We start from the raw sequence: 72,089 nt of genomic DNA on the forward strand, positions 1-72,089 counted from the left end.
TACTTTCTCTTGAGCTGTTTCCTGAAAGCTACAGTGCGCTTCGTTGTTTTTGCTTTTATTTAGTCTTCAAACCCCCTTGTCTTTTCCTTCAAAGAAGTCAATCTATCTTCCATTCTATTCAGTTTCCTCTTACCAAGGACATTCTTCCTTTTGAAGGCTTCAACTGTGCACCTACTCATTTTCATGATTTCACTTAGTTTAGAATCAATATTGTCATTTAGCTGTTGCATATCAATTTCAAGTTGTATCACAGTTTCCAATTCCACTTCTTGTTGAACACTTTTCTCAGGAGCAGCTACTTTTTTTCGGCGCTGGTTGGACATTTGAAATGTCATTTCTATCGTAATGTTTCCTTTGACCACGTTTTTTTCTTTCACTCTTCAGTGTTCGGTATATTTTCCGAGAGAGGGCATCTGTTAGGATAACTTCTTTCTTCAACCCGACTAGTCTACAAATCCAATCAGAAAGAACTGTTCCTTTGTAAATTTGTAACAACTTTGAATTCTACACAATTCCACTGTAAAGTTTGTCAATATTCCCTTCCAAAAACACTCAGGCCGGCGTTTAATTTATAAGACATGACTGATGAAAATTGTGACTTACTAACTACGATTGAGCGTTTTGGATAACAGTTTCAATGCCGATAATGTTCTGCATTGATATGATTAGCTCTCAACTGATCAAGGTTTGCGTGGAGACACCTTTGCATGTAATCACTTCTTGTCCTTCTAGTACTTCTTGTCAGAAAGGGTGTTGTAGTCTTCACTCCAAAGGAAATAACCCTCTGCCCCCATGCCCACAATTGTAGTATGAGAGTCATCTGCCCTTTGTTCTATTTCGTGTACTCCAACATTTTCATTTTCAGGTTCATATGGATTCAAAGGACTTGATGTGTCCAGTTTGATAACAGAATGCTCACTTTCTATAATTTCGGCCAAGATCGGTGGCTTCGCTTCATCAGAATCCACGACTGAGGATTCCTGAAGAAACAACCGTAGTAGCAAAATATAGCAAAAACGTATACAATATTTTCATTCTATTTCAGCAACAGATAAATTCAATTGAAAAGCAAAGAAATAAAAATCAACATTCACACATTATGCATATTAAAATTTGATTGGAAATTACCATTTGTTGACTTGACATACTTCTCCCCTTCAAAATGTCCAGATTTCTGGCACCAGGCAGCTTTACTCGAGTTGAACTATTTGCAAAGAAATAACTGACAGATCTAATATTGAGTTTACAAAACATATTCAAATTTCAGTCATTAATCGTTTGCTTGACAACGGTACAAGAATATGCATCGAAACGTCGTACTCACGAAATAAAAGAAGTTGTTATCCATAATAAGGTGTGTTCTCTATTGTTCGCCCCAGCTTCTAGAATTCCACTCAAAGTAGTTACATCGTGTATGCGATAGGGCTGCCAATGATTAGTATTTTGTCTTTAATAACACTAATGGTTCTTCAACTAATTATAAGGCCTGTTTTTATATTCTATCAATTTATTGACGGATAACCACCATAATTATGCTGAGATGTACTTTCCCTAAACAGCTTGTAGCTTTTAACCATCACCAAACTACAAAATACTTTTGTTGTTGTTCTGCTTTTAAATGACAATGTAATGAATATATGTTTTTGAAATATAACTCATTCCGCGTATGTACTTAAAAAGTTTATTAATGCAAACTTGTTCTCGTCACTATAAGGCTGGAATAATGCCGATGTGACGTAAAACCCAACTCAACTCAACTCAACTCAACTAATCACAAACAACTAACACACGTGATGTACTTAACAACAACAAACAACTAACACACGTGATGTACTTAACAACAACAAACAACTAACACATGTGATGTACTTAACAACAACAAACAACTAACACACGTGATGTACTTAACAACAACAAACAACTAACACATGTGATGTACTTAACAACAACAAACAACTAACACATGTGATGTACTTAACAACAACAAACAACTAACAACATGTGATGTACTTAACAACAACAAACAACTAACACACGTGATGTACTTAACAACAACAAACAACTAACATGTACTTAACAACAACAAACAACTAACACGTGATGTACTAACAACAACAAACAACTAACACATGTGATGTACTTAACAACAACAAACAACTAACACATGTACTTTAACAACAACAAACAACTAACACACGTGATGTACTTAACAACAACAAACAACTAACACACGTGATGTACTTAACAACAACAAACAACTAACACACGTGATGTACTTAACAACAACAAACAACTAACACATGTGATGTACTTAACAACAACAAACAACTAACACATGTGATGTACTTAACAACAACAAACAACTAACACGTGATGTACTTAACAACAACAAACAACTAACACGTGATGTAAACAACAACTAACACACATGTGATAAACAACAACTTAACAACTAACAAACAACGTGATGTACTTAACAACAAACAACTAAACAACTAACACAACAAACAACTGATGTGATTAACAACAACAAACAACTAACACACGTGATGTACTTAACAACAACAAACAACTAACACGTGTGATGTACTTAACAACAACAAACAACTAACACACGTGATGTACTTAACAACAAAACAACTAACAACTAACACACGTGATGTACTTAACAACAACAAACAACTAACACACGTGATGTACTTAACAACAACAAACAACTAACACATGTACGTGATGTACTTAACAACAACAAACAACTAACACATGTGATGTAATTTAACAACAACAAACAACTAACACACGTGATGTACTTAACAACAACAAACAACTAACACATGATGACTGTAACTAACACGTGATGTACTTAACAACAACAAACAACTAACACATGTGATGTACTTAACAACAACAAACAACTAACACATGTGATGTACTTAACAACAACAAACAACTAACACACGTGATGTACTTAACAACAACAAACAACTAACACATGTGATGTACTTAACAACAACAAACAACTAACACATGTGATGTACTTAACAACAACAAACAACTAACACACGTGATGTACTTAACAACAACAAACAACTAACACACGTGATGTACTTAACAACAACAAACAACTAACACACGTGATGTACTTAACAACAACAAACAACTAACACACGTGATGTACTTAACAACAACAAACAACTAACACACGTGATGTACTTAACAACAACAAACAACTAACACACGTGATGTACTTAACAACAACAAACAACTAACAACACGTGATGTACTTAACAACAACAAACAACTAACACGTGATGTACTTAACAACAACAAACAACTAACACGTGATGTACTTAACAACAACAAACAACTAACACACGTGATGTACTTAACAACAACAAACAACTAACACACGTGATGTACTTAACAACAAACAACTAACAACTAACACAACAAACAACTAACACACGTGATGTACTTAACAACAACAAACAACTAACACACGTGATGTACTTAACAACAACAAACAACTAACACACGTGATGTACTTAACAACAACAACTAACACAACTTAACAACAACAAACAACTAACACATGTGATGTACTTAACAACAACAAACAACTAACACGCGTAACACACGTGATGTACTTAACAAACAACAAACAACTAACACACGTGATGTACTTAACAACAACAAACAACTAACACGTGATGTACTTAACAACAACAAACAACTAACACATGTGATGTACTTAACAACAACAAACAATGTACTAACACACGTGATGTACTTAACAACAACAAACAACTAACACATGTGATGTACTTAACAACAACAAACAACTAACACACGTGATGTACTTAACAACAACAAACAACTAACACATGTGATGTACTTAACAACAACAAACAACTAACACACGTGATGTACTTAACAACAACAAACAACTAACACACGTGATGTACTTAACAACAACAAACAACTAACACACGTGATGTACTTAACAACAACAAACAACTAACACACGTGATGTACTTAACAACAACAAACAACTAACACGTGAACAACAAAACAACAACTAACACACGTGATGTACTTAACAACAACAAACAACTAACACACGTGATGTACTTAACAACAACAAACAACTAACACACGTGATGTACTTAACAACAACAAACAACTAACACACGTGATGTACAACTAACAAACAAAACTAACAACACGTGATGTACTTTAACAACAACAAACAACTAACACACGTGATGTACTTTAACAACAACAAACAACTAACACACGTGATGTACTTTAACAACAACAAACAACTAACACACGTGATGTACTTAACAACAACAAACAACTAACACACGTGATGTACTTAACAACAACAAACAACTAACACACGTGATGTGTAACTAACAACAACAAACAACTAACACACGTGATGTACTTAACAACAACAAACAACTAACACACGTGATGTACTTAACAACAACAAACAACTAACACACGTGATGTACTTAAACTTAACAACAACAAACAACTAACACACGTGATGTACTTAACAACAACAAACAACTAACACACGTGATGTACTTAACAACAACAAACAACTAACACACGTGATGTACTTAACAACAACAAACAACTAACACACGTGATGTACTTAACAACAACAAACAACTAACACATGTGATGTACTTAACAACAACAAACAACTAACACACGTGATGTACTTAACAACAACAAACAACTAACACATGTGATGTACTTAACAACAACAAACAACTAACGCATGCGATGTACTTAACAACTGTGGGGTTGAAGTAGCGTAAAAATATTGTCCTCCTGAGAGGGTACGTAAGCCCTATAAAATTCCAAAGTAAAATATAAATTATCATATTTTAAACGTAGTATTTTTGTTATTTTGACTGTTGGCTAATGTTTCTACAATCGCCAGCAGCTGAAGGGATGGTGTAAATCCAACTAGGGTCCATGCAGGTAGTAAAGCAATGTAAGTCCCCATGGTCCCTAGTATGGTGAACTACCTTCAGTAGTTTTACATTGTATTGTCCAAAAATAGTTTTGTACTTTTAAAGATATATGCTAGCTAGTTTTAACTCATTTTGTGATACTCTAGTGGTTTTACTGTCCTTCGTTCACATGGTTTTATATATTATCTGTATGTATTATAAATTTAGAACTAGTTTTAGTCACGATATGCTGAAATATTGCCGATGTGACTTTAAATTTTAACTCACTCACTCACTCACTGAACAACTGTATTCTCAAATTGACTAAGTTCACGAATCAGTATATATCACTGCACAAGTATCACTATGGAAGTACAAAATAGATGCACAACAAGAGCAGCGATGGTAATATTCCCCTCTCAGCCACAATAATCCAACTTGCAAAATGAGCCTGGCGGGGAAAACTGATGGTCTTCTGGAAACATGAGATGTCGAGAGGAGACGAGAGGCCAGAGTTAACTCCCCTTATATACATGAGAAACAAAACTGCCAGATCAGCGTCACTGGAGATGCCTATAGTTTTGAATTACATTCCAGGATCATGTCTAATTACGGCACATGTGTACATAAATCACTGCTGCTCACTGAATATCACGTATAGAATGTATTACACTTGAAACAATCTTACTCAGTGAATACCAATGCCACATAACAAAGCCATGTAAACAAAATAATATATACAAATAATGGTAAGTTTGTGTTTTACGTTCAATAAGGTGTAGCCCTTCTCCGGTCACACCTTACTCATAACACAGCCTCTTTATCGGGTGAAGGTACTTTTTGTATCCTTGTCCTGGTCGTGTAAGCACTCCATGTCTGATTGCACACATGTCTAAAACATAACATGTTCAGGAGCGTAGCTACTATTATAAAAAAAGCCCGGGCTTACACATGACGGATGCTAAAAAGGTTGGACAAGCCCTCAATACTATCTAAATATAAGCTTTGCATCCTATCGGGCTTACACGGAAAAAAATGGGTTGCTACGCGCCTGATGGTTTTATATCTGTTCGTCTGTCTGTGGAGGACATTTCCAAATTAGATGAATAATTGACCAAACTTATATCAGGAGGATTCCCCTAATTGACATGCCTAGTACCCCGTATCTGCATTAACCTTCTGAGCCATATATTAATGCTGATGAGAACCAGGCCCATATCGACACGAACAACCCGACTAACCCACTCCTCAACATATTCAAAAGTTACTACTCGGAAAACCAACTTCTCGACATCTGAACAGCCCAATGATCCAACGGACCTACGACCCGACAACCAAACCACTCAGATTATTGACCGTTCAACTACCTAAATACAAACTATCTGAATACAGACCCAACAGGCATGTAGTCATGTCATCTATACTAATCAACTAAATCGACCCAGTCACCAAGATATGTTACTACTCAACTATCTAAATACTCATTACGTGAAATCGACCCTTTGCCCGAATACAGACCCAATAGGCATGTAGACACATCATCTATACTTATTAAAGAACATCTAGTGAGTGAGTTTAGTTTTACGCCGCACTTAGCAATATTCCAGCCCTATGGTGGCGGTCTGTAAATAATCGACTCTGGACCAGACAATCCAGTGATCAACAGCATGAGCATCGATCTGGGCAATTGGGAACCTAGGACATGTGTCAGCCAAGTCAGCGAGCCTGACCACCCGATCCCGTTAGTCGCCTCTTACGACAAGCATGTGTTACTGAAGATCAATATTATAAACCGGACCTTAACGGGTTAAACAACATCTTGAACTGTTTACATATGTTAAGGCTGACCAATTAAGATAGTCCAGATATCTGACTGCTAAGTGCCGTAAGCTGAACCTAAAGCGTATCAAACAATTGTATAACAGTCGTATATGTCTTAACAGGCATACCAATAGGAACATTAAACTTACATTGAAAGTTCATCGTTTGAAATTACAGTAAATATGAGAATTCCACGTGTACTGGTATATCAAATGATCATTTGTTCTCCTCCATCAGCTGACATTTTTTAAAGTGAAGATGACACGTGACAGATGATGAGATGACATCTGTATTTTCAAATAAGCACGCTTCTATCAATGTCAGCCTATGTACATTTCCGAAACGAAATCTGAAACAATGCTGAAACCGAGGTTGATATTTAGCTTGGTGCTTGGTCACGACAAAAGAAATGTAAACGTTGCAAGGATGCAAGGATCATGCACTATTCATAAGGGTATGATTGCTTGAGCACGACTAAAGTAATAGCTGGCTTTGTTAGTAGTACATGATTGTAGCATCAAGCCTTGTCAAACTGTGCTGCGGGATATCACACGTTTCAGTGGACGACATTCATTGTTACAAGTCCTGAAAAGACATTCTGCGTTGTCGGTTGTCATGCTGTGATACCACCATATCCGAGAGAGAGAGAGAGATAGTGGTGTCGGTATGGCAATTTGTAATCAAACAACCAGGAATTAATGTTTTATTCCTAATATACGACTACACTATTAACCCCTATGATTGTTACAAATTCCTTTCATATTCATACGAACAACGTACAATGGGTCCCCAGTTACGTATCCAGCAAGGTTAAGCCTAAAATCTCAGACAGAACGTAATGATAGTTCATATGATCTGTCACAGGTTTCGCTGCTGGCAAACGATTACCAACGAAACTTTAAGAGAATGATGCAATTGAATTGTTTTGCCTTTAAATTTGTCCAAATGCTATATATTGCTTTGATGTATTGTAGTTTGTTGTTAAACGCCAGTCATATTATAGCATGCAGCTGCATCATGTCCGCCTGTAACTGTTCGTGCCTGTACTAGGGGTTGATATAATGAACACCATGTGGCCCCGTCAGTGAACGATGACCCGACGAAGTCAGTGGGTACCCAATCCATAGACGTCACCTCTTATGACAACTCGACTGTTTTAGGCTTTTCTAACCGGTAGTTTTGGGTCGTCAACAACTGATGACAATATTCCTATATGGGAATTCAGCTGTGAGGACACACTTTCATGATTCGGTGCATGAAGGTGGAAAGGTTGGATCAAGAGTATTGCACACGGATCGCCACGTGCAGCACGTGTGTGGGAGTGGGTGTGTGTTCTTTATTTATTTACGTGTATTTGATTCAAATATTAAACCTCATCAGCACCACCTCTGTGCCAATCAATAACAAACATTAATGAGCAAATATTTGAAAGAGGTCGTTAAGCCCATTACCCATACGGGCTAGGATACACAGGTGATTATTTTTGTGATAATCGCACATGTGCTTTTCAGTGATTCTCAACGTTGATTGATCAGCTAGCCAGAGAAGAAATATGATTTGTTGACGGAACTACTTTCATGATTCAAGTTCATTGACAACTTTTACCGTTTCATTGATAATTAGAACGTGCTGTACTCACATATTCCGTGATTTAAAAAAGAAAACATAAGGGTTAAAGAATATGAATACTCCTTTTATTAGGCATTATTATTTTGCAATAAAATTGCGTTAAAAATAGTAGTCTTTTTAAAATAAATAGCCTTAATAAAAACCAAAACAATCGTTTGCATTGTTTGTAAACGACATGGCCGCCATAGGGCTTACCCCAAACAAGGTTAATGACCTAGTTAAAGTTGACGGTGAACGAAAAGAAAGAGTGATAAGAATTTTACAGTCTTTGAATTCCTACAACCTGTTTGTTGCTAATACTGAATTCAGGGAAATAGAAGCAGCAAGTAACCGACTAAAGGTGTTACATGAAAGTGTATCAAGTGAGTCTGCCACGGTGTCAATGCCATCGAAGCAGAAAACAGCTTCTTTCTTACCGGAATCAGTTCTAAATGATTTTCAAGATGCATTCCTAATCAATCCGAAAGGTTTGTTTCAGTATCCGATGCAGAGATTCATATATTACGACTAGAGTTATCCTTCATGGAACTGCCGTACTCTACTGGGACCAATGACGTGACTGTAACACTCCTTCCACAGAACAAAATGTTGTTTAATCTTCAAACCTTTTGAGTTTCTTGACAGAAAACTTTTTCTAGATGTATTCGTGGGATGGTTGCCCTTCAGATTTCCCAACTTTTAACCGTTGACTTTTCCAAACATTGACAGGTTTTTGCCAAGTGTGTTTCGGCGGTCACTACTACACGTCAGGCGTGAAAGAGAGATGTTCCGGCGCACTGACTTGATCAAATAACGTTTTAGCTGTTATGAAGGTAAATGATATTGCATTTAAAAGATTATTTTTATCATATAAACAAATGTTAATAAATTATTCCCCAAAAAATATTTTTGTTGTATTCTAAAGTAATTTTACGAGGTATTATTTTCCATAGCGTAGCTATGTTATTACGGCTGGAGAGGTTAGGTTTAATCCACGCATGAATACGAATCAGCTGTTTGAGGTCACAAGACCTGTCTCCGGGTGATTTTTATTTCGTGGTTCTTCTTTTAAAATGACATTATGGGTAATAAATAGAATAGCCAACTTGGCACTGTGAACATTAGTTCAACTCGGGCATATTTCCTGTAATCACTCTTACCTCGTTGGTTATTCTCTAAATAACCCTACTTACAACGTATACCCATCGTAATGTATTTAAAGAGTTTATACACACGTTTTCAGCTATCCAATGTCAGTAGCAACAGTGTGATCCATCGCGTGATACAATGTATCGTGGAGACAGAGTGCCCTTATATGTAATGTGAAACTTATTGATTATTGCCGAGACTATGATTAGCATTATTTCCTATCATGATCACGTGACTGACTCAAATGGATTGTCTTCAGTCCTATTTTCTATTCTTGACTTCTGTGATGAAGCTGCATGAGAATTCCGCAGATGTAGAAATGGACATAGGAATATATTGCTTGGCAACCATACGAGCTAAAGGTTAAAACGGAACCGATGGCCGTCAATCCATTATTGGCGTTACGTTGTACTTGGCCAACTGTGTGTACAGAATATGATTTGTTTTTGGAATATTATGGAAGCAATCACTACGATCCTGGAATCAATTCAGCTTATTCCTATAAATTGTTACAGTGCCTTTTATGAGTTTATGAAAGGTCCCACTTACGAGAATCAAATGGGTTAATGAAGTCGGCTCCAGATACAAGTATTGTGTTTGGTGTTCAAAGAAGCCGATTTGTAAACACTATAACCTCATTAAACCTCCATCGGTGGTTTGTGTGAAAAGTGATGGAGTGGGATTGTAGAGCTTTCCTGTGTCAGCTTAATGTAGGCACAAAGATGATAGCAATGCCACTCTGAGACCATGTTCACGATTTTGGGGACACGTCGTAGGTTCGAACCAGCTATCTGCGGATCTGTCCCACGTCAGACATAAAGTACCTCACATCTATTTCTGGTACCCAGCACAACTTGGGAACTCGTGCTGCCAGCTGCTATCACCGTGGATAGATAAATACCTTCTATTACGATCAATCTACTTGAACTTTTGAGGTGTAATCGAACAAGATTTCAAGGGCCATTCGCCTCGACAACAGTATGATACTGGTTACCTCTATACAGAGTTATGAACATTCCGTGTTTGACACATAGACCGGAATGAATGTTTGATGCTGTGCTGACTGTCTTGGTTTCACAGGTCAACATTTGCAAGTGTTTGTGACCGGTGCCACTTTCGGGCACCGTTTGCGAAAGACTGGTATTATCACATTTCACAAACATTTGTTTCACGTATTGTCGGAATGGTACATGTTTGCATTTCGAACAGATTTCGTACGAGTATGGAATGATTTTGTCTGCAATCGTGCCGTATATGTCAACAAACGCAAGCTGCGCTCAAATCGTTGCCATTCAGTAAACCAGCCATACATCTCTCCAATCGATTAGTATGTGTTCAGGGTATTACGTGCTCGTGATAAATGCCAGAGGTTAAAATCTGAATATCTGAAGTTATTACTATGGAATTCTGAGCAATTTGTAATTACACTTATAAGCTGGCAGTAGAAATTGAAAGCTGAGGTATATTCATACTGAGTGGGCTAAGTTGTACTCTGCCTTTAGCAATATTCCAGCAATATTCCAGCAATATTACAGAAGGGGACACCTGAATGGCCTTCACACATTGTACCCATGTGGGGAATCGAACCCGGGTCTTCGGCGTGATGAGCGAACGCTTTAACCACTAGGCTATCCCACCGACCATCTATATTTACATAGTTACCTCCACTGAGCTATCATCCACTGTTACATAAAGGCTATATGCATACATGCACCACCAAATAACATGGAACACCGATGTTACAAGACCACACAACACCATTTTGTAAAAGGACTAGGTGTACACTATAATTAAATTCACTACTTCTCAATGATATGATAGTAATGTCACCGTGTAACAATACACATTAAAATGTATAACATGACTTTTCTTTGCAAAATAATTAGTTTTGTTTCAAAATCCAAGTTTGTTGCTTTTATCGAAATGGAACTGAACGGCAGCATACATACATACAGGCATGCATGCATGCATACATACATACACACATACATCCATACATGCATACATGCATGCATACATACATACATACACACACACGTATGCATACAGACAGACAGACAGACATACAATAAATCTTGTCTCATTTCTTACATCTTAGGGGCGGTGGGGTAGCCTAATGGTTAAAGCGTTGGCTCGTCACGCCGAAGACCCGGGTTCGAATCTTCACATGGGCACAATGTGTGAAGCCCATTTCTGGTGTCCCCCGCCGTGATGTTGCTGGAATATTGCTAAAAGCGGCGTAAAACTAAACTCACTCACTCTAACATCTTATGTAGTGTGGTCTTATGGTCTTTAATTGGATTATAATGACCTCCATCACTAAAGTCAGCGATCACGACATACCGCTTTTTACGACAAGCGTTGATTGTTTGAAATTATATCCAGGAACTGTATGGGTTATCCATACTGAGATCCTCAAGAAGTGACAAATTGCGTGTAAGGTTCAGTATTCAAACCCTGCAGTATGTGAACAAGTACATATACTATTCCCTCAGCTAATCGTTCTTGTGAGGTACCATGTGCCCAGTTGCAGTCGTCAATAAGTCATCAAGCAACTAATTTGTCAAATGAACAACAGTGATATTTGCTTGTGGAATATATTGATTAACCTACAGAAAAGCCAGGACTACTGATTATTTTCTTGTCGGGTTTAATCCCGTTGTGAAATATGTCAAGGCTACAGCAGGCATTACAAACATGATGATATTAAACATATTAATACAGCGTTGAGGGTTCTAAATGATACAGTGTCAGAACTCATTAACTCTGTGTGGGATTACTGCTTTTGAAAGGATTTCCCGACCTCTCGCCATGTTGAGGTCTAATCTGAGGGAAGTACTGCACGCTGTCATTCTATAGGATTTCATTTCACATTAAATATATCTCACGTGATCCAACGGTAAGTACAGAGAAGGAAACGCTAAGATAACGATAAGATCAAAGAAAGTAACGCTTAGTGCAGAGAAGGTAACGCTAAGTGCAGAGGAGGGAACGCACGTGACGCTTACGTAACTCTAAGTTCAGAAGAGGTAACGCTAATGCAACGCTAAGTGCAGAGTGAATGAGAGAGTGAATTTGGTTTTACGCAACATTTAGCAATATTCAGGCAATATTACGACAGGCTAAGTTCAGAGACGATAATGCTAAGGTAACGTTAAGTGCAGAGAAATTAACGCTAAGAGCAGAAAAGGCAATGCTAAGAAATGCTAAGAGCAAAGAAGGTAATGCCAGGTGCAGAGAATATAAGGTTAACCCTATAGTGAGTGAGTTCAGTTTTACGCCGCTTTTAACCATATTCCAGCTATATCACGTCGGGGGACACCAGAAATGGGCTTCACACATTGTACCCATGTGGGGAATCGAACCGGGTCTTTGGCGTGACGAGCGAACGCTTTAACCACTAGGCTACCCCACCGCCCGGTTAAGCTTATAAGGTCTTTTTGTATACTCTTTATAAGTAATCTCTAATAAACTCTCCATTCAAACCTATCTAATGCTAAACACTCTACTATCGATCTCTCTATCAACTCTCTATTAGTAAACTCTAAGTAGAAACTTCGCTTTTAAAAGCTCTCTTTGTAAACTTTGGAAATCGTATATTAGTTTGTATTAAACACTAAGTCCATATTTAAGGATATTTGAAACTTTGTATTCGACCATGCACCTATAACTTAATCAAGGATTGGTCCCCTGATAGTTTTGTTTTCCTTGTCATTAAATGTTTAGCAAGCAAAGCTGTACATTAAATAGATGGACTTTCCTTATCCAAGTTTGACGAAATCATCCATCTGTGAGAGATACCGCTCATATTACCTACTAACGAGGATTTTCACATTCTGGTCAACACAATATATATCACGTTAGAATGCAGAAGCACTATTCTAGGCACTAGCGAGGAAGTGGTTTCAGTTTCTCTAAACATATTTTCTCATATACGGAGATGCGCATACTAATTTTCAGTGTAGAGCCACATTCAATAAAATAATTGTGAAAAAATACAAAAAACATAGACAATAGTAAGTAAAAAGAATGAGATCTGCGGAGGAAATGCGACACAGAACAATACAATGTTTGAAGTTCTGTGACGAGCAACGGTATATCTGGAGTGACACGAGGTAATTCAGAGGTGTGTTCAGAGTGTGTATCAAGTGACCACTCTGATAATTGATTAAGACAGGTCAGAAACACTGGTCTCCTTCAGATTAGCAAATACTGCTGAAATGCCCGGAGAACGTTGGGGGATTTGAAAGCCGTCACAAACGTCGATCCATCTCATCCCAGACCAGGTGACAGAGAAAGAACGACACCATTGACGTATGGTCAGGCGTTAAGGAGTTTCTACATCACTCCAGTGTTGTTCAGTGTATAACAAAAAACAAACAAAGCGGGCTTTTGAAAAGAAAGACGGAAATGTGACTGACTCATCGGTGAAGCGGCCCTTCTCCACTGACCTACTGTCCACCTCATGCGTTGTCTGCACTAATGGATACATCACCGAACTGCCCTCACAGACACACATCTGTTGCCAGATATAGAAGGGGCTTTAAAAGCTGCTGCCTGGCAGAAACGTGGTTGGCGAAAGGATGTACCGGTTGAGCGTGCCCCGTCGTGCTTGTGAGACACCGGATTTTAGCTTTCTTATCGTTGACGATCACTGAAATCTCTTCCAAAGGATCAAAACGGTTTACTCTTCTGAAGACAGCTCGAAGAGCCCGTGCTATAAGTTTGCATATCTTGTCTTTAATAGAGAACCTAAGAAGTAATGCTTTCTCCTGAATATAAGTTAGTTCTTGGAAAAAAATGTTGTCATTACGTAATACACAGCGACAACATCCAAAGATTCGTAAAAAAGGTTTATACGTCTACAAAATCCATTTGTCTCTGAATATGTTATTTGTAAATTCCGAGTTGTTAAAATGAATTGATAGCCGAATATGCGACCCATATTTATGTCTAATGCGAACATGTTCGCGCTCTTGATAGTGTTATCCTAAACAAACATGACAGTGACCTGTTTCAAACAAAACCACAATAGCAATGTCGCTTTAAAAGTACAAATTCACACATTTCCGACAATATTTTGGCCTATGTTATATTTATTGGGGGCATATGCACTCACCATTGATGCAATAAAAGACTTATTATGAACGACTTGCCTGAAATAGATAACTGAAACTTCGAGGCGAACGGTTTCCAAACAGATAACACTTGCCATAATGGAATGTAAGCGATTGCTCCATTGTCGGTGTTTGCCAAAATGGCCTCCATCACAAGTTACGTTATAGGATATTCGTAAAGAGCGTTTCAAGTGACATAACTCTATGTTCGCTTGAAATAATCTTCAGCCGGAAGAGGGCGCGAGAGCCGATTTAATGCAACGTTACATTAATTCATTCGAACTTTTTAATTTAATATTGTAATCTAAATAGGTAAGTTTGTTTGGGGATAAATCATATTGTAGCTTCCCTGAGGCTTTATAGTATTATTGAGAGAAATACATGATGTATTTTTAGAGAAATGTGGTGTGACATTGTGCCTTTAAACATGTGACATATAGTACAGTATAGTCTAATACATTTTTAGACGTCTTCAGGTTAGGTTAATCCTGTGGATGCCACAGAAACGTAAGTGGCCAACGTCATCAAGCCTCCCTTTCAAGGGGAACAACTCTCGAAGCACATCACGCAGATGAAGACCATGCTTCGAGGAATTCTCTGTTCTGTGACAACTGCGAAGATCCGTGTAAGAATAATATTCAGTAACCCATGCAAGAGGCCACTGATGGGATCGGGTGGTCGACTCGCTGCCTTGGTAATTGTTTCCGTAGATCGATGCTCATGCTAATGGTCACTGGATTGTCTGGTACAGATTACCTGTTTTGTGAAATATAATTTGGCGTTTTTTCAAGCCCATTTAGAAATCTAAGTAAGTGATATTTAATTCAATTCGACATTTTCATGTTAGAGATGGCGGGAATTTGTCAATCGATCAATCTTAAGTCCCATTCGCTCGGATAACCCAGTAACTGAAATATTAAAAAAAATATACACAAAAGCCGAAGTCAACTTTCAGCCATAGTTTTTACAAAAATCTCGTTTCGAGTATGCCCGTTATGAAATGAATATTGCATCACATATACCTCACACACATCCCTAATTTCGTCTTACATTTTAGAATCAAATGACATTTTGCATATATTCTAGAACCAAGCAAAATATATTTCTTTTATGCGTGAAAACAATCCTGTATTCTTCTTCTTCTCCTGACCAAATGTGAAGACTACATTGCATGGCATTTTCTCCTACTGAAATTTCAGGGCCATTGGTCATCTGATTGATGGTTTTCGTTATGTGTGCGTGTGTGTGTGTGTTGTTGTACTAATAAATAATAATATATGTGCATTTATAATGCGTACATTCCAGACAGATATGCCTGCTCAATTCGCTACAAGGGGATTGTGTAAAGATAAAAGTCGGGAAGTCACTGGATTTAATGTCACTATGATACTTGAAGGACATATGGGTCCCTAGTCTTCATTTGAATTGCTCAAAGGTTGGACACAATTTCAACGCTGATGGAAGTGGGTTCCAGAGGATAGGGACAGTGCTGGAGAAGGATCTCGAGTCATATGTTTTCAGTCGACATTTAGGAACTTGGAGGAGATTGTCGTCACTTGATCGGAGTTTACGTGCTGGTGTGTATGGAGTCAAGAGTTCAGATAGATAGTCAGGGCTGGTGTTATGGAGGCATCGGCAAGTGATACAGGGAACCTTCAACTCAACTCTACTCAATGCTACTTTTTTCTGGCAACCAGTGGGGGTCTCTGAACACTGGTGTCATGTGCACATGTCTCGGTGTTCTTGTGAGGACCCGTGCTGTAGCTTTGATAGCAGTATTCCACTGATGCCATGAAGCAAACTGTTGCAATAATCTAGTCTTGATGTTATTAGACCATGGGCAAGTACCTTTACAACTTCTGCGGTTATCAAGTGTTGGATGTTGCTGATGGATCGGTGATGATAGTAAAGGTTCGACTGATGTGGGTAACCTGTTTCTCCACGGAGAGGTGTGAGTCCAGATATACTACCAGGTCTTTAAGGTTGTCACTGAGAACTCTTCTCTTGCCAACTGTTGCTTAGTGCCGATCAGCATCACCTCTGTTCCTTCTCCATTCAGTTTGAGCTTATTTGCTGTCATCCATGCCTTAGTTCTTGCTGTACAATCAGATATGCGGTGGAAGGACTTCTGAAGGTTCTTGAGTTTGAATTTGTCCATCATTTGTGTATCGTCAGCATGTCCATGGTGAAGTGTTGGATGATGTTAGCCCGAATTGCCGTGTACAGCGTGAAGAGTATCGGACCTAAAATAGATCCTTGTTCAACACCACAGTGTAATTTGACGAAATCTGATTTTTCATTGCCGATGATAACTGCTTGTCTACGATCTTCCAAGTTGAATGAAAACCACCTGTGGCAGTTACCACGGATGCCAGATTCAACCAAAAGAAGGCTTAGGAGAACTTGATGGTCAATGGTATGAAATGCCGCTGACAGACGGAGCCTGACAAGGAAAGCCATTATTTAGTGCAGACAGTAGGCCATTGAAGACACACATCAGAGCTGTTTCGGTGCTGTAATGTTGGCGGTATGCGGAATGGAACTTGTCAAGGATAGCATCGACAGATAGATGGACCTTTAGCTTGGTGTTTACAGCTAGAGTGAGTTGGATACTACATTTTGACACATTCACAGCATCAACAAGTACCATCTGGTAACGATATCATCATTGCGAAGCCAGGAATTAAACCTACAGTGGAGAGCCTCACAGAGAGTGGAAGTTATACAGTCTTGTGCACGCGTTTGGTAAATCAAACAATACAATATCTGATCTGATTTTCTGTCAACCATAAAATTTCACATTCAACTCGAGTTATTTTCATTTTCTAAACAGAATTTAGGTGCGAAATTGTAATAATCGATACGGCAATGTTGTTTTACTGCTGGAAAAAGTCATTACCTTTGATGACTTGACAAGTACTCCATTACTGACGGTTCAACATGGTTAAGTTACATTTGCACAAAAAAGTGAATGTGGATTTTTGGACATTGCAATCCATTTCATTATTGCTTGCCTATTTATGAAGCATCATTTTGCCTGATTTGTTATGATTCCTAAATTGCCATGGTGTCAGTACCTAATGGGAACCCGAAAATAACGAACTATTTGATAATCATCCAAAGAAATTTCAAGTTAAAGTTCCAACGGCTTTGTTCAGTACAAAACGTTTTTGCCGTCATAGAGGAAAGTCAATGTTTGTCATTTATGGCAAACTATTATTCTGACTGAATAAGTAACGTTATACACAAGTGTTAGAAAATACTGTTTATGTCTTCCAGACCTTTGGGTATATTTTATCAGCCCCTAGTTTAACTGCAGATGTCAAACAGAACGTGTCGTCGTACAGTACTACGTACTTGGTACTTGACTGCTATCAATAAACGTTTTTCGAAATGTGCTTTTATATCACCCATAATAACTCTCAGACATCATTTACATCTATTTCGTTAGCAAATTAGTCTAATATTTGCAATTCGTGTTTCGCACATTCATAATGGAAATTTAACATCCTACATATTTGCTATTTTCTCTATTTTTATCCAGATGCTCGGAATTACTCAAAAGCATTACTTACGAAAACGAGCTACAGAAGAATAGGTAGGAATCAGGAGGGTTAACCGATATATATTTTTGTTCTGTTCCCAGTGGCAACATGTTTCTACCTAACCACTGATGCGTACATCAAAACACCAGAGAAGCATCCTTATACATTGTTTATATGTCACTCAAAAGAGTATTAAGCGAAACCACAGATGTTGTGTTCTGACAGAGATGATTTAAAGTTCATCAGATAAACTCATTGGAAATCAGAAGGATCATGTTACACCAGAAATATCCGTCAGGTCTGGAACAACATATTAAGAGACGGTGCCAGCAATTTCAGTCCTACAGGAGATGCACAGACCTTACGATACACGCGTTCGGGATGAAGGAGTTTTATCGATATCCGTCTTACCCGCTATGTTGACTTGTTTGACGATCGTGATTTGAAGCCAATTGCCATGACCATCACATGCTTGTCTGTGTCGCGAACACCTATTTGTACTGATATCCCAATTTTACAGCGACTCCTGCCTTGACTGTAGCATGGTATTTTGCTATAGTTGCAAATATTCCATTACGCGGGTACTTTAATGAGATCCAACTTGCAGTCAAACGAAACACAACCCTACCACATCACTGAACCACCACACGGGGGCTCAACTGCATGGACTCCGAGGTGTAGTGGTGAGAGCGCCCGCCCGGAGAGCGGAAGGTCGCGGGTTCGATCCCCGGCAGCGTCTTACCAATAGACGTTAAAATATGGTACTTGTTGTTCCCTGCCTGGCGCTCAGCTTTAATGGGTAAAACAAGGACTGGTCAGCTCGGAGTCAGTATAATGTGTCTGAGTGGGGTATTCATGCTTAACTGCGGCATGGTATCTCATTGAGCTAGCATGGGTTAGTACAAGCAGCCACACGTACACACGCATGCACATCGTCATATGAGCGAAATAGTCTCAAGTACCACGTTAAACCCCATTTCACCTCACCTCAACTGCATGGACCTTCTACTAGCTATGTGACTCGTTACCTCGTCTCAATACGCGACAACGCACTTCGTTATTGTGTAGAGTGAGTGAGTGAGTATGGTTTTACGCCGTTTTTAGCAATATTCCAACAATATCACGGCGGGGGACACCACAAATGGGCTTCACACATTGTGCCCATGTGGGTATTCGAACCCGGGTCTTCGGGGTGAGCGAACCAGCGAACGCTTTGACCACTAGGCTGCCCCGTCGCCCCGGTAATGTGTAGAAGTTATACAAATGAGACCTACGCCATGCTCATGTGCACAGAGATGTACATAGAACAGGTACTAGAAAAATGTTTCTGCTGTAATTCACTGTGATAAAAACAATAACATTAAAATTACAAACTACGTATTAAGTACACTGAAAGAAATCCTGAAATGATATTCATGCAAGTTGAACCAATTTACACACAAATATGTCTGGAATATTTATTCATCGTATGATTAAATAATGCTAAGGCATCCTGTACCAAGAATATATTCGAAACACGATTTGAGAGGAAAAGATTGAGCTCAAGGGAATTAATCAAGAAAACATCGACGCCCGTAGAATACTGGAGAGTATCTTGAATGGCGAATTAGTGGAGTTAAATCTAACCCAAGAAGAAAAGAAAATGATAAGCGATGATGATGCCAGTCTTCACATTGTCGTAAATTGCATGTCTTCTTATCCTGACAGAGGTGCTTACAATATCCACCACTGGATTGCCTGGTCCAGATTCTGTTATTCACAGGCACTCGACACAAAACTATAATTGTGCAGGGTTAAACTACACACACACATGCACGCTCGTTGAAACTGTTAGGCTACATAATCAGTTATGGGTAATTAATGAAGGCGATGTACCGTCTGTGTGGCCGTGTACTTCGAACCTGTAGGTAATGCGAATACGTGACAGAAGAGAATCGCCAGTTCAAAGCCCTAAAGAACTGACCCAGGTACAACACCAGGATGTATGCTGATCCCAGTGTTGAGACTCAGACGGCTGATGAACATCATAATGCTGGGGGTGCTGTCATCAGAGGGGGTGGGGGTGCTGCAGGTACTGACTGCAGAGTCGGTGGCTGCTGAAAGAACTGACCCAGGTACAACACCAGGGTGTATGCTGATCCCAGTGTTGAGAATCAGACGGCTGATGAACACCATAATGCTGGGGATGCTGTCATCAGAGGGGTTGGGGGTGCTGCAGATACTGACTGCAGAGGCAGTGGCTGCTTCCAGTATTTCCAAATTTGTACGACGCTTGTAGCAGGGTGGCATATGGAATTGCAGTGCGTAATATTCGTATTTAATGATTCGTGGACTGTTTCCTCGATGTGTCACCTGCCAATAAAGCGCACATCTTTCTCCACGATCGATTGTGAGAAGAAATAAGATGCAGATTTGAAACTCATTATAGCATAAATACCAACATTAACAACACGTTACAGATATCTGAGCGGAAATATCTAGCTTTATTACATCAAACTCCGTTCAGTGTATGTGAGGTGTGAGGAAGAAAAACTATCAATTAGGCATGTCATGTTGGCTATTTATATCATAGGTACGAGTCAGCAGGTACACTCGTCAAAAAAGGAAACAGGAGATGATGAGAATGTTTGTTGATTGATTAAACATGTTCCTTAATTGGGTTAATGCACAAACGATACCGTTTTATACATATTTGACTTTGTATAACAGGTTTTGTAAGATAGCACAGATGTGTTATGAAAGGAATTTCAAACTAAAAGATAACTGTAGTGACAAGTTGTGACACATACAGTGAAAATGGCTACAAAAGGTCCAACTTCGCTCGTTGTTGTGTTTGTTCATTTCAACGGGGCGGTGGGGTAGCGTAGTGGTTAAAGCGTCCGCTCGTCAAGCTGAAGTCCCGGGTTCGATACCCTACATGGGTACAACGTGTGAAGACAATTTCTGGTGTCTCCCTCCGTGATATTGCTGGAATATTGCTAAAAGCGGTGTAAAACCATACTCACTCACTCATTTCAACGTTCTCCAGGGCGCTATGTCTCCATATATTTATTTACAATACTGCCCTAACTTCAGTCACGATCGTCTTGATAGATCAAGAATCACGATATCACAACATCCGGGTCTTTCGTCTATGCCAGCGAGTCTGTCGGACACGTGCCTGGTTTCAGGAGGGTATCGGACCCAAAAATCGGGAACCGTCTGCGACAGGTTGACCCAGAAGACCGTTATTTGTCCTTTTATTGAGACGTTTTAATCTACGAAAACATGAGATGGAGAAACACAGTACACGCATGGCCTCGAAGTGGCGGCGATGAATCACAATTTCCTCCCCAACACAAAGATGGAAGGCAGCGTGTCTTCCGACGCCGAAATGAACGTTTCACATCGAACTGCGTCCGACAGGTGAACAGTGGCAATTTATTGACATGAGGACTTCTCTTAATTATGTCCACTTTAGGAATACTAGCACTGACAAAATGCAGTTTAAAGTCATCGTAGAAGAATGTTTTGTATCTTTGGACGAGATATCTTCATATTCCCATGATACTCTGGCGTTGGACATTTATGATGCCACAGTGTTGACAATTCTGCAGAAGTCTGTCTGTTGCAAACGGATTTGTGTTGGCGTATTTATAAGTGCAAAATACTGACAGAAAATGCAAATAAAACATGATAATTGTACAGCGAAAGTCCATTACGTCATCGTATCTTTGCAGTCTCATGGAACCTAACAGTTTGTATCGATAGTCGAGTGTCCATCGTAAAGTAAGCAAACGATGTGTGCAATTGCAATGTGCTACCTGGTTTATTACAGAATGTGTGATACCACTGTATGTTTCGCTATGTACAAAGGAAACTACCTCTCTGTGAATTTTATCAATTAAAATTATCTTCTGTTGGCGACAAAACAATTGTCCAAAATCTTTCAGCACTCAAATAATACTTCTACCTGGTGAATTATTGAACATAATTGGATTTTATAAAGTTTTAATAATGAAAGAAAACATTTTGATACATAGTACACAACTGCTGAGTATTGTAACCATCTTTGACAAGCAGGAAATGATTGTTTTTTTACGCAGGCACTTTTACATTTCGAACACGGAGTGGTTATGGGCTTGCAAATTCATTTCTTAGCCAGGTCTTCGTTGCAATATTTCATTTTTACAGAAAGATGCCTTGCCAGATTACATTTTTACAGAAAGATACCTAGCCAGATTACATTTTTACAGGCTGCTGGAATGTATAATGGTTGAATAGAGATAATGAAATAAACACCAGTTTCTTCTCTGTTTCAATCACATCAAAATCAAAGCATTACATTTTTGTTCCTCGGGATACAATGTTATGTATCGCAAATGAAAAATATGCATTTCTAATATATTATATAATTCTAATATATATAGTATATTAGAAATGCATATTTTCATTCCCGATTTATCACGTTTATCAAACTTATATTCTCCTTTTATCTTAGCCTCATTTGTATCAATGAGGACAAACCTGAGTTGGTTCGTTCGCAAAAAGGTTTATTTGATGTTGTTTGACGCCACTCCCAACAGCAATAATGGCGGCGGTCTGTAAATCATCTAGTCTGGACCAGACAATCCAGTGATCAACAGCATGAGCATCGTTCTATGCAGTTGGGATACAATGACATGTGTTAAGCAAGTCAGCGAGCCTGATCACCCGATCCCTTTAGTCTCCTCTTACGACAAGCATGGGTTGCTGAAGAGCAACTCTAACATGGATCTACACTGGTCCCACACTGGTACTAGATATGTTTTTTACTGAGAAAATGAGTTCCCCAATAAAACAGTCGTTACATATGACCACTTTCTTCCAGGCATGTGACCGCTGAATCCGTGATAATTTACACTTCATACACATTCCTTAAGATTTAAGTATAGACTATGAGGTGCGTCAGACAAAGTCATCGAATCTGGAGAACAAACAACAAACATTTTGTAGGTCTGAAAATATGAAGCGGAGAAACATTATGTGACAACGGTAAGCTGTGCACATGTTTGGTGATATCTCAATACACATTGCTCCACATGGTCTGTGGACTCGCTTACGGTATGATTGCTACTTGCAAAAGAGTGTTCCCTCTGGGACTGCCAATGTGATGACGTCCTTTACTGTCATTGGTTAAATGCGATTTGTGAGTGTCTCTTAGATGATGGTAGCCTTGACATCTATCTCAAACACGAGGACACTGCCAATGATGACATATCTCTGAACATTGACAGCTGGATAACATTCATGTGTATCGTAGCCAAACATGTCAGCTCATAGACATAAACATATTTATTATATGGCGGGTAGATTTCCGCCCTGCTGATTGGCCCACTTGGTCACATGACAGCTTTGACGCTAAGTGATGTCAACGTCACCACGTCGCGAGAGGTTGATATAACAATCCAAGAACCTCCCGTGGCTAAAAATAGATTTGGGATATGCCAGCTGTGAACTCACGCTAGATAAGGAAGCGATAGGCATCGCTTCGTCCCTGTGACTGTGTTGGTTTAGAGTTACGACCCATCTGTATCGAAACGGCTGCACTTCCGGGTCATGTGCCAGGTACTCAGTACTTTTGTCATATTTATTAAACAATTGTTGACTTCAGTTCGGTTGATCCAATGATTTATCGACCTTGGTTATGTGATATTCAACTCGGCTTCGCTTCGGGGGCGGTGGGGTAGCCTAGTGGTTAAAGCATTCACTCGTCACGCCGAAGACCCGGGTTCGATTCCCCACATTGGCACACTGTGTGAAGCTCATTTCTGGTGTCCCCCGCCGTGATATTGCTCGAATATTGCTAAAAGCGGCGTAAAACCATACTCACTCACTCACTTCGCTCCGGTTAATTATCACATGTCCAAGGTCGATAAATCATTGGATCAGCCTCACTAGAAGTCAATATACACATTCCTTCAGATTTAAGTATAGACTATGAGGTGTGTCAGACAAAGTCATCGAATCTGGAGAACAAAAAACATTGATATAATTGTATAATATCAATCATTTATATACAGTTTTACAGTTTGTTTCCTTTCTGCTCACCCTGTTTGTTTTGTCATATTACATGTCTGTTGTCATTACCAATTATGTGTAATTTAATGAAATTGAATGTAATCATTGGGGCAATAATTTGTTTAGCATTCCATCTTCAAACATTAACATGTAATCTGCCGATGTTAAGTAGGTTATAACAACAACTGAATGAGATGGTCTGTCATGTATGAAATTCATTCTGACAGGTGGGCTGACCAACGCAACTCAAAGATTGAATCACAAACTTTCTTATGACAGGCTCTCACGTTTGTTTGCAACATGTTACCGTTGGCTGAGCGACTGCGATTACATTCGTCCTGTGATAAAAACTAAAACCTTGAGCCATCATGACGTGTTCTGTAATTTGCGTGTAATACGATCACGCCTGTTAGCTCCTTGGGTAATAGTTCAAACAAGCGCTGTCCACAAACACAATTATGACGTGGGCTGTCTCGCCAACATGCGGAGGAACCGGTTGCCTGTGGGAAACTTTACAAAGCTCAAGTGGATGAAACGTGTTAAGGACAAAGTTTTCAAAATGTTTTGGAAAGGGAATGGTCAACTTCTGATTTTAAATTGGAAACATTGTTAACAGTTTTCGATAAACGTAACAACTAATTCCTGTCTTCCAATGAATCTATTGAATCTACTGTCTTCTTATCTTCATAGTCATCAGTTTGGTCTAGTTGTTAAACTGTGATATGCCTGCATATTTATTAGGGAGAGAAATGCAGAGAATTTTCATATTGCGATATATTGCGATATATTACGATGCGAAAGCATACATTGCGATATGTATTGCAAGAATATTTTTCTAACAAAAAGCTATTTATAATCGAGTTAAAGCTTGATTTATAAAGCAAAAACTCAACAAAATCACTATGCTTGATAAAGCTTTAATAATACTTTTAATCATGACAAAATAAATAATATTTGGCACAAGTGAAACAAGGAAAAGAACAATTTAACATCAACACAGTGTTTACTAGTGTGAACTAGTTTCTCCACTCTCATAAAAAAAGCCCTGAGATTTTAGACAGCAACTTGACCTGGTCAGGACATATCAGAGATCACTGGTCATTAATGAGTGAATATTTCAAACTTTCAGATCCAAAACATTGCGAAACACTTGAGCAACAATTAAGAACACAACTTCAAACCGAATTTAACTTGACTTCAGGTGTGAAAAACGGAAATATCCGAAGATTTCCGAGTGTTACGAAGTTTTCCGAATGCATGTCGAAGTACCGGTTTTCGATCAGCGTATCACAATCCGTATCAATTTCATGTCTGAACCGGTACATACCGGTAAACCGGTTATATTGCGCAGCCCTAATATTTATTATACTTTGCCGACAGAAGTTTTAAAATGATCACCTTGATTTCATCGCTATGGCTGTAATATTGCCGACGCGATATAAAATTTAAACTCACTCACTCACTCGCTTCCAGAACAGCCACATTTGGAGCTGTGAAGCCTCCACCAGGAACATAACAATGCGATGTATTCTGGATAGCTGGTGCATATGAGAGTATAAGCTGAAGCTTTTCTATAAGTGGTATTCAGTAGCCCATGCTTGTAAGAGGCGGCAAACTGGAGCAGGTGGTTAGACTCTCTGACTTATGACAGGGACTTGCGTGGATCGATGCTTATAATGTCAATCACTGGACTGTGTTTCGGGTGACCAAGTGACCTTTGCATGTCTTTATGACGGGGGCCACTGTTTGGGCTGGATTGGATATTTCCCGAAACACGTGACCTGCCCTCCGCACTTCAGAATTCCAACTGGAATATTATTACGGTCACACAGTACTGAATGTCCATGTTACCAGAGGTGAGGTGAAATTGGGTTTAACGTCGTGCTTGAGAATATTTCGCTCATATGACGACGTGCATGCGTGTGTATGTGTATGCGCGGCTGCTTGTACTAGCCCAGACTGAAGCTGGTTTTATAGTGCTAGCCCACTGAGATACCATGCCGCAGTGAAGCATGAATACCCCACTCAGACACATTATACTGACTCCAAGCCGACCAGTCCTTGTTGTACCCATTAATGCCGAGCGCCAGGCAGGGACCAACAAGTACCATATTTTAACGTCTTTTGGAATGACGCGGCCGGGGATCGAACCCGCGACCTTCCGGCTCTCCGGGCGGACGCTCTAACCACTACACCACGGAGGCGGTCCATGTTACCAGACACGTTGTGTATACCGGGTGTATGAACTTCACTCATTATAACTAAGAGATGGACACAAAGCCTGGTATATTTGAACCATTAACAAGGCTTGTTTATTCGTGAAGATGTTAAGGTCTTCATGCGTACTAATATAATAAAACGCGGACCATGGTATCAAGTAATATTCGGACCACCATTCCGGCTCTTCAACATACAAAGGTGAACATCCGTAAGAAATACGTTACATCTGTTTTCAGTAAAGGTGGAGACCTCGCGGTCGATATCAGTGCGACCGTCTCTTATGAAGTCCATTTCAGAACCAAAACAGGCGTTTCCATCCCACGTACTTCCATAGTTCTTTCCAAGAGATTGTATTAAATACAGCCATCGTTATTTCCAGGCAAACGAGTTGGACGAATATAACACAACTAAATCAGGATCTGCAGAAGATAATTTAAATCAGATAATGTCGTCAGATTCAGCGTCTAAAATGTCAACGGAAAAATGTTTTATTAACGGTTCGTAAAGCCGCACCAACTCAACCAGCTCTCGGATCTGCATGGCGTTGATAATGTCAGTACTGGACTTATCCGATCCCCGATATACATTATTGGATTATTGGACCCCTCGCAGTTGTCTCCATTTGATAAAAGGGTCACCTAAAACCATGTTTACATATTTCCCGTCTGGATTAGCCAACAACGTCCCCAAAGCTAAGCCGCATATGTTCCATTGTCTTCAGTCGCAGTGTCTTCCAAACGGAAGCTCTAAGCTGTGGCGAATGCTGTTGATAACTGTCCGTATGTAGGCCATTGATATAACGTCGCCTTGCGACATGCGGCCTTAGATGTGAACCCGATGCAGGTTTTAATGTTTTTAGAATTTATCTTATTTATAGAGGATACTAAACGACCTTCCGTGTAATACCATTTGTATTAAACGAGTTAATGATTTGATGTATTTTGATACTAAATCGTTCATGAGTTTAATAAAAAGATAATGGTATTTCACGGAAGCGAGTTATGTATTCTGTTTATTACTCTCCAACATACATTGATAGAAACTGCATACAGTGTGATGACTCTGAGCTTTCTGGTGACTTTCAGCTTTCTAGCAAGGCCTTATAACATTGTGACGTCATAACTGTAAGCCATTTTGACGTCATACGCCTAGCGGTATTACACAAGTGTAATATTGCCGTAAAAATATTACACTGCAGTATCTTCCACGGACGAGTAATAAGTAACTTTTATCACATACCATCCCTGCTTGGTCACCAGATTCGAGTCTAATTATACAGCTCGGTTGTCTCGTTTCCATACGCATGTTTCTTTCGTTAAAAGAAAACGTGGACATGGTGAAACTCTGTTGAAGATTCAGTAAAAACACAGATGGTGATAACGGAACGCAAAATTCATTCGTCATTTAACAAATTATGCCCAGCACGAAGGATGCTCTTTCTGTAAATAAACTTTGTTCCACTCGAGACATTAAGTTGATGTGAAACATAGGAGGCTCGCTTGATATGCTATATATAGGTACAATCTTCCCGCTGTTGAAGTGTGAATTGCAGCGATAACATTTATCTTACAGTGATCTGCACAATGTCTGTTGGCGGAGTGGTACATTTTTGTCCAGTTGACTTCGTCAATGTTGGTGACATAGAAATTCAGCCAAATGTCACCACGCAAATAGCATTCAAACTTGTTATATGTGAAACATTGTGAACTGAGGTAAAACCTTCGTGTTTAAGAAGATTTGGTCTGCTTGAATGCGTGTGCGTGTGCGTTTATGTGTGCGCGCGTGTGTGTGTGTCTGCTTGTACTGGCTCGGAATGTTGATCATATGGTGCTTGTCCAAAGCGACTGAATTCAATTTAGATACCATCTCAGCCACGTTATACTGAATTTCAGTCACTGAATCCTGACTTTATATTCTGCAGAACAGGCAGAAAAAACAACAAGTACCTTTATAGTGCCTGATGCGTGCATCACACCATCGAACCTCGGCTCGTGGGACCTGTTATGTTACGAGACAGCCATGCATACTCGTTCTAATAACGGTCATCTAGATGGTTGGGTTGGTTGGTTTTATAGTTTTAGGGCGACGTGGGCCAATAAGAAGCCTATTTGCGCAAAACACATTGACTTGATTTAATAAACAATCATAGGTAATTTCATCGCCAAAAGAAATCGTTTAGTTAAGATAAAAGAAACGACAACACTATCAATTTGGATAGATGTATACGTATGTCGAATAACCTCTCCTTTGTGTTACGGATTAAAAACCTTAAGTAATCACTTCCATTTCTGAAACATGAAATACTCATTCATTAAAAAAGCAGTAGGTTCAGATGACAGAGTGTTAAAATGATTTAAAACCACAGAACTAAATCTGTCTAAGTCATTCAAGAGCCTGTCTAGAGTACATCATATTTTCCAGATGACGAGACAAAATCTAAAACTGCCCGTTGCACAGACCCTTACATGATATTTGGGCCCAAAACTGTTTCTAATGATAATACATCATCAACCTCAAGTACAGCACTTCTGAGGTTATGTCTTATGTTGTTATGCTTAGGGCATGTAATAGATAATGTTCGATGTTTTCAGACGTCTCCAAATTGCAATGGCCACATTTAGAAGAGACCGTCTTATCTATAATACTCCTGTAAGCATTTAGCCCGATTTGTATGACCAGATTTTAGTGATGGTCTAAGTTTGTACATATGTCGGCCGGTAGTACTTGTTTCCCACAACTGTTGCCAACTCCTTGTAACAGATTTCGATAAAACATTTTCAAAATCTTTAGGGATTGGTTGAAATTTTAACAGAAAACTGTAACCCGGATTTGGCCAACTTATCTGCAATCTCATTCCCATGTATTCCAACATGTGCTGGGACCCACACAATGTCGCATGCAATGTACATCATGTTTAAAAATGTATCCAACTTTAATATCTCATGAACAATGTCATTTTTAGATCCATTTGCACCAGCTTCTATAGCTGTGATTGCTGCCATGGAATCTGTAAAGATAATTGCTTCATGGTCATGTTCATCTACCCATCTCAATGCTTGCAAAATGAACAAAAGTTCAGCTGAAAATACAGAAAGATAATCAGGGAATCTGAACACATTAGCGGTCGATAAATTGGGTATCCAAAAAGCCCCAGCAGTACGATCATTGGATGGTTCTTTCGATGCATCAGTGTATATATTTGTGAAATTAGAATAATTTTCAGACAGAAAGTGTTGAGTTATCACTTTTATTATGTTTTGGTTCATTCTCTTATTCACGATTAAATTGAGTTCAGAATTCAATCCAGGCTTCAGCAGAAGCCACGGAGGTGTGACAGGCGGAGCAGAAGGATCAACTGGGCTACAGTTGTAAATATCATGTTGATCAGCTAATCTCTGAATATTCAAGCCAAAGGGTAATTTGCCATGAGTCCAGTCACACATGACAGATTCCACACAGTCATTAACAATCTCAGTGACTGCATGGTTTTTGTTCTTGGTTTTCATTTTTAAGAAATATTTCAAAGATACTTGTTGTCTTTGAAGGTGATGGGGCATTTCTGAACACTCAACTTGAAGCGCTGAGGTTGTAGTTATACAATATGCCCCAGTGCATATTCTCAAAGCTTTAGACTGAATTCTATCAAGCTTATTACGATGACATTTAGCCGCCGACATATACACCTGACAACCATAGTCAAGTCTGGACAAGATAAGGGCCTTGTACAGCAATAACATAGTTGACTTTTCAGCACCCCACTTTGTTTTTGAAATACACTTTAATAGATTGATGATCCTGTTACATGTGTTATACAAATGTGTGATGTGATGAGACCATGTTAATCTTTGATCAAAATACACACCAAGCAATTTGAACACTGACACCATTTCCAGTTTATGGTGTCCAAGAGTTAAATTGATATCATGAGGGATCTTACGTCTTGTGATCATCATTACCACTGATTTTGATTTTGAAATCTTAAACCCCCATTTTGAACACCATGTACTGACTTTACTTAAGCAGTTTTCTATAGATTCTATGACAAACTGAAAATTACCAAAGCGTCTCCAAAACGATCCGTAATCAGCAAACTGTGCTGCATTTATGTTTAGAGGCAGGTCCTCGAAAATGTCATTGATCATAATATTAAATAAAACTGGACTTATTACACTTCCTTGTGGGGTACCATTTTCAATCATATGCACGCCTGACAGTTCTTGACATATGCGAACTTGAATGGTTCTTTCGGACAAAAATGACCATTTCGACTTGAACATGTTGCCTCTAATTCCAAGTTTCTGCAATTTAAAAAGCAAACCATTTCTCCAAATCATGTCATAAGCCTTTTCGATATCAAGGAATACACACAACATGTATTCCTGGTTGCATAAAGCCTTCTGTGCTTCAGTTTCCAGATGAACATGCTGATCTATACATGAACGCCCCTTTCTGAATCCTGACTGGATGTGGTTAAGAAGCTCATTTCGTTCAAGATAATAGTTCAGGCGATTAGTAACTATTCTCGCCATGATTTTACATAAATTAGAAGTGAGAGCAATCGGTCTATATGATGCAGGAAGCAATGGATCTTTTCCTGGTTTGGGCACTGGAACTATTATTGCATGTCTCCATGTCCTAGGCAAGGATCCAGAACACCAACTTAAGCTCAACAGTTCCCGAATAACAGCTAGAGTAGAATCTGGCATATGCTTAAACATTTCATAGCACAACTCATCCGCACCTGGTGCCGAATTATGTATTCTTGATATGGCTGCCTTCATGAGTTCATCATGAGTGATAGCTGTATTGATTTCCAAGCTACTTTCCAACATGGCAGAAGACATTTCAGGCATAAAGTTTGTTTCAAAGACTTGTTTATATTCTCTGAATTCATGACAATAATTTTCAGAACTGCTAACAGATTGAAATTGTTAAACAAGAGCATTTACTTTCTGACTTTTTTTATACGTGTTCTCCAGCTTCTCCCATTACCGGTATCGGTGAACGAATATTATTTCCACCGATCGTTTTCACCTTGGACCAGATACTAGTTAATGATGTAAATCTATTAATATTAGAAATATATTCCCTCCAGCTCAATCGTTTTGTACTCCGTGCAATACGTTGGAACGTAGCTCGTTTCTTACGAAAATCAGCCAAATCACATGGCAATGACGAGTGGCGAACCTTATTATATGCCTTTTTCCTTGCGATATTCGCTTTTTCACAGCTGTCATTCCACCAGGACTTTGGCGGGAATGCCGCTTTCTTAACAGACGATTTTCCAATGGACTCTTCTGAAATTCTTATTAATTGTGTTGTGATATTTTCATTAGACATATTAACATCACCAATTATATGATCGGATGTGATATGTTCAGTACACAGACTAGAAAAAAGTGCCCAATTAGCCTTCTTGAATTTCCACCGAGGGACATTATCACAAGAATCACGATATGGTCGAACCTGAATTTCAGTAAAAAAAGGAAAATGGTCACTACCTAACGCATCTTCCTGAAATACATCCCAGTTACACTTATTGACTATGTGTGATGATATCATTGATAGATCTATAGGAGAAAAAGTCCATTTGCCAAGATCCATGCGGGTGATTTTACCATCGTTTTAAACGACAAGCTCTGCTTCATCTAAAAATTGTTCAACAATCTGACCATTATAATCCGTCTTGTTGCTTCCCCAAAAGATATTATGGCAGTTAAAGTCCCCACATATAAAATATGGGCCTCCATCGGGATCAATTAATTTCAGATATTCATCTACGTTTGCCCTACCTGTATTATACATAATAACAATAGTAATGGCTTACCTGTATTATACATAATAACAATAGTAATGGCTTTTTCTTCCTCATAATGAATTTTTACTGCGTTAGCCTCATACATTGTATTTGGAAATTCTTGAACTTGATACGACAAATCAGTCTTAATAAATATAACACAACCACCTCTCCGAGGATTTTTAGTAACGGTCATCTAGAACATACACACCGAGTTACTTCCCTTTGGTTGGGACTGGTTATTACCCGGAATACTTCACATGGTCACCGAATAACAGTAGAAAGTATTATTCCTGTGAACATTTGATGATAAAACGACAAAACAACATAGAAAACTATTAAAACATGAACTACTCGTACACACTTGAAGCACCTATGTGGTCATACCTTAGTAGAAAGTGGGTACCCGGTGGTATAAGCCATATGACTATTAACCTTCTAGCGCCTTACAGGCAGCTTGGGTTATCCGGGGTAATATTTAATGTCCATCATTTTGCATGCGCTTAGAGCATGTCCCACAAACCGAAACATGAGTCTCATTAACCAATTCAGACAATGACCTACTTTTCAGCCTATCCGAATTTTCTCGTGTAAAAGTGAAAAGAGACACTACAAACAACTATGGTCACACTGAATTCCAATTCCTTGTTTCATAAGGAAATAGTATTTACAAATTAATGTTAATTTTAAAGTTTAAAAAACTCGTATTTCTATATTTTAGGTCGAGGTTTAGACAGCATGTCGTTAACTAAGACGTCACAGATTGCCCCTGTTTGACGAGGTCGTACAATGATTCACAATTCACCTGGCTACCTGGTTACACCTGTTATGTGTTCTGTACGCTTATTAAATGCATGTTTGTAACGTACAATGTAATTTATATAATATTAAGTCCGTACCAGACCGCCAAACTTTCCTAGCGGCCAAGCCTCGTTTTGAGATGTTCACGATTTCCATTTGTCAGAGCATGCTGTACGACGGAGCACGCTGTACGACATATTTGCAAGGACTAGAAGGAGCGTAGTGTTGCAATATACAAGTAATTAGATGTATCAAATAATGCTGATTAATATGTATGTATCCAGTTGAATGAGTTGGTCTCAAATTCTGGACTGGTTATTGTACTAAGTTGCGCAATAGGACGGAACCCAGTCAGCAGGAAACGAGACTTCTGTGTAATCAATGTTTTGACTTGCAGCGTGGAGTTCAGCGCTATATCAGTGGGCAATTATTATTATTAATTGTTATAAAAGGGACGACGCTCTGTCAACTGGAGCTGGGAGTCCCATGTACGCAAGAATCTGTTCACATACATAAACGACTAGCACAAGCAAATACCAATGGTTAGAAATGTTCCTGCTCAAACTGACAACACTGCCGATACCTCCTTGAAGAGTTGTAAAAAGAAACAGATTCTCTTACACTGCGGCATTTCCGCTAATATTGGAGTTAGTAGCGTGATGCGGATCTTAGACGTTTGTGTATTGACAATAAAATACAAGAATGACGATAAGACACAAATCGTAAGCTGGCAGCCTAGAACGTTAGAGCTTTCAATTTATTAAAGACTTGTTATGAACACTAATCGTTGCTAAATCAACGATCGACTTTGTGGCGAAGGTACATTAAGCTCAATGTCGTCATCGGCGAATTCTCAGGATGGTAAGTAATGAATGAAAGTTATTATATGAACACATGTGGTATATATACTGGACAAATATAGTAAGGGACATATGAAAATTTTGAAATTATGAATTATGATCAATTCATTCTGATGACACTGATGACATATCAATCATTAAAATACAAATATTTTGTGTCCAGTATAAATATAGTTGGTGGATGATATATATATTGTGACCTACACATAACAAATCAGGGTTTGACTGCCGCGAATGAAATGATAGCATGCAAAGACAAATGATTGAAAGTATGGTATCGATGGCATAAGCAACTGATCCTGGGGTTCACAAGAAAGCTAATATGGTTTTATTATTAAGGCCACTAAACGTCGACGAAAGACGTATGGAAGATCATTCCACATCTGAGGAAGGATTTGGCGTCGTTCCTGCAGCATTATTGAAGGATTTGGATGACGTCGTAAACGTCGCACCATTTCACCAAGGACTTGTTTAGTGGGTCATAAATCAGGGGATCTTGCGGACCAGGGCAACGTATCACCATTTCTCTTATTAAGATACTGCTGTACAATTCGAGCAACTTAGCGTTATGGCGTTAAAACGTCACTTCAGTGCTGTTCTGTTGCAAACACGGTTTCACCCAGTTACAAACATAGGCGTCGTTGCCGCACCTGTTGTCCATCCCAGATCATAACGTTCCCACGTCCAATATGATCACCTTTCAGCACCCACAGCGGTGGCGTTCACCTGAGCGACTATAAGTACCTGCCCCAGCTTGATGAAGAAGGAAACGTCACTCATAGGTGAAGAAACCTCTTCTCCACTCACGTGTTCCCTATCGTAAGTGTCGTCCGCTCCACTGGAGATGTTGACGTCCTTCTGTTGGGTGGGGCGTCTTACTTAAACGGTTCTAGCAGATGCGCAAGGTATGGAACGGAATGTAATGGTTGCTGGCTAGAAACTGGGTAGGGTGTGCGTGGTTCGAATCCCGACTGCGGGGTACAAGGCTGAAGCCTTCCATATGGCTCACCATTCGTCAGCTTTTTCTGAGGACTGGCATGACGAACCTGTTCCACAACGATGAATGTGTTTTTGCTGACTTCTTCTCTTTATAACAGTGCATTGACTGGAAATGATGTGCATCTAGCTGTTACGCCTTTTAAAGTAAACAATTTTTGGTGTACATATATATACAGAGGGAGGGAGACACACACACACACACACACAGAAAGAGAGAAAGAGATATATTTAATGTCGTGGTGCGTATTCTATTCCAAACTTGTATGTATGTATGTATGTATGTATGTATGTATGTATGTATGTATGTATGTATGTATGTATGTATGTATGTATGTATGTATGTATGTATGTATGTATGTATGTATGTATGTATGTATGTATGTATGTATGTATGTATGTTGTATTTTCAAACATGTATAACTCGTCCACAAATAGACTTTAGTACATGAATTTTTACATCAGTTTAGAACAAGGACATGTCTATACAACCAAGTGGATTATTATAACTTGTTTTAATTTTAAAACTAATTATTTTGCAAAGGCCATGTTATACACTTTGATGTGTATTGTTACACAGAGGCATTACTATCATATCATTGAAAAATAGTGAATTTAATTATAGTGTACACCTGGTCCTTTTACAATATTATTCCCGGTTAACATTTCGTCTTGGGAATCTACATGTAAGTCTACGAAGACCTAAACCCGAATATTCATTGACCGCTTTCTAAATGGTGTTGTGTGGTCTGGTAATATCGGTGTTCCATGTTATTTGGTGGTGCATGTATGCATATAGCCTTTATTTAACAGCAGATGATAGCTCAATGGAGGCAACTTTACTTGTGAATATGGATGGTCGATGGGATAGCCTAGTGGTTAAAACGTTCGCTCATCACGCCGAAGACCCGGGTTCGATTCCCCACATGGGTACCATGTGTGAAGGCCATTCTGCTGTCCCCTTCTGTAATATCACTGGAATATTGCTAAAGGCAGAGTACAACTAAGCCCACTCACTGTGAATATACCTCAGCATTAAATTTCTACTGCTGGCTTATAAGTGTAATTACAAATTGCTCAGAATTCCATAGTAATAACTTCAGATATTCAGATTTTAACCTTTGGCATTTATCACGAGCAACTTATACCCTGAACACATGCTAATTGATTGGAGAGATGTATGGCTGGTTTAATGAATATGAGTGTCCATGATCTGAGCGCAGCGATGTATGTATTTATGTATGTATGTATGTATGTATGTATGTATGTATGTATGTATGTATGTATGTATGTATGTATGTATGTATGTATGTATGTATGTATGTATGTATGTATGTATGTATGTATGTATGTATGTATGTATGTATGTATGTGTGCGGGCATGCATACATGTATGTATGTATGTATGTATGTATGTATGTATGTATGTATGTATGTATGTATGTATGTATGTATGTATGTATGTATGTATGTATGTATGTATGTATGTATGTATGTATGTATGTATGTAAACTATCCCCCAAAAAGAAACGCGTAGGCCAGAATTCTGGCTACCTATTCTCGAAACTTATGCATGTATGTATGCATGTCTGAATGTGTATGTATGCGCGCATGCGTATGCATGTATGCATGTATTAATGCGTATGTATGTATGTATGTATGTATGTATGTATGTATGTATGTATGTATGTATGTATGTATGTATGTATGTATGTATGTATGCATGTATGTATGCATGTATGTGTGTGTATTATTATGTACATATAGTTTTGTGTATCCGAGTGTGTGTGTATGTGTGCGCGCATGCGTATGTATGCATTTATTAATGTGTATGTGTGCATGCATGCATGTATGTATGTATGTATGCATGTATGTGTGTGTATTATTATGTACATATGTTTTTGTGTATCCGAGTGTGTGTGTGTGTATGTATGTATGTATTAATGTGTATGTATGTTTGTTTGTATGTTTGTTTGTATGTGTATTATTATGTACATATGTTTTTGTGTATCCGAGTGTGTGTGTGTGTATGTATGTATGTATGTATTAATGTGTATGTATGTTTGTTTGTATGTATGCATGTATGTATGTATGTTTGTATGTATGTGTATTATTATGTACATATATTTTTGTGTATCCGAGTGTGTGTGCGCGCGCGTGTGTGTGTAGATGAATGGATAATAACGATAAATTAATTCATAAAAACCGAGAATAAAATACGTCGATATTTCAGTAGTGCAAATGAGAATACTAAAACACACTGATATTTACGTAATTTAAAACATTTCACAGGCTCTGATGATCACATTTCATATCATATTACTGAACCAGAGGCATGTTGACCTTTGAAATGCAAGAACATCTGTACTGTGTATTGTGTAGCTTCAATCAGATTTAAACATATTTCACCAGACAGCACTGGGCACAGCATGGTGTTTGCACTCTTTTTACTAAATGTCATTGTTCAAAGTGTTTGGTTTGCTCGTCAGATCAACATATTAATGGAAATTGTGTATATTTCAACAAGCATACGAAATCAGGCGCGGTTTAATGGGTAGAAAGATCGCTTGTAGAGCGGGAGATCGACGGGCCCATACCAGGCAGCGTCAAGAGATGGCAGTTGGTTTTACCTTGTCTGTCCAAGCCGTCAGAGGACAGACACTGGTCAGTTCAAGGTCAATATACTATGTCCGAGTCGGAGCAATGGCAGTTTACGGAGATCGTAATATGAAATGTAGGTAGAAATCGGGCGGTGAAATCCCGTGATAGGACACATGCTCCGTAGGCGTATGTAAGAAGCGGGTTAGGCCGAGCAGACCCGAAGGCTCTACCTAGAGACTACTTAGAAGATCCGACGTGTATTTAAAGTGATTAGGTATTCACAGATCCTGCTAATCATAAATAGAAGCAAGGGAAACAGACATGTATTTATTGTCGAAGACATTGAACGAAATCTGAGAAGATCGCCCGCTGTGGCCGAGGTAACTAGCATGCAAAGTTGTTGCCCTGTGGCACGATGGTGAGGTACACCGATGGTGAGGTACACCGATGGTGAGGTACACCGATGGGTAAGTACACCGACATGCGCAGATGGGTAGCGTATCGGGGTCGTTACGCTAGGATCTTCTGCGCATGTGCGTTCCATTTCACCATACTTCCTCGGTGGTAAAGCAAACACATTTATAGTTCCAATTATAGAGAGTTTGTCGTCTTGTTTGCACCACATGCATACAGAACGATGTGACGACAAGGGAACATATTTCTTCTTCCATGGTCATTTTGTTGTAAGAATGATCAGCTTTATGTATTTCTTCTTTCAATCTGAGACAAGAGATATTCGTTATTACTATAGCTCATGTAATAACTGTACTGAAATAACCCAACGCGATGTCCTACTGGGAGGGTACGGATTCGTTCTGGTCGTTGTCCTGAGCTCCTGAGCCAAAGCATCTCTAAACCAAGCCGTCACTCTGCCAGGCAGCCGGGTCACACAGTCACACACACCCTGGGAACACTATCACCAGATCGTAGCCCTATCCTTAATGTACGTCTGTACACGTTAGTCACAACCTGCCCAGACACTTGCCAGACATTTGATGCACCAACACGTCATTATGGCTACATCATCATTTCACCTTTACCACGCCGATGACCGTCCATGATATTGGTCACACCCTGGCATGTCGTGGCATATTGCCTAATTCTGGGGCACTAGCCACACACGGGTCATTTCCCGGACACGCCCCTTACGCGTTTGGTCCAAACTGGCCAGATACCTTTCACGTCCTGGTCATACACTGACCTCGTCCAGAACACTGTCCGTTTCATACCCAAACCACAGTGAGTAGAATTATGTCAAAACCACGCAATATAACCATAAACACTCACACAACTCTTGGTCCTCATCAATCAAATCTCACATGGCACATGGCAAACATGCCTCTGGTTATGGCGAAATAGTTTCAAAGAATACATCTTTGTCTCAACGCCACATGTGTAGGAAAGTAGGAAATTAACTTGGATCACGCGTATGTCCATGTGCGTTCACACTTTACTTAATCCCGAACGATGTCAGGTTCCTTTAGTACGCTTCCTCCACTTTCAAATTGTTGCAAACTGACACAATACGAAGATGTTGGTCCAAGAAATTTTGAAACAGTAACGGTCTCTTTTTTCCTTGTGCCACACACCTTTCGCCTGTACTCTGAGTCACACACTTTCACTAGGTCTGAACACGGAGTTTCGCTTTTTCCCTTAGGCTGGACACGAGTGTCACTGTGTTGCTATTATCCACACCCTACACACTACTGTCCCAAGTGCAGATGCCTCACACCTTAGTTCCCTCCGTTGTCTGGGACACCGGAGCATACACCTGGCAACGTCTACATCCACCTCCAAAAACACCCTTCCGAAAATTAGCACTGAAGGCGAAAAATAAGAAAAACTTCACATAAAAATTGATGAAAGATACCTGCTCAAAAATCAACAGGATAAAACTTAGTAACATGGAACTATTTTGTGTACAACCTAGAATATCCACCGTGAGCGCGTACAACCTGACGCTGTGGACGGGAATGTTGAGCAGCAGGTAGGTGAGGGAAAGAGCAAAGAGCATCTTGGCCACACGGACCTGAGGGCAGCTTGACGACGTTCTCTGATTCTCCCTCGTTGTCCTCTTTCTCCTCTTCCTCAGGGATGTAACGATAGCACAGACTATAGCCACCAACATAAACATCATTGCAAGGAACGGCAACAACAGCGTCAGAACAGTATCTACAAGGGTGAATATTTTCATAAAAGTTCCCCAACTCGGTTTTGGTTGACACGTGGGGACGTTGGAATAAGCATTTGTGGCAACGTGGGTTGAGAATATATAAAACATATAGATCACCAGCGCGGCTACCAGTAACGATATAACAACTCCACGTGCTCGGGTGAGAGTGCAAAGAGTCCTGATCCTCATCGGATGACATATAGTGATGTAGTTCTCTACTGTAATACACACCATAAACCATACGGACAGGAAACTAAACACATACTGGAAGTACACATACAACTGGCATATCCCTGGTTTGTGGGTGAATTTGTACCCCAGCGTTTCCAACCACTGAAACGACATCGTCAACAACAATCCGATGTCGGCCGACAGCACAGACAGCACGTACACACTCGAGGACAGCTTCCGTAGATCCTTGCCGGCGAACACCAGGATCGACACAATGTTGGCTACCAGGCCAACAAATACGTCAGTTGGAGTGACGTATTTAATAAACATGCTAGCGACTGTCTGAAACACGTTATCACTGTTCGGGAAGTCGTAGTAAGAAATGTTGTCGGTGACGTTGGGGTTGTCCGTAGAGATGTCGTCAGTCGGGCAGTCGACACAGGAAGATGTCGACGTCTCCATCGTTAAAAGCTGAGCGCCAAGTACTCTAAACAAAGAAAAATGTTGTCATTGAATATATATTTCATACAACCTTTTAAAAACAACTTTCAAACAAGTACAATATTTAAAATCATATTTAGGAAAATGTTATTGTTGCGATAACCCAATCCAATAAATAGTACATTACAATATGCAGCTGAAGTCAAATAGCAGAAACTACTTTCGATCTTCCTCCGTCGATCTCTGCGTTCTCAATAGACTGTTGCCTAACGATCCTACCAGATTCACATCAAGGTTGTACAAGCATCGTTGCAAATCACATGGCACAACATGAACATTGTGGTGTTTCACTCAAATAATGTATCATTAAGCAGTTTATAAAATGTGCTTCACTGAACGAAATGACCTCCACATCAGCAATGATTTCGACAAATAACATCATATGGTAATGCGAATATTACCTTTGAGCGTTTCGCTATCATATATGTGAAACATTACGAATACGGTATTTCTGTTATGCTTGCCCATGGCGCAATGCACCTTTTGTTCATTTGATATTAATGATACTGAAATCACGGTTGACATGCTCGTCTGAGCTCGTATTTAATTAGTGTGGAAACAACACCATTCGGTAGCGCAGTATCAAATAACAGAGAAATTTCAGGGTAAGCCTTGTCAGGTAACACTGCAGTGAAAGGTGATATTGTCACAGCTCAGTCACTGAATGACGGTAACAATGGTCTTACTTTCAGAAGATGTTTCTGTCACCTTCTTCATGAAGATATAACCCAAATTGACGTAAACATACTGGGGATAGAGCACCTTAAATAGGTTTAATTGCAAGCTGCAGGCTAACAATGAGATTAGAGTCACATAAACATAAAACAAAATCTTACTCAATGGTCCTATTCGTTGGTGTTTTCTTGGTGGTGACGGTACTGGATAAACCGACGACAGTCTTTGAACACCGTTGTCACACTCTCGACAACTACGTATAAAGGCTTGAGAACCTTTCACTGAGCATTAGGTATCCTTGACTCATTCCGTTCCTTGTATGTAGCATCAAACAAATAGCATTGATTTTGCTTTCAAAGATTCACATTAGCAGGCGTGTCGTCCTATTGATCACATCGTTGTCTACAACACTCCCATTCAGTACATGTGAACACAACACGATGTAAGATGTTTACACCCCCTTCAAACAAACATCTAGTCTCCTCATTTGTCAAATATGGTCGATGATTCAAGGTTACTTACAATAAATGTCCTTCATTTATCACAAAAGATGCTCCATCCTTCAAATGAATTAGCGGAGTTATCGATGCACAAACATCCGATTTGGTGAATACGTTTTCCACTGAGATTAATGGTAAGGGTAAAACCAACACGTCTTCAGCCGAACGTCTTTAACTGTCAAAAGGGTTTGAAGTGATCGTTCTTGCTTCAAGTAAATATTGCTGTCGGAGAGTAGTTCTCTTCAACATTTGACACCAGTATCAAGTGTTTGGAGACTCAGCGGTTTCTGAGTTCTTGTCACTGAATGACCGTGGGAGTCGAGGTAGTTACAATACCCCTTAGTCATAACAGAAGTTGTGGTAACTGTCGACACACCTTCCACACAGGAGCATCACACACCGACAACCACGCTTGTACTCTTAGCCCGTGGATAATTGCATTGATCAGAGGCGTACGTTCGTTGCAGTGAGCCAGTGCCTCACATCGACCAGGCTTTACAGCGTCGTCTCACACCCTGCAATAAAGTGACAAACTTGTAAACATTTATAGTGACTGGCGGTACAATTAACATAATGTCCAGACACGAGCCCAATATTGTACCGGACCAATGGGGAGGGATGCGGCCTAGCGAAGGACAGGGCGACATCGGTTGGCGGTGATGCTACTGTGGGAAATGGCAGGTAACTAATTCTTAGTAGGTCTCTCGTGTTGAAAACAGTTAATTCAATTAGGTGTATAACGATTTAGGCGTAGTGGTATTACATACAAGTGCCCGACAGTGTCCGGTGTGTAATAAGACGATCCAGAGAATTACTTTTCAAAGGCTGGTAGTGTTCATTAGTAGTTTGTGTCACGCTTCATTTGATATAGTTATGGAAGCGGTGGTATGTGCATGTGCATGTCCATGTGCACGTATGTGCGTGCGTGTGTGGAGGGAGGTAGTGGTTGAGGGGAATAAAAATGCATGAAGAAGAAATATAGCAAAAAAAACATCCAAAAGAACAATGTCATGCTAAATGTACATTATGCATATATTCTGAAATAAACACATCTATGTTTAACATAAGATTGCAAGGCCAACGCAAGGAGAAACTTAATTTTACTTGACCATGAAGTCGCTTTTGCGACATTTGGAGATACTTCTTGTTTAGAAATCTGAAGAAAACTGGCAGACCGTTTTGTACACATTACGTCAACTGATACTGCTGTAACCTCGGTATTTCGGACTCCTTCTGTACGGAGCCCCGTCAGCTGGGACGCCGAGACCAAAAGACGCCCGATGAATCACAATTTCGATTTGTGCCTCATTTTTTTCAGATTAAATATGTCTCCGCAAATACGTTGGAACATCACTATTTGATAGCAATTGACAAACACAGGATAATGTTACAATCGACTAAGCTTTAAGCAGACATTCTTAAGTGTGTGGAATGGTTTTCGCGCTATTATTTATCACATATTATGATATTTGTGTCAACGAAAGGCACAGCGACGGTTGCGTTCAATATGACACTTACATATGGATGTGCATGCACATAAATGAAGGGTTGTATTTATCCTGACTGATGTAAATAATGTAGTGCTATCTTATTGAGTTACAATGCCGCAGACCGCCTCCGTTGGTGTAGTGGTTAGAGCGTCCGCCGGAGAGCGGAAGGTCGCGGGTTCGATCCCCGACCGCGTCATACCAAAAGACGTTTAACTATGGTACTTGTTGGTCCCTGCCTGGCGCTCGGCATTAATGGGTACATCAAGGACTGGTCGGCTCGGAGTCAGTATAATGTGTCTGAGTGGGGTATTCATGCTTCACTGCGGCATGGTATCTCAGTGGGCTAGCACTTTAAAACCAGCTTCAGTCTGGGCTAGTACAAGCAGCCGCACATACACATACACACGCATGCACGTCGTCATATGAGCGAAATATTCTCAAGCACGACGTTAAACCCAATTTCACCTCACCTACAATGCCGCATTTTAGATAGACTTCCTTGACTTGAATTGTGGCCTTCAACATGACTTCATCTCCCCCTAAAACTCTCTACAACAATCCGACTTGTAAGTGCATCAGTTAAAAATGACTCACAGCTGAGTGAGTGAGTGAGTGAGTGAGTGATGTGGGAGTAAAGTCAGAAGTCTTGTAGTCCTTAGACATTTTTTCATAGGACGAATGAATAACTTAATTTCACACAGAGGCTTAATTTGTCTTTAAGCGCTGATACCGATGAAGATCCGGGTTAGAATTGATCTCCAGTAACCCATGCTTGTCGTAAGAGGCGACTAACCGGATCGGGTGGTCATTCTCGCTGACTTGGCTGACACATGTCATCGGTTCCCAATTGCATAGATCGATGTTCATGGATTGTTCGCCAGACCGCCGCCATATAGCTGGAATATTGCTGAGTGCAGCGTAAAATAAACTCACTCACCCACTTTAAGTGTTGACGGCTGATGGGGGCAAACGCACACTTATCACCTCGTGTATACTGTTGTTTACATGATATCTACTGAAAATGATTCAAACCTCGTCAGTACGAGGGAATATAGAATACTTGCCAAATAGCCTGAGGTCAGATTCAGATTTGAGGCATCAGGTTTTGTGAGAGGCCTGGCACTGCGTATGGTATTTTTAACAGGTAACACTATCTTCGACACACAGTTCAGATAACCAATGTTCCTTTGTATTCACATCAACCAAGTTACGGTTTGTAACCTTACTCCATGGGTCTAATCAAAGGAAACAGCAGAATATAACAAATAGATATAATGCGTTTACAGAAGGAAACAAACAGACTCTTCTGTGGGAACATTCACGGGACGGAAGACACTTGTCAGACATCCGATTCGATGGGTCAAATCCATCTGTTACGTTTCCAAAACATCGTAGCCGTAATTGAGTTAAGGATAATTGAAAAGGCGTACAGCACCGTTCGAGTTCTTCAAAATCAGACCTTGACAAACCGTTGCTAAACACGCTACCTTGCACAAAACCCGTAACTTTCAATCCTCAAGAATCAATGTCGGAAAGTAAACATTCCAAGTCGACTGAAAGCACATTTTTCCTCTGACAAAAGCAACACCTTTCTATGGGTTTATTCTAAAGTTTCCTTGACAGTGACGACGGTGAAGTCTTTGACCTGAATGGCGGTCAACGGCTGAATCAAAAGCCAAGGATCTATTTACAGGACGTCATCTGACCATTAGATTGTTAAACGGCCTGAAACAACATTCATTTGCCGGACAGATTCTGCTCGGACCATCGGATTATAAAACGTTTTAAACCAGCTAACAAAAGAGGGCAACGTTCAACGCACCGGAAACCTAATATACATTGATTGTAACAAAGTGGCCTACTCGATCGATCGATCGTGGAACCCGTGCAGTTGCCAGTTGCTCGCAAGCAGAAGCGTCGGTCCTGTTTCTTAAAGGGTTAGACAGCCTACTCGAGCGGTATAGGAGAGGATGGACGTTATGAGCTCTGTATGATCCCGCGATATTGGCAGCGCTGATAACTGAAACTGGATGGAATTGTTTATTGAGGAGATCTATGGTTGCTTGTCTATCTCTAAGCAGTATCAAACACTGTATTTGAACACGAGCGATAAGACGTCTACTCTCCAGCACGGACAATAACCCCATGGGGTTTTCCGCGGATTCTCCACGAATATATAAACATCTATGCACAACGAGGTAATTGCGAATGAAGGGATATCCCTCACCGTATATCTGCAGATATTTCGAGAGGGAATTGAACACATAAAAGTTAAAGCAATACAGAGGAAGATTTCCAATTAAAGATAAAAGCTTCTGGTGTCCTTAACTTTAATACAATCAAATATACGTTGGACGTGAACTGTTATACGTCTCAAGGCCTTTTAATGGGAAACTGGAGAACCTGTCTCAATCTGGCAAGACAATGCTTCCAGTGAGAATCAGTTACCCCAGAATCTCCAGATAGAAACTTTCCAAATGAACCGTACTTTTTCGGATTAAAAAGCCTTCAGCAATAATTTTATACAGAAGGGTTCTTTTCAAAATAATATGAAAAAAGTCACAATTGAATAACCGTCTGAAAAATGCTTTCGGGATTGGAAAAAGATTGGAATAAATGTAAGTGGTGCCGTCTTTCATAATGATCTGTCCAATGGAAATTGAAGAAAAGATGCTACTTTCAGTCATTAGAAACTACCAATCCGGCAATGTTATATCTGTCACCACGGAATTGACATCTTTTTTATGCAAAATGTAATTTCCTGAAATATGAGATCTTCTGATATTTAAGCCAAACAGATGAGGTACAAGAGAGCGGTGGTGAATAAGATGCTCCTGTTTGTCTATCCGCCCGTGGCAGTCCCCACAAAAAGAAGCTTCCGGGAGGAAATTATTTAAACTTCAGCGCACGGATATTCGATTTTAAGGATTCCCAAAGGTCGTTCCTAGGCCGAACATAATAGCGAGAAGATTATTAATCTACTTAACCGATTGCCCCTTTGGTACCTTCACAGACCGGCCATTATTGGTACAGAGCTGTAGTGTGTAGACAATTATCGAGTGATATTGGGCAATCTGCGGATGAATTATACATGTAGAAGGCTAGAGGTGGCTTATGACATTCATGATCCTGTCAAATATTCTGCCAGTGAAACTTTGTTATCAGCATATGACGACCTCCGGAGCCAATTGAGAAAATGTCAAAACGCAAGTCTAGTGGGTGTGTTATTACCATGTAACTTTGAGTGTGTACTTATACTGATCCTTCAACAAATATGAGTCTCTCAACACCAGAGTGGAAATCTGAATCTATGGATCGTAAGTGTGCTGTAAAAATGTAGGTGTACGGGCCCTCAGTAAAATGTAGTTTACGGTAACGTCTTCTTTTAGTGGCATTTTAGTAGCTGGGAAGTATGGATAACAACTTCTCTATTTCGTGATTGTGACGTTTCGATACAGATTCCTGTGCCGTTGTCCTGCTTGACAACGGTAGCGGAATCTGTACCGAAACATCGCACTCACGAAATGAAGAAGCTGTTATTCATAACGTTTGTCTATCTTGTGCGGTCAACTCTGTACACATGTAGGTCTACGGATATTTAGTAGAAATGTGATTCTACGGCACCTCATATAAGTAAAGATGTAGGTCTATGGACATTCAGTAAAAATGTGATTCTACGGCACCTCATATAAGTAAAGATGCAGGTCTACGGATATTTAGTAGAAATGTGATTCTACGGCACCTCATATAAGTAAAGATGTAGGTCTACGGATATTTAGTAAAAAATGTGATTCTACGGCACCTCATATAAGTAAAGATGTAGGTCTATGGACATTCAGTAAAAATGTGATTCTACGGCACCTCATATAAGTAAAGATGCAGGTCTACGGATATTTAGTAGAAATGTGATTCTACGGCACCTCATATAAGTAAAGATGTAGGTCTACGGATATTTAGTAGAAATGTGATTCTACGGCACCTCATATAAGTAAAGATGTAGGTCTATGGACATTCAGTAAAAATGTGATTCTACGGCACCTCATATAAGTAAAGATGCAGGTCTACGGATATTTAGTAGAAATGTGATTCTACGGCACCTCATATAAGTAGAGATGTAGGTCTACGGATATTTAGTAGAAATGTTATTCTACGGCACCACATATAAGTAAAGATGTAGGTCTACGGACATTCAGTAAAAATGTGATTCTACGGCACCTCATATAAGTAAAGATGCAGGTCTACGGATATTTAGTAGAAATGTGATTCTACGGCACCTCATATAAGTAAAGATGTAGGTCTACGGATATTTAGTAGAAATGTGATTCTACGGCACCTCATATAAGTAAAGATGTAGGTCTACGGATATTTAGTAGAAATGTGACTCTACGGCACCTCATATAAGTAAAGATGTAGGTCTACGGATATTTAGTAGAAATGTGACTCTACGGCACCTCATATAAGTAAAGATGTAGGTCTACGGACATTCAGTAAAAATGTGACTCTACGACACCTCATATAAGTAAAGATGTAGATCTACGGACATTCAGTAGAAATGTGAGTCAACGGACCCTGTTATAAGTAAAGATGTAGGTCTACGGACATTTAGTGAAAATTTGGCTCTACGGCACCTGATGTAAACACGTAGGTCTACGGACATTCAGTAGAAATGTGAGTCGACGGACCCTGATATAAGTAAAGGTGCAGGTCTACGGACATTCAACAAAAATTTGAGTCAACGGACCCTGTTATAAGTAAAGGTGTAGGTCTACGGACATTCAGTAAAAATGTGAGTCAACGGACCCTGATATAAGTAAAGGTGTAGGTCTACGGACATTCAGTAAAAATTTGAGTCAACGGACCCTGATATAAGTAAAGGTGTAGGTCTACGGACATTCAGTAAAAATGTGAGTCAACGGCACCTGATATAAGTAAAGATGTAGGTCTACGGACATTCGGTAAAATGTGAGTTTATGACCTCCTACGCAATCCAGCTGCTGGTAACAAACTTTGGTTAATAGCTCTTAATGATTCAGATTATTTCTATGACATATCCTACCTTATCCGTGTCGGCACTTTCGTTTAACAATCTAAAGAATGCTTATGTGGCACATATGCTTATGACATTGTAAAACATGTATTTCTCTTTTGTCCACAAACGGAATGTAACAAAGAGCGACTATTTAGCTCCCTCATTGATCTATTTGGTGTTACAACCTTTGTGAGTGTTTGGAATGATGATGATGATGCACTGATTAGTTTTCTACTTGGAAGAGTGCCAAATGATAACATTAGAGATCTTGATACTGATCTATAGATTCAATGTATGAAAATCACGAGTAAAGCTGATCATGAATGGAAATGGTTTTTCATCATATGTTACTAGATTCCCACCCCCAACCCCCCATATATACATAATTATCTTTAAATGTTTTTGTATTATATAACTTTCATACACTTGTACTTTGTAAAATGTAATATCTGCTAAATCATGCATATGTATCTTCAATTTTGGAGGAAATAAAGACGAGCTACCCTTAGTAAAAATATGAGTCTTCACACTCAGTGTAAGCTTAGGCAACTACTAAGAATATACAAGTCTACCGACATTCAGTGTAAGTTCACACAACTACAATGAATATGTAGGTCTACGGACACTCGGTAGAAATGTGAGTCTGCGGTCACCTCTGTAAACATATAGGTCAACGTACATGTACGTCAAATGTCGTACGGCCACGGAGCGGTAACGACTGGTAACGGATATTGATTTCAGCATGTGCTTTACTGTAACGGACACTCATTGCTTAAACAGTGTGCACACACACACACACACACACACACACACACACACACACACACACACACACACACACACACACACACACACACACACACACACACATACATACATACATACATATATATACATATAATGTCACGCGAAAATAGGGCAAGCTACCTTTAAAAACTTACCTTCATTTTGCTTCAGGCGTGTGGAGGCCTCGACTGGAGACATGACAATCGCTCTACACACCGTTTCTTTCTCTCTCTCTCTCTCTCTCTCTCTCTCTCTCTCTCTCTCTCTCTCTCTCTCTCTCTCTCTCTCTCTCTCTCTCTCTAGCAACGAATACCGACTTTTTTAATGTTATCTCCTGTGACCAACGTCGTCACGTCGAAGACAGTTCGGGTTCGATTCCCTACATGTGAAGCCAATGTCCCTTGTCGCGACATTGCTGGAATATTGCAGAGGCTCTTACGGACAACATATATTGACAACCTATATGTTTTACTCTCACATCAACTTATCTGCTTAAACTGTCTTAGTTAAAACATTATACGGTGATACGTCCCTAACTATTAGAAACACCAATATAGAATTAAACAAAGGTACCCTGTTTATGTAGGGAGGACTTCTATAAATCCTTCCCGTTATTCTTTCTGCCACAGGAAGCACTGTAATTGGTACACACATCACGCTAAATATATATTGGTTTATTGAGGCTCCAGTAGAAATCTGCTCATCACCATTCCAACGCAATCAGGTCTAATGGCAGATACCAACAGATGAACTGAAATAGGGCTTGTGGAAGTGGGTCCGCGTCCCCAGCGACAAAGGTCGTGAAGGCTTGCTCAGAATGCATGCCTCTGATTATTGGGCATATCATTATTGGGAAGAGACCAGATTAATTCATCAAACCTCGTCCTTTGCTGGTGTCCTCTGATCGGCTGTTAGCCAAATCTGAACGGAAAATGATCCCTGACCAAATCAATAATGAAGTTGGATTAATTTGATATTACTTTAATCATTTCATGCACAATTATCGGACATGGTAGGAATGGGCGACCGGCGTTGTGACAGTCCACCAGACATGATCACTAATACCAGACGCAGCTACACCAATATCGCGGACTGTTGCAATTCTGTAATTTCGTTCAAAATATTGGTCCAACTGCTACGATATGACACTGAAATATTTTTATTTATAACATGAACAATGATGTGCCTTTCGCCTGCAAGGCTAAAGGAGAAAGGGTGACGCAGTCGACTACGAATACACAAAGCCATTTACGACGTGGTCAAACGTGCCAGTTATAATCGCCAGCAAATAAAACCAGCGATCTAGCCCACTCAGCCACTGATTTCTGATTTTGTGACCCAAAGGTTCAAATCCTGGATGGGACTCAACCCAATAAGTACTAGAATCTGAACTTTACTGAGAAAGTGGTATCCCTAATATAACTGGCACGTTTGACCACTTCGTAAATGGCATTGTGTATTCGTAGTCGACTGCGTCACACTTTCTCCAAAAATACTAGAATCTGTACTTTACTGAGAAAGTGGTATCCCGAATGTAACATATGTTGCAGTCGTCTATGTCTGTACAAGGATCCGGTTATCACCGGTTTGAATCTCAGATGACCACCAGGTTTGCCTGAACCATACCCGTACTCGACATGTTTTTTTGAAGTGGTAACCATATGAGACCTCGGGCTATCCTCCACATTTAGCTTCCACGCCATGATGTAATAACGTTAGAATGGATTTTACTCCCCAACTCGACTCTTTGAGGTCGGAGTGTCAAACTCATGACTATGTTGTGGCATGTCATTATAACCCAAGCCCTCTGAAGTGTAAATTGGCACGGCACCAACGGCAGGAAGCTATGAATACACAATGTCATTTAGGAAGAGGTCAAATGTAGAATATTATATAATTCCCCATCCGGGATTCGCAACAACTCACTTTTTAAACGTCATTATGTATTCATTTGATTCAGCCGTGGGTTTGGTCAAGAACTAGCGAACCCCGAACGTCAGGGTCGTTTTGGGGGTCCATACTATCAGTCCCTGTATTGTCTGGTCTTGTGCGCTTTAATATTTTCATTTTCACTTGCTATCGGTTTTCCAAGGTTAAACTATACACGGCGCACGCGACGTGGCATCCAGAACAAAGACACCAATCTGTTTCTGGATGTTATCCTACTCCGGTTCTGGATAAACAAGATAATAAACAGATTGGCGTCTTTGTTCTGGATGTCATAGACGTGTGATTCCCACATTGAGTGAATGAGTTTAGTTTTACGCCGCACTCAGCAATATTCCAGCTATATGGCGGCGGTCGATAAATAATCGAGACTGGACCAGACAATCCAGTGATCAACAGCACGTGCGGCGATCTACGCAATTGGGATACGATGACATGTGTGAACCAAGTAAGCGAGAATGACCACCCGATCCCGTTAGTCGCCTTTTACGACAAGCATGTGTTACTGAAGATCAATTCTAACCCTGATCTTCACGGGTCCACTTCCACCATTGAATGAGACACCACAGTATGACCGAAATTGAATCGTGTTAAATGCAGACTCCAAAATAGGTTATAAAACTACAATGGGTTACACTCCAGTAAGTCATACGCTCATTGACTGACTGACTGACTTAGTTTGGTTTTACGTCGCTTTCAGCAATATTCCAGCAACAACACGGCGGGGGACACCAGAAATGGGCTTCACACATTGTACCCATGTGGGGATTTGAACCCGGGTCTTCGGCGTGACGAGCGAACGCTTTAACCACTAGGCTAACCCACCACCCCCATACGCTCATTGATAAATTGAACTATACTCAACATATCTTCAGGCAGGAAATTGTTACCATCAACATGTCTTCCTCCTCCTCCTCATCATGGTGATGCCATCATGTCACCATCAAAATGTCCCTGTATTCAGTATCATCATCAAATATGATCATGCTATGATCATTATTAAACAAAAAGACTAGGTGTAATATGTTCATAGGATTACTTGTACCCGAATTTTAGCGCGAAATGTCATTCACACTGAATTAGAGATCCAAACGTGTTCATATTTCTACACTTTAAGCAATACAACGCTTTCTTCTTGAACCTTTAGAAAAGACATTCACCATTCATAAATTCGAAAACCCCTCGAAACGGATGGCACAGTACCGAATGGAATAGCCGTAATTAACCGAAATCTCCGGATTGACCTATAAGAAGCACGTGATGGCGATGCGTTAATTAGACACAATAGACCAGGCCTGGTGTCCAGAATCTCGACTTCCCGAGACGAGCTTAAACCCCTCAACAAAGCCTATCTCAGAAACAGCAACCGACTAAATTTAAATACCCAGCGTCACCTGAAGACGCTTCCTTTACACGTCTGTCTTCTGGACGAGAGGATCATCAGGCCAGATGTCCCTGTCTCATGGGACGGGGAGCTTTGACCCAAATAACGAAAACTGTCTCAAAGACAAACACAGGAACACTTCAGAATGTTCTATTCAATATGTGACCCACTGTTGGTTAGAGGAAACTGTGTATTTATAGATGTCAGCTTCAATATATTAGAAAACACAAAGCAGGGGAGCATATTCTTAGTCCTTCGTCAGGTTCTGATCCTTATACAGAAGTTACCATCCATGAATTTATCCTTCGTGAATCTCATGTCTAACAATGTCATGCAAAGACAGGGAGTTTAACCTTTGACAATAACACCACGACGTGCGTCCCAACGCGGATGTCACCGTGCCACGTTGTCAGACAAAACATCCTGATTTAACAGTTATCATCTTTCAAGATCAGGGGAAACTGTTTATGCACTACGTAATACAACCCGAGGGCAAGAGTCGCAGACAATATGTCGTTATCAACCTTCCGCGTGATGCCTGCAATATTTCAAGTACTTACATTACGGACAGGCAGCTCATGAATCATGATTTGAGGACAATCTGTTTAGTGTTATAGCCATAACTAAAGCCATTCATCACTGACCGGAGAGCCGCCAGACTATGCGATTTAACGTATTGGAATCAATGATGATAATAATAATTGGCGGGTCATTATTCAGAGGGTAGAATCGGGTTAACAGATAGCAGTCACGTCCGCCATCGACAGACCACCATTTGAAACAGGGTGTCTTGTTTTATTTGTTGTATATCACCGAATTCCAAGAATATAACGCAGTCTGTAAATAATCAGGTAAACCGACCTATGGTATTTGGACACGGTGGACCAGACAACCCGGTGATTGATATCATGAGTATTGATCAACGTAATTGGGATAGATATTACATGCATGAACCAAGTCATGGAACCGTGCCACCTGATTCCATTAGTTGCCTCTTGCGACCAGCATGGATTGCTGAAGACGGGTCGTGTGACTGAGTGAATAGAATTTTCGAATTGCATCACAGAATGTAAGCTTAATGTGGGAGTCAAGGCCGAAGTAAGGCAGTTACTAAACTCAAACGTTAACCAAAGTTTCAATAAAACCCTCGAGTACGGCATGGTGCTGACAAACATTGGTTAATGTAATATTCACCTCCGTTATTTCTAACCGGGATTCTCACGGGCATCTTACATTCTAAATAGTATGACTAGCTAACAGTAACATACAGAATGAGGACTATTTTTTATGGATATAGAACTTCTTTATTCTATACAGGCGGCATTTCGACATAGATTCTAATGTCGTTGTCAAGCAAGTGGTAACATTAGAACGACATTAGAATCTATATCCAAACGTCGCCTATATAGAATACAGACGTTGTATATCCATAAAAATAGTCCTCATTCTTCATCTACTCAAATTCTAGAATGCTAATAGAAAAATGTAGCATACAGATTGTATACAATTATTTGTTGAAAGACTATATGTTAAACATGAATAATATATTCCTGTTAACAATCTGAGATAAGAGTGTCACGGTGTGAAGTATATACGGGATGGACAATAGTATTACTGTCATTGAATGATCGATGCGTAAATCCGATGAATGTATTGGATACAAACTATATTTCTTTATGCCAAGTTCATAACTAGGGGTCGCCCAAACAACGTGAAAATGTTATTATTTATCAGTGTGTGTAGGGAGGAAGCAATACTATCTACACACTGAAGACGTCTGATATTAGTTTACTCGTCTAATCCCGGCAGACATAATGGCGGATAATTAATCGTCGAAGCTAGTTGGTGTAAAACCACCCACAAGCAAACACCAACACCACCAACATAATTAAGTATCCCCACACCACCAACACTGTCATCAGCACCACTCACAACACCACCGACAACGCTATCAAGTCCACCGCTGAAACAACGCTGTAAATGTCCTTGAATGACACTGAGATGAAATCGAAACTTGACATGTGGCATAATTTGTGACGAAAAAAAGGAAGAACGATGACTGTTTTGAGGGTTATTTTGTGAAATTATGTGAATATATTTTGAATCACAAACTTTCAGTGTGGGCTTTTCAATGTCGGACTGTTCGAGACACCATTTGAAGGTGTATGCATTATAATGTAAACAAACGAAATATGCCCTATTAAATAAGTGATTTAAAAGTAAAATATTTATCACTCCTAAGTTGTTTTGTTCGACGCCAAGGATGACACCATACGGGCAAATGAAGTGTTGGTAAATGTACATGAGACAAAATAGTTGTCACGTTTTGCAAGCTCATCATGTTTTCAATAAGCTATTCACAAGACTAATATCTAACATTTTCAAGACAAATGCATTGTCTGTCAATGCACACAATTCCACAAGTGAAACATATTTCTATTAATTTCCCCAACAGCATGGCTGTACAATTGATTTTACCAATGCATGAACAAACTATTTCCTGAAAGAAGAAATTAAAGTCCTCTCGTTCTATGAAACATATAGTTTTAGCCTTTCTATGATCAGCTGGTGTCAACAACGATTTCAATGATCCATTCTCATGATTTTCACAGTTCTTTTCCCTTTACACAAAACAGTATTTGCTTGGAACAGAGGAAAGTCAATAGTGGGTATTTACATTCTACATTCAAACATATTTGACACATGCGTAGACATGCACGATCTGACATTTTCTTTTTTTATGGAATGGTCGACTTGAACCACAAAACTGAATATTATATTTTATTATTTTGTTTAACAGATTAGATGAAAAATACAGCAGACATGGTTCGGGTGATCCTTGCACAGTCAGGCTGGTAGGGCTCATCATCAGCGCAGGGACCTTGCCCCCTTCTACACGCAGCCCAGACAGCGAATGGGACTTCTCCCAGGATACGCGGCCAAGTCGAACCCACCAAGAACCTTCTGGAAAATATGAAGGCTCCCCAACACTGCAGCCTTCTGCATTACCCAAAGTGTCAGAAGGGGTGTGCTCCCGGTGGAGAACCCGGAGATCAGGAGGTACCAAACCAAGGGCACCGAGAACAATGGGGATTTATTCTATTTAATAACAAAATAAAAATATAATCAGTTATGCTGTAAACAAATAATTTAAAATATTTTTAAAAATCCTAACTGAATAAATACAAATAAGTATGTCAACGCCAGTCCTGACAATTACTCGTATGACATTGACACACAAGGTGATGGCTGACCTTTATTAGCTGCTTGTTATTTGACTGCTTGTTTATATATAAAGTGAACGCCAGACATTAATCAGACTTGGTTATCTGCCGAAACAGATTTCATTAGGGGTAAAAGGCTATGTAGCCGTGGACAATCTATTCAGAAGGATCTTTGAAAATCAGCGATGACACCAGGTGTTCTTTAAAAGAGTAAGTGCATCTTGCCGCTACCATCGGCTCCACAATGTCTATAAAACGTATGTGTTTTAGTCGAGCGCCGCACAGAAGTGTTCCTGTCACGAGAAGGAAGGGATATTTAACACAAGTTCACTGGAGTCTATCCAGTGTTGCCTTGACAATGACAAGACTTCAGAATCGTCAAAGCCTTAGGATTACTCATATACGGATGGTGTTCACATTTAATGAAATAACAAAGAAGCTTTCGGCTGGTAACTGTCTAAGAAGATGCAGCAAGTATGAAATGTCCTCGAGTACAGCAGTATTAACAAGACAAGACGCGTGACATTCTGCCAGTGGAATCCCTGATGACGTTCTGGAGAGCTGGGTATCAAGTGTCATCTTCTGATCAAACAGAAATACCCGTTGGATGAAATGTCAACAATACAGGTCTTAATTCAGAATGGACACTGGCTTTGATATAAAACGTCCACAAATCTCACGGCTCCATCAAGGTGACACTGTTGCATTTTGAAGAAGGAAATAATACGTAATGAAAGCCAAAATGAGACTCTAATTAATCAGTAAACAGGCCCAGTTACGTCACGTTATCCTTTGAACAAAATTTCGGTTTTTAACGTCAGTCCCGTGCTGCAAGGATGTCGAGTTACGCAAAGGAAAATGCTTTTTATCCTCATGTGCAAAGCTACTTAAAAGCAGTATTCCTTAATTTCCTAAATTAAGACAAACATACAGCATGAATTTGAGGGACTGGGTGAGTGAGTTTAACATTTTAGAGTGTCGAAAATGTTGCATGCATATTGCAATAAGAACAGTTAACTACTAAAAGTCTGTCAAGAAAAACAGTAAGGCAAGTATCTCAAGATACGTATAAAAGAAGCCAGATATAAATATCTGGGATTACACTTTCTCAGTAAAGTACATATTCTAGTAATTTTGTTTGGTTGAGGCTCATCCGGGATTCGAACCTACACCCTCAGGGTCAGGCACCCAATCGCCATCACACAAAGTCAGACGTGTAACCCACTATTACTGGGGCTTCAAGGGTGGGCCACCTTCATCAGGGCCATGGGGACTTAACGAGGTTCTGCCAAAGTCATGAAACAAGTAACAAAATGCCTCTTTGATTGTTCATCGACCAGCTAATGATAAGTTGCAGATATTTAAGAAACCAGTTTATGTTCAGAATGTGGCTACAGTGTGATGCATATGAGTTTAATGTTCAGGGGCGTAGGAACGGGGGAGGGGGGGGGAGCTGGCTTTGAAAACCGTTCCTACGCCACTGATGTTTGTTATGAAATTCAAACAAGATGGTATAGTGTGTATGTTGAACATATTGAGTTATCATAGATTAAGGTTATTAAGTAACGTCGACCATGATGTCTGCATATCCTTCTAGTAAGAGATAGTCAATGTGACTTTCCAAAAGAAAGGAACATATTAAATAACCATGGTCCAAACATATCACAGTAGAATCGCTTTCTGCACGGATCCTTGTCAAACATACACGCAGCGTCATTACTGCATGTCTCACGTCAACAAGCGTCACTACGTGTGTGTATGTTGACGATGTGATTAACACTTGAAATCAACGTCTCACGATTGCTGTATGAAAAACTGGACATCTATTATTCAAAATAATGAGAAGTACAAGATCGCCTGTAATTAAAAAGCTCCCTTAAATATAGAACATCAGTGCAAAAGAATTCCCAGTCGGGCTATCCCCAGAAAGAAAATTTCGTTTGGTGTAAAGCAAAATTAGATGCGAAAGCTCCTTCCCTTCTGATAGCACCACACAATATGCCTAAATGGAAGTATTCTTTGTCTGACGTTGTACTGTAGTCCTGCCATGCGACGGCTGCGTGGAAACACACTTGACAATCAATTAATCGATGGACCGGAAAATTCAGTTAGATAATTTGGAATTACGACTGTTGTGTGGAAGTACAGAGATTCCGATCCTTATCAGTAACGACAATGCTATAACCAGTATCGTCCCAAACATCGAGATGTCAAGACTTCTACAGGTTAAACAACGCCCTCGATGGTCCCGCGTACTGACAGCCCCCCCTGCCGCTTACGGTCAGTTTCAGTTATATTATGTGCATTAACTTCTACACCAGCTACTACCCGAGCGAAACGATGCCAGTGGCAAAGTTAATCTCATTTTGGGGTTGTTATGTACTGCCAAGGGCAAAATACAGTTTGTTATTTCCAATGTGAGTTGCAGTTTAACGAGACATTCCGGTAACACCATTTAGAGCGGTATTCAATTATTAGAGTACTGTCTAGCAAAGGATTGTGTTTGTATATAGATAGCCCGTGACTCTTAGTTTACTTGTACATGTACTTGAATTTTAGCATTGTTTTATGTATTGCGTCCATTTAGAATGTATCCAATTCTTTAACAGTTGATATTTATAAACCATAGCCTTATGAAAGATATTTAAATAATAACAAATTTAGAAAAGAGACTTGAGAGCATACAACTAGCATTATTTCACTGTACTTTATAATGTCAAGCCTGGTTATGACTTCAACACTGTATCGTTAACGCTTGAAACACTAAATATTTCAGCAATCGATATCTTCATCGCAATACATAGATAAATACAGACATTAAACAGAGTTTTGAGAGCTTACAGATAATATTATCTCAAATAACTATACTACATAAACAGTGTTTGTCATTTCAGCAATGCATCTTAAATGCAAGGAGCGATGAGGATTCAGAAATCCATATTTCAATCGCAATACAGATTAAGTAATGATAGTTCATGGAAAACAGAATTATAGTTCAAAAAGCAATTGAGAGTGAGTACTTACAGATGTTGTAGTCTTAAACAGACATATGAGAGCTCACACCGTGTATGTCCCGACAATAATGTATATCAACGCTATTTGCGATATCGGTATGACAATACAATTTGAATAATTATAACCCTTTAACTCAGCTGTTTCAGCTCTAAACGTTACAAAGGAAAAACGATGAACATCCATTCGGCTAATGTATCCTGCAACTGATGTGTGAAATTCATCAACATGAGTCAGCATCTGAATATATGACGCATTTCACATGACAGAATTACATTTGACTACTTTGTCAGTGAAATAATAAGTCATATAAAAGTGAACATATTTTACTGTAAATGAAACGATTTATGTAAATTTAAATGAAAACCAGAGCAAAATATATCACAGTACCTTTCAGCCTCCCCCGGCAGTTCGTTATCTGCGACCGATGCTTGGGAACCTGGCACTAACACTATGTTCAACTGTCGTCCACGATGGTGCCAACGAGCAACGTCGATACGGGAGAAGTATCGATGATGGAGCAGGGATGGCGATAATCAGATTAGATTTAATACCTCACATTAGATGGGTCACTAGGTAACAATGCCGGTTGCTGACGTAATCTGTTCTCCCCAAACATTGTTAATCCTTCTATTGTAATGACATCAACAGATATTCACACTCTCTACTTGAACACCAAATCCGTGGCTGAGGAACGTGAGTGGATGCCAGCAGTGCTGGTCGATAGTGGATGACAAATATGAATAATATCAAAGCATGCCCTTGTCGGATAGACTGGCATTTAGGATTAAAGTCGAGAAATGTCAACAGTCAGTTGCTCTGATGGACACTTACGAAATCTATTATTCTGGCTAAGTAGAACTCCTTCGGAAGTATGAAGCTTTGTTTTCAATCGACTTGCTAATACTGCAGAGTAAACGTAAAATATCTCCCACGTCTAATCAGCACATAGTGGTAAAACGGAATACATGATTAATAAGTTTTTACTTTTTAAGGTGGAAACGATTAAACACCGTAAACAATAGTCGGTTTATTCTCCAAACGAAACACTTTATGTAAACTTGAATGGTGAGTTTTCAAGAAATTACGTACATTTTCTTTTCAAACATGATTTAGTGTCTCCACGGATCGGTTTAATATGAATATGTATGATGAACAACTTAATGGGTTTGTTTTTTCTGCTCTGGAATATCACCTCGAGGGAGACTCGCTCAGATGACGCCTACTGACTGATCATTTCGGCGTGAGATACAGCGGTGGCACAGTTTAAATATTATTGAAATATGAAAATGTAATATTATTCATAACGCGCTGAAGTTTATTGACAATGAACCCTTTAAAATTATTGCTTACTCCCATAACAGGCGAACTAAGTTCAATTCCTTTGTGCGCTCGGATGCGACTAAGAACAGTCGGTAAGGAGACTTAGGGGTGGATGAGAGAGGCTGGTCACCTAAGGCTTGTTCCAGGATATTTTTGTCAGAATAGGCGTGCGAGACAAATATCACCATCCGTTCATATCCATTTGCACCCCATTGCTTAGAGCTGCGTCACAATTGCCCAAAGCATCACATTGACCAGCTGTGGTAAAAGTTAAATACTTCGGCGTTGAACCCCAATCACTCACTCACTCAGGCACACTCACTCAGGCACGCACGCACGCACACACACACACACACACACACACACACACACACACACACACACACACACACACACACACACACACACACACACACACACACACACACACTTTCTCTCTGTGTGTGAAACATGTGTCCTGTATTGTGACGATGCAATTCCTAATGACCGTATGATTAAAATCATATGCTATAATATAAGTTACATATCCCACGGAGATACTTTACCCCAACCATATGGAATCTCCACTCAGACACATTATAGTTATTTTCTCACCCAGTCTTGTTTTGTCCACTTAATTCTGAGCAATAATCAGAGAGCCAGCCATACAATCACCAAAAGGAGTTTGGTATGACGAGTCCGGTGTTCACCAACGGACACATGCTCTCTCTACTGGTCCTCGGGAATAGAGCATTGACACAAAACGGACACGAAGGCGAAGGTGACTGATCACAGCCATCTACGTTGCGTTCAATAAGAACGAGATATGTAATATTGTACATCATACATCATTAGACATACATCGGTCCCACACAGAAGAATGTGTAGTGTCTGTCAGGAGGTCACTAAACACCCGGGATAATCTGTGGTTTTATTAGAAGCACAGAAATCAAAGCGCCTCTCTTTTCTGTGAAGTTTTAAGGGACAGCTGCATTTTCATAATTGAAGGAGGACAAAATCTTTATTAATATTGGTTAACTTACGAAAGAGGAATATAACTCTTACTTAAAATTTCTACAAATCTAACAATCAATAACATGATTTTACGTTTTGTTTGATATTGCAGGAGTATTGCTGAACGAGAAGTCTACGACTTACAAATTATCTTGGGACACGAAGGAGAACAGTCATTCAATCACACACATACGTGCTGATATACCCTTACTTATACTTACAGTGTATTTTGATCATCTGTGTAATGTCTGTCACGTTGCTTCGAGTCACTGTTTAAGAGAATATTATCATATTTAGTTGCCGATATTGTCATGACTATGCGGGGGTGTTTTGGTATGTGTTGCAACTTGTTTGTTGTGCAATGACAAGTTTCAGACAAAATTCTTCAAGAGTGGAAATCTGCGTTGGAATTTGAACAGCTCTTGCGAGTCAAAAAGTTCCCTTCCTTTAGACACTGTATGCCTATTTCACACACTGTTTCAATAATTTAAATCAGAATTGGCAATGCCAACAACTCTAGCTGATAAAATAGGTATTTCTTTCTGTTTAAGACACATTAGTGCTATCTTTCAAGAACTGAAATCTGAACTGGAAGTAAGAACAACTTTGGTTAAAATTCTTCTACTCTATAAGTGCCTTTCTTTCTTTAACTGTTGTGCGTTAAACATGTTTTTAAGTTTACATATGTTTTTCTCTGAAACGGTAAGTTTTGTTCCACCACAAAACACTGCAGGTTAAACATGTTTAAAAGCTTGAGCGTGTTTTAGACACGGTATATTACTTTGTATCACTCTTCGCTATCCTTTGCAGAACTTCAATTAGAATGGAGGCATGTAAGGCACATATAGGCAACCAATGTTTGAAAGTTGGAATAAGACTGACAGTATGATAGATTCAGTGACACCTACCTGTTGCAAGCTTCAGATGTTCCTTGGCCATCACGTCTTGGTTCACAGTTTCCTGCAAGAAATAAACACATTGTGAAGACAAACACACACCACTCACCACATCCATGTTCGTCATTTGTCTCCGCCAAGTAGTCGGAGTAGGAGGATAAGGAGGGAGGTATTTCTGTTCATTAAGGATTCCGTTTACTTCAGCCGCATTCCTATCCGCGCGGACGTTTATTTAATTCAGTCTACCATTTATTTAATCGACCGTAGCCAAGTCTCATAAGGGCAAATGTGGATGACCTGTACTGGAGATTAGAAGAAAGCTGGGCCCAGCTCTGTGTTCATGTGTAGGAAATCCACCTTGTCTCACCAGCCTCCTTTGCCACGAGTGAAATATTCCCGACTGCCTTGCTGGGAGGGTTGGTCCAAAATAGGCTGATCCAGTGTTTACGCAAATCGTATTACGGAAAGCCGAGGGATGTTGGAAGACGGAGCCGTTAATGACTACAACGTCGTCGTGCCCAAGGAAGCTGGAACAACCCCAAGCAATAGGCCAATAATGCCCCAAATCCCATCATTTAATACACTCAAATAGGAATAATCCGAGGATATGCGTTTTCCGACAGGAATATAATCGTTGTCCATATTAATGTAGAGTGGTATAAATAGGGGCTGACATTACTTGATAGATGGATTAATTAATGACAAGCTGGGGTCGTCACACGGAAAGATATAGATTTGTGTCATCTCCACGTCGCGATTAGAGTACACGACCAAATTAGGACCATGCACCAATTGCCATACGTCAGCACAGTGATCGATCGTCAGGAATTCCAATGTTACCTGACAATGGAGCAGGCTTGTGGTTAAATTTTTCTCACGACATGCCTTGAGGCGCGATTTGGTTTAGCCATGGGTAAAATGTTGCCGATCCTTTCCTGTTTGCCACGATTAGGACATTGCCTGAATGACGACAGTGCTGTTGACTATCCATCTCGCCCTCAATGCATTGAACAGTTGACAAAAAAGTCGAAAGCTAGGTTAGTAAATGATACTTCATATTAAAACTTCATACATCAGGAATATGTGTGGCGCTAGGCCACAAACTCAGATCTTTTGAACGAATAGTCTGAGTGGAAGGGGCTACTGGTTGGGTATTCTCACTCTTTTCGCGAATACATGGTGTCACTGATTTTCCGTGAACCATCATATTATGTTAATAATAAAGTGTCCATATATATAGGGCCGAACTCCACACTAGGTATGCCCATGGCGCTAACAATCAATAGCACATCACATTATTACACCGTATTACCCAAGCTGCCTGTTAGGCGCTAGAAGGTTATAGTCACCTGAAGTATTCCACCGGGTACCCATTTTTGTGCTGGGGAGACAGAGGCAATTTTGAACAAACTCACTTGCTTGAGGGGAGACCACATGTGTTTCGTTGCGGGGCAGGACAGAAGTCCAAGAAAGTGTCTGGAGTCAAGCTGCCAAACACGGTCACCCATACGAGGACTATACGTGCTCAACGTTGCTTAACTTCAAGTGATTTGTGACCTGAGCTCTATGCACAGGACCACACGATGTTCATCCCTATACTACATTCAATCGAGACTGGTTATTCTCTGCAGTTGATGGTTTATAGTTAAATGTACATCCATTGGTGCCTGCAGTTAGGTATAGTTCTGATGAAGCCCTTTTAAGCATAATCGAATATCGGAATATAACAACTAATAGTAGCTGATGAAACTGATATTGATATTTGATGCTTCCTTGCTGGCATATTTTATGCAATGACATAACCAAACTGCATCGTATTTGAAAAGACATGCGGGTTATGTCCATTTAAAGTATTGGGGGTTACCACTTCCCCTCGTCGGCTCATCGTTTTGATTGGTTGGTTGGCTCTTTGATTAAAAGCCGTACTCAGCAATATGCCATATATGTGGCGGCGGTCTGTAACTAATCGAGTCTGGACCAGACTATCCCGTGATCAACAACAGGGGGATCGATCTACGCAATTAGTATACGATGACATGTGTCAACCAACTCATCGAGCCTGACCACCCGATCCCGTTAGTCGAATCTTACGACATGCATGGGCTGCTGAAGATCAATTCTAACCCGGATCGTAACCCGCATGGGTTCCTGAAGACCAACTCTAACCCGGCTCTTCACGTATCCCCTCATTTAGAACATGTAGTTATGTCACAGTGTTCGCTGTTGAATTTATAGCGTAGTGGTTCATTTCCGAGGACGACGACCAAACTGGTCCTCAATTACTTACTTCCAAATTCGTATACTATATTTTATCTGAATCAGCTTCAATAAGGATATCAAATAACAAGAACCTGTACGGGTTTCGGAAACGAATGGCGTTTCCGTAAATACCTTATCGGTTGTGTTTGATGTTGAGAGTCAGGAAGATGTCCGCTTCACAAAACTCATTAAACATCGTTACTAAACCGAAATCAGTCAGACTGTAGGAGACACTCTCATTCGTTTTACATTCATACATGAGCTAGTTTACAGAGACTTACCGTCAAATTGATTTTCTCTCAATCACCGTCATTGATTATACCACAAGTACCGTCATTGATTGTAGAGCGTGGGTAATTAATTGTTTTCATATTTAAGTTCTTTTACGAATACAACCGAATCATCCAGGGCACGTTGTAAATGTTTTTCCATGTCTATGTTAATATATATGTGGGGCACCTGTGTCATCAGTGATTTCACCACTTAGTTGCTCTCTACGACCGATGGAATCTATTTGGAGACACATCCTTCTCTGGTTTTAACTTGTCGTATTTGTTGAACCTGCCGTGCGAGGTCTGAGCCATGTTCATGCCGAAAAAGGGGAAGTGCCTGGGATTAGTTGTCTACAAGATGAACTGACAGCTTCCAGGAACAGTAGAATACCTCTCGGCACTCTACGAAACAATGTGGAACTTCCTTAGGTTCAGCCATAGATTTGAATGACACCATGGTGACGAGTGTCTGAAAACATCAGCGATTTATGGGCAAGAACAGTAAAAAGCTGTCTAAAGTTCAGAAAGGGTTATTACTAAAACTGACTCCTGTGAATTCAACTTACAGTCGACACAGATATACACATACCTCATCATGGCAGGCAATCTCATTTTATGAGAAAAGCTCAGTCACGCTGAAACCATAAAACCTATTTGTTTTAAAATATGCATAGCTTTAGGTTTTATGTCGTTACACTTCTTCAAGGACGAGATATACATAAACAAAGTTAAGCACTTAGATACAGATTTTAATACCATTCGGTCATGAGCTGTTCTTTGGTATATCCCTTGATGTCAGAATTATACATCATGTAACTAAATATCAAACAGAACGCCTTGTGTTATCACTAAACAATGTTGAAGTCATGGTGATTTCGTCGTAAAAGCGACAGTCCGTTTATGTTATTTTGCCAGATGAAAGACTATAATTGGGATTCGAACCAACAACAAACATGTCAGTTCACAGGTACACGCACAGGCACACTTGTGTGAAAGATGTGGTAACTTTACTATCACTTTGACCCTGCGTTTATCCAGTCATACACTCACACATGCCTTGAACTAAATTACCGTTCTCTATATTTCGTAATTCAGAAAAGTCGTCAAAGAAGAAAACGGTAACAACATCATTACTTAATTAAAGAAACAAGAGCACTACAGTCCATACACGCTCATTGTCTGGCTACGACAAAAACCTCCGTAGGCCGGACACCGCACATCGGTCCGGATTGAGTGAATGAATGAGGCAGGTGTAACGACGAAACATTCCACCAATATCATGGCTTGACAATCCAGACAATGTCTTTTCACGCTGACCAGAGGATAATTATGTTCCCGATGCTTCAGCAACTTTGCTTAGAAAAGTAACACACTGTCAATATACAGCCATATCGAAGACCATGATATTGACGTTCACACATAAAAACAATAATATTAGCAATAAAATATTCTATTCAGAAAAATCTAACCATTTACAGTTTTACAATGATAACGTTCACAGTCAAACACCTAAGTGTCGAAGTTAAACGGACCTTTGGAAATACTTCGAGTATTCACAGGTTCGACACAACTGCAAAATGGTGACTAAGCAAAATATCCGCAGGGACGAGCTTTACTTCAAGAGTGAGTGAGTGAGTGAGTAAGTTTCAGCCATATTGCTTTAGTGCAAGACAACCGTACGTTCTACACGTCAAAGTTCGACACAACGCTGTATTATTGTACATCATCCATATGTAGACTGTACATCACTGAAATCAGGGATGTGAACAACCAGTTATAAGTTACCTACCTAGGCATCACGGGGACTTTGGTACCTGTGCTTTCACCAATGTAGTCAGTAGTGGTTGAACATAAAACTGGCACCAAACATTAAAAAAAGATGCAAGCCGAACATTCTTGTTTATGTTCGCTGCCAGGAATTTAAACGTCTTCTTTGCGACAATCGGGAGGCCACAAATCTTGCAACAGTTCATTCCCCACTTGGCACAAGGTTTCATTACAAATATCTGTTGAAATGAATAATGCCTTAAATAGTTTTGTGAGTCTGAATGTACATACGTTTTGCCTCATTAGTGTGCATCTCCATGCTCGTTATCTGCTTGCCAAAGAAATCCTTCATCGTTAAAACCATTAAAGAAATGAAACTGGCAGTGTAAGTCTTCCCAGCTCTTCCATAACCGATGGCTACTGAATCTTAACGTTTGACGTAATTGAAAACTGTAGTTAGCTACGTGTTAAGAACTACCATCCACCTTAATACGTTGTCAGGCCACATCGCGTTCTCTTTTCCCAGATAAATACGTTCTTTGATTACAGATACACGACTGCTGTCAAAGAGGTGGTTTTCTGTGCTTGATATAACTAGGCTTTGCGTGCCCATACGGAGGTCATGGCGGTCCGTTAACATAACCACCGGGCAGTTCTTTGACATGGGATGTTTTAACTTCAAAGACAGTCGTGTAAATGCTAATGTGTTGTCAAAGTGTTCCTGGCTGCCTTGATCTAGCTTGCCTATGGCTGACACGTCTACAAGCATTTTCTGTACCAGTTCCCGGGATAGCCTGAAAATACTGGCAGCTGGTTGTCAATAGACTTTAACCTTGAGACCGCCGCGGGCGTGCCTGCTGTAATTAGGATGTATAGGGCAAATGTAGACATCTGTTTGTCTCTGTGTCGAACATTCGTTAAATTAATCTCTGTGCTTTTTCTTTGATGTTTAACGCCGCACTCAGCAGCATGGCTATGTGGCGGCGGTCTGTAAATAATCGAGCCTGCACCAAACAATCTAGTGATCAACAGCATAAGTATAAATCTACGGGATACGATGACATGTGTCAACAAAGTTAGCGAGCTTGACCACCCGATTCGGTTAGTCACCTCTAACGACAAGCATGGGCTGCTGAAGATCAATTCTTACCCTGACCCTCACGTGTACGTTAACATATATTAATAACAAGGCTTCAATCAGTCATATTGCAGACAGAGGATTCATTGACAAAATGTATATGTATTCTCTGAGTTCAGTTTGACGCTTTCTTCAGCGATATTCCAGCACGTTTGCGAAATATAAATCGAATAAAGTACGCCTGTCAGAGCACGTGTATTTGGAAGAGTAACCTCTCTCCTCTACATCCCCAAAATAGTGGCTATGATGTAATGATGTTTGGGAGCGACATGTTTCAAATGGCATACTCAATTTGCTAAAATACTTGCGGTATGTTTGTATTTTCTATGCTCTATGCAAATGTGACGCTGCACATCCTGAATTCGATTTATTTTGAAAAGGTCAGAAACTTAGACAAAAGCTGTTGGGCCTGATTGAGATTGTTCACATTGTTTATGAAACAGATGTTGCTAAAATATAGGCTTAATGAAATTAGGTCATAGGGTTAGCAATGTCCTCGACAATAATGACACCTCTCAACTGTAGTCTAATCTGTCTGGTATGATGAATGTTGTGGAAACGTCCAAGCAAAGGCATTTAAATAGATCCAATTGTAACGAGACAGTGAAACGTGGCTAATTTGTCCTCAATACAGGAGATGCGTGGGAAATATATTACCAGCAATAATAACTATAATAATAGTAAATGCCTTTTAAAATGATAAACCTCTTTGATATATACCCGTAACAGCATCAGAACTACCTGTCCAAGCCAAACTTGTGGGTTTTAACAAATCCAATAAAATCATTTATATGATTGAATTTTCTGTCACTTTCGACTTTCTTTGGTTTACCATGATTCAGGAAATTTGCTAATATGTGGTCCCAGCAAAGGGAATATCACGCGTTTCCCAGCAAGTTGTTTTCGCTGCCTTAGCTTTGGTACCTCACAGATTGTTGACTGACATTAGGTGCGCATCCGGGTTTGCTGCCGACAACACAGTCCTTCTGAAACTGCTGAGGATCGATGCTGTGTTGCAGTCGACTAGGCAGCGGTTCCTGGAAGTACTCCCGTTCACCGTCAAAGTCTCTGAACTGATGATGAACCTACCGAGCCTAACTGTGACATAATCAGTCGAATTTTTCCAATCTCTGTTTCTGGAAACTTTGGCATCAGTGACAAGTATGATGTCCGATGATATTATTATTATATACCTGTCCCTGTAGGTTACTTGCCTTGCCTTTGCATGTTTTAGTGACGGTTGCCACTGATGGGGAAGGAGACGATCCTCTTATCGCGTATAAAAGTGATATTACTCAATACTGATTTATAGACAAATACTGATAAATTCAGAATGACAGCAGTTGTAGTTGCTGAAAAGCTTTTATTTAACCTAGTTTGATCAACAAGGACGACCAGCTCCAAAAATATCAACTTGAGACTGTAAGGGAAGAACTGATAGAGTGGTTGGGTATGGTTTTACGCAACTTTTACAGTATTCCAGCAATGCCACAGTAGGGGACACCAGAAATGGGCTTCACGCCTTATACCCATTTGGAGACTCAATACCGGGACTTCGACATGACGAACAAATCCTATAACAACTGGGAAGAATTCAACAAGCACAGCCTTGTAGCAACCCACTATGTAATAACAACGCATTATGTAATACAATTTTCAAAGTCCAAAACAGTTTCGCAATAAGACGATTTTATTACATAACGGGTTATTACAAACTGGGTTACACCAGTAGCAACCCACTATGTAATAACAACGCACTCTGTAATAAAATCTTCAAAATCCAAAAACATTGCGGACTTAGGCGATTTTATTACAAAGCGCGTTGGTACTTTTGCGTAAGCCTGGAAAATCACTGAAAATCAAAGTTGAAGATATTCCTTCCGGTGAGGACAATATGTGTTCTACACACTAAGTGTAAACTTAAGCTTAAACCCATTCCATGATATGAACTGTCAACATTTCTGTGTTTTCTGATAGTTTATTACAAAACGCGTTGGTATTACATACCGGGTTGATTAGCGAAATGTAATAAGATTTGCACATCTTAACGCATTATGTAATAAAACTTACAAAGTGTCTAACATCACCCATAAGCCTGGAAAATGATTGAAAATCAAAGTTGAAGATATTCCTTCAGGTGAAGACAATACGTGTTCTACGCCCTTAACTAAGTGTAAACTTAAGCTTAAACTCGTTCCATGATTGACATTCTGAGTTAACATTTCTGAGTTTCTGATAGTTAATTGGTGGGAGAGGGCGCACTTGCTGCCCCGCCAATAAAAAAACCATACCGTTCATAAAAGTGGTGTTTGTTTTTCTTCGTGTGCGTTGTTAAGCCGCGTAGAGCTTACGCCGTATAGAACTTACGCCGTTTAAGCTGTATACGGTGGTTGACAACGTATAGAGCTTACGGTGAGCCATATTCGTTGGTTGAAAACGCATACCAGAACGTCATACGGGGTTCACGTAACGCCTAATGACGTCAAAGTGTGTGTCATTTCAGCATAATCAGCCATTTTCAAGTAACTGACTGAGTTTGGTTTTACGCCACTTTTAGCAATAATCCAGCAACACCACGGTGGCGGACACCAGAAATGGGCTTCAGACATTTTACCCATGTGGGGATTCGAACCCGGGTCTTCGGCGTGACGAACCAATGCTTTAACCACTAGGCTACCCCACCGCCTCATTTCCAAGTAAAGAAACATACCATATAATGTCATAGATGATGTCATAAGACGTTACGTTAACGTCACATCACCTTTTGACATACATTCAATTCCTTACTATTACAATATTTTTCTTTCTTAGTGGGACATATATTTTGGGACACACTGTAAAGCTTACATAAGCTCTATACGTTGGGTATATACATACATTTTTTAAATATGTCCTTTGTCTTAACGTATAGAGCTCACATCGTAGGTGAACAGTGTCGTAACAGTAGTAAAAGAATATATAATGGCAGTAACAGTAACTGTAGTAGACGTAGTAGCCTTAACAGTAGTAGAGCAGCAGCAGCAACAGCAGTAGCTGTAGCAGTAGAAGTTGCAGCAGTATCAGCAGCAGTGGCAGTAGTTGGGGTGGTGTTGGCTGGTGGTCGTCGTCGTAGTTATAGTAGTCGTAGCGGTAGTCGTAATCGTCGTCGTAATCGGTCTAATAGTCATAGTGGTTGTCGAAATGGAAGTGGATGTAGTAGTGGTTGTAGTCGCGGTGGTCTTTGGTAGTCGTGGTAGAAGTCGCGGTGGTCTTAGTGGTGGCCGTAGTGGTAGTCTAAGTGGTAGAAGTTGTAGTAGTTGTAGTTGTAGTGGTAGTAGTATTAGAAGTAGTCGTGGTGGTGGTTGGTGGTTAGTTGTGGGTGGTGGTTGAGGGCGGTGGCGGGTGGTGTGTGGCGGGTGGTGTGTGATGGTGGGTGGTGGTGGGTGATTATGTTGGTGGGTGATGGTGGGTGGTGGTCGGTGGTTGTGGGTGGTGGTGGTGGTGGGTGATGGGTGGTAGTGATGCTGGATGGTGTTGGTGTTGCTGGGTGGTGGTGGTGGATTGTGGTGTTGCTGGGTATGGTGGTGGTTGGTGTTGGGTTGTGGTGGTGGTTGTTGGTGATTGTGGTAAAGGTCGTCGTCGTCGTGGTGGCGGTGGCTGTGGCGGCGGTGTCGGACACCGTCGTCGTCAACATCATCACCATCTTTCAGGAATGAGCTGTATACGGCGATATGCAGCATCTTGATGTATACAACTTACGGTGAGCTGTATGCGGTGTAAGCTGTATACGGTTTTATAATCTCAGGTCTTGCTATGTCCTTCGTTTTATGTCAGTTAGTCTCTGTTAACGAGTGAGTTTGGACCCCTTGATCCCCGGAAAAGGCCTTGGCGCGAACCTCTCTGGGTCCCTAGCTACCGTTTTAGCCCCGCTATTAACTTATGCCCCTCCCTTTAAATGTACCTAATATACAGTACTTGAAGAATTCTAGATGTTTTCATCTCATTTAGAGGTTACCTCTTTCCGAACAATCGGCGCTATATGACCTTTTCTATGTCGGTGCGCCATAAAATCCAACAAACAAAGACATAATTTTTCGCTTTCCATCTCTCGTTTATGTGAGAAAGAATGGCATAGTACTGGTTAGGAATTCCATGAACAGTGTTAGGATATCTGACCGCCTTTATGTAACTTAAATCCCGTTGGAAAGGGCGTTAAATGCAACAAAGATAGAAATAAAATGAAGGATGATGAGAAATAAAATGAAGCAAGATGTTTTTTAAACAGACCCGTCACAAATGTCGTCCAAGCTTTTAACATTGACATTTATCCCATATCTTGAACATATCCGTAGCTGCTATTATAACATATTCATATCAATGCTCAGCATGCAATACAAGATATCAGTTTGAACAATGTACACATAACTTTACCACATTGAAATTGGATTAAACAATACAAATAGATATTACTTATAATAACCTACATATTCATTAAATGAAACACATATACAGTTATTGAATATGCGATGTCTTAGTGTTAGGCACACTTGTAAAAAATATAAAAAAATAATAAAAGAAAAAAAAAAAAGAAAAAAAAACAGTTTTCGACCTTGCGCGGTTTGTAGGCTTTTACTCACGGAGAACATTGCAAGCTAGTAAGTTCTATTGTGTATAGCAGTATGGGTTTACGGAACTTTATGGGTGAGCCACAACACATATATGGCCAACATACAGGTACTAATACCCAAACCCACCAACATACCCGAGCGGATACAGGGTGGAATGGATCCACTGCAAACCCCACTTGTCGTACCTGTCACAATAGGCAATTACCGCCGTGACTGGATAGGGCGGAACTTGCAGGGTCGTAAAAGGCGATAAAAAGGAGGCGAGCTTTTCACATATGTCCACGTTTTCACATTTCCAATTCTCCTTTCATGTTCTGACTTTCAATTACGTTTATCACAAATGACTGTTTATTGGTGCTAGAAGTCCCTTTTGAGTCGAGGCGCCGAAAAACCCAACTCGGTCATTCAAGCAATT

The 72,089-nt window shown here is 39.9% G+C and overlaps 1 protein-coding gene and 1 long non-coding RNA gene across 2 annotated transcripts; both read right to left on the bottom strand.

Moving 5' to 3' along the window:
* Positions 1-27,019: 27,019 nt before the first annotated feature.
* Positions 27,020-48,267, bottom strand: LOC124261941. The gene is made up of 3 exons (XR_006894473.1): positions 48,013-48,267; positions 33,527-33,532; positions 27,020-27,031 (listed from the first exon to the last, which is right to left on the bottom strand). It is a non-coding gene; the product is annotated as an uncharacterized LOC124261941 (long non-coding RNA).
* On the bottom strand, positions 37,842-42,053 carry LOC124261940 (lysophosphatidic acid receptor 6-like). Its single transcript, XM_046696305.1, has 2 exons — positions 41,209-42,053; positions 37,842-40,358 (listed from the first exon to the last, which is right to left on the bottom strand). The coding sequence occupies exon 2, from the start codon at positions 40,331-40,333 to the stop codon at positions 39,254-39,256; it is 1,080 nt and encodes a 359-aa protein (XP_046552261.1). The 5' UTR covers positions 40,334-40,358; positions 41,209-42,053; the 3' UTR covers positions 37,842-39,253.
* Positions 48,268-72,089: the final 23,822 nt, after the last annotated feature.

The sequence above is a fragment of the Haliotis rubra genome, unplaced genomic scaffold (genome assembly GCF_003918875.1).
Source record: "Haliotis rubra isolate DU_JTF1 unplaced genomic scaffold, ASM391887v1 Scf817, whole genome shotgun sequence".
In the NCBI taxonomy this organism is placed as follows: Eukaryota; Metazoa; Mollusca; class Gastropoda; order Lepetellida; family Haliotidae; genus Haliotis; species Haliotis rubra.

Bases quoted from the DNA above. Each gene is read 5' to 3' on its own strand.
- LOC124261940 (XM_046696305.1), bottom strand. From the start codon at position 40,333: ATGGAGACGTCGACATCTTCCTGTGTCGACTGCCCGACTGACGACATC.